At 44.8% G+C, this 71,749-nt stretch overlaps 1 protein-coding gene across 2 annotated transcripts; it reads left to right on the forward strand.

Annotated features, from left to right (window-relative positions):
• The first annotated feature begins 3,353 nt into the window (after nucleotides 1-3,353).
• ROGDI (rogdi atypical leucine zipper) lies at nucleotides 3,354-60,417 on the forward strand. Of its 2 annotated transcripts, none has more exons than XM_030213596.1 (11): nucleotides 3,354-3,463; nucleotides 27,939-28,010; nucleotides 31,732-31,814; nucleotides 34,103-34,157; nucleotides 34,843-34,923; nucleotides 42,482-42,577; nucleotides 43,301-43,399; nucleotides 44,518-44,631; nucleotides 50,042-50,091; nucleotides 50,239-50,365; nucleotides 58,696-60,417. In XM_030213596.1, exons 1-11 carry the CDS (start codon nucleotides 3,425-3,427, stop codon nucleotides 58,735-58,737), a joined length of 858 nt encoding a protein of 285 aa, XP_030069456.1. In that variant the 5' UTR covers nucleotides 3,354-3,424; the 3' UTR covers nucleotides 58,738-60,417. The 2 variants fall into 2 exon arrangements, with proteins under 2 accessions (XP_030069456.1, XP_030069457.1); XM_030213597.1 differs by lacking the exon at nucleotides 3,354-3,463 and adding an exon at nucleotides 10,154-10,203.
• The last annotated feature ends 11,332 nt before the right edge of the window (nucleotides 60,418-71,749 follow it).

Raw genomic sequence — 71,749 nt, forward strand, 5'->3', positions numbered from 1 at the left:
TGGCAACGAGACTTCATGTATATCACCCAAATCAGTCATTGGAATATCAAGTAATTCTGTGATGCTGACATCATCTCATCATGTGTTCTGAGGCATACAAAAGTAAGATTTTTTATGTTGCTGGTCCAGCTTACTGGAACAAGTTGCCTCTTCCAATTAAAAATATTACGGACTTTAAAGAGTTTAAAAGAGAGCTCGCAAGCTCTTTCACTTGGTGCTACATGGCTATGCCCAGGAGCTGCATCTGAATTCCTGTGCTCAGAGCACGTGCACACACACACACACACACACACACATGCATGCTGAATAAATGGTTCCAAGACCCATTATTGTTTTTCCAAGGGAGGGCCTTCTTGGACCTCTCCTTCCCTTGTGGCACCTTCCCTGGCTTTCTCCCTTCTTTTTTCGGCTCCCTTCTGCCCCGATCTCTTGTCCGTAGAAGAGCGCAGGTTGCAGCCTTCCCAATCACTTTTGTGCATGAGAGGTTTTTTTTTTTTTTTTAATTTTTACAGTTTTATTGAAGTCTTGCAAATATACATTCAAAATATTCCAATAAGGCAGCCATCAAACCAACAGAACTTCGACCCTCCCCCCTCTCCTCTAATAGAGCAGTCTGTGCCTATCCATTCCAAAATATATCGTGCTAATCATGTTAATTGCCCATCAGTTGGGTGGGGTATCTGGTCCCAACTTCCACTGTTCATAAACCCTCCAAATGTCATAAAATTTGGCCAGCCGTCCGTGTTGTAGTGCTGTAAGCTTGGAGAGTTGGAAAATTCCATCTAGCTTTTGCAGGATACGAGACGAGAGGCAAAGAGGTCTGCTTCCAGGCCTGTGCTATAACCAATTTACTGGCAGTAAACAACAATATAGCAAATTAATGCTGAGATATATTAATTGAAGTGGGTTTGTGATGTAACAGACAGCATTCTGCCCGTCGCGGTATATCTTGTAGGGTATCAAGACCCACTGATACTGTACAACTGGAACTTGTACATGTGGAAAAAGGTTCCCTGTTCTCCGCAGCCTCTCCAACACCCATCCAGCATTGCTGGAAAAATCTTCAATTTCATTGGCGAGTAATACCAGCGACAAAAAATCTTAAAGCCATTCTCGATCAGGTTACTAGCCACAGATACTTTAAACAAATACTTGAATGAGCTTTCCCATTGTTCCCCTGTGAATGATGTATCCAGCTCTAGTTCCCATTTATTGATAGACCAGTGCAGCGGGGATTTAGCTACTTCCCTAAGCTCCTCCCACCTGAAGGGCTTGTTCTATTAGAGTTTCTTGCAGGCCCAGATCTCCTTTTGCTTTACGATGGATTAGGTCCCTAACCTGCCTGTATTGAAATTCTTCTCTTGTGAGTAGGCTATATTCTTCCCTCAGGTCCCCGAAAGGGACAAATTTCCCCTCAACCCATATCTGGTCCAGGAACCGCAAGCCTCCCTCCGCCTACCTTTTATAAACCCGATCTTGAGGCCCAGGCTCAAAAGAGGGAGCATGTTGTATGGCTGTGGACAAATACTGTCTATCTGAAAAGAACATCTTCCAAACCTTATACCAAGTCTGTAGTGGAAAACCCACTAAAGGGGATGACACCCAGGACACATGAAGCAGATCTCTTCCTGGGAGCCATGGGGCCGCCCAAACTGGAGTAGTACCCAATCCCTTCTGATCCCAGTCTAGCCATTTTTTTTTTGTCATTCCTTCACTTATCCATTCAGCTAGTATATGCAACTGGGCTGCTTTGAAATAAAGCTCATAGTGGGGTACTCCCATGCCTCCCTTGAGCTTAGACTGATATAGCATAGACCTCCGTATCCTGGGTGGGCGCTTTTTCCCGATGTAGGCAAAAACTCTCCTGTTCAGTCGTCTAAAAAAATCCCTGTGGTATGGGAAGAGGAAGTGCCATGAACAAATATAAAAGCTTAGGCAACACCATCATCTTAACTGCCTGAATTCTACCCATCCAGGTGTTAGCCCAGCGGTCCAGCTCAGCCAGGCGTTGATTAAGTTTAGTTGGTAAGTTAGCTTGATATAGTCCCTTTATCTGAGCTGTCACTTGGATACCTAAGTATCTGATAGACTCGTGCCTGCTGCCCCAGCTCTCCAGCACTACGTGTATAAGAACGCACAGCTCCACCAGCCATCCTAATGCCATCCCTCTCTACCTAGACCTACATCATGCACAAATGTATGCACTTCAGGTCTGTAAACCGGCGGAAGAAAGGGAGAGCTGCCTGAGATGGCAAAAAAAAAAAAAAAAAAACCACAACACTTTTTGTGCAGACGATTTTAAGGGTTTGCAGACAGCTGGCCTGGCCATTGTAAAACCAGCCAATTGGCAACCCTCTGTGCATAAACAATTTAACCTAGAAAGTCCTGGGCACTAACACTGCATTAGGTCCAACCAGCAGCCAAGAAAGAGTCGTGCGAGGAGCCATAATGAATTATAAACACTGCTGACCTCAGTAACACTTTCCCCCCCTAGGATTAGGAACCCCCCAGGTTTACCGGACCAGTCGAAACTGCACAGCTTTGCACCTCTACCACCTGCTGGGAGACTTAGAAATACTGAGGCTGCGGCCACGTGCAGTCCATTAGGCCTCCTGAGGTGGGGGTCTCAGGCAGCACTCTTCTGGGAGCAGTATCTCCTCCCTTCCTTTCTCCATCACGTTCCCCGATTTACCTTCTTTTTATGTTTTTTTTTTAAAGTCGGAGGCAGCAGCGCTTCACATACGGTGGTCTGACCACGCCACCCGCATCTTCCCTTTACTACGGCTGCCTCTCTGATGTATCTTCCTATTTCCTCAGAGGCCCAGTGGCCAGCAGGGCAGCGTATGGGAATTGCTGCCAACACCGGCTTTTAAAAAAATGTAAAAGGAAAGTAAAATCAGGGGGTACAGGGTGAAGGAAGTAAAAGGGGGGGGGGGTGATCTCTACCCTGCCTCTGGATCTCTGGCATTCTCTAGGCTGGTCTGGAAGCAAAGTAAATTAGCAGGTAAGGTCTAATTTTTCCATAGGCTCTTCTAAATTAACTCATTAGCCAAACCAATGCTGCAGCAGAGGAAGAGCCTATCGATAAAAGCACAACTATATATCACCCGATCAATGTCTTTTGCCGTTGTGTGCAATCGATTTAAGGGCTGGGGGGAATAATTCCCTGCAGATGCTGCTGACCTAATACGAGTCGAGATTCTAAGTATGATCACGTGGTCCAGTAAGCGCATGCTCACTTTACTACGTCCATGGAGGAGTGTCGATATTGAGAGGGCGACGTAGACCAATTAGGGGGCTGCGTGGGGGTTGGGAATGGTTGAGCCAATGGGCGCTGACTACCGGCTGGGGTAGGTTAGTAATGTACCGTGGTTGAGGAGGTAGGAGACGGTTATCGACTTGTTATCGGTAGCTACGCGGGGTGATGGCGGCAACAGCGAGCGGTGCTGAGAGGAAAGTGCTGGTGAGTGGTCTGCACGCGGGGTGGGTCAGAAGGTCTCTGCTGCCTAGGACGGCTCGTGGCGCCCCGACGTTCCGGGGGATAGTAAATACAATGAAAACCGCATAGGACCCCTTCTTCACCAGCCAGAAATGTATCTGGCTTTGAATTCAGAGTGATACTGATGTGTCTGGTGGAAGGACTCCCACGAATTAGGAAAAAAAAATAAAATATTGCATCCCTTTACATGTAAATGTTTGCTGCTTCATTATCTACGACCTATCGTGTGGCTGATGACACTTATATGTAAAAGCTTGAAGATGACCATCGTGGTCGCTTTATTTAAACTGCTCATGTTTGTTGTAGTCTTGCCAGCGCACTGTACCCGGGGACTGCTTCGATCATTCTGTTCTTTCTTGACTTTTTTTTTTTGGGCTAAGGACAAGGTCACACACAGTGTTTGAGTCATGAGCCGAGAACGGTGTCTTCTTTTTGGCCTTTTTGCTTGAAACTAAGAAATGCTCCCGTGGGGACATAAGACACGAATTATATAAGGGGTAAAATGGTTTCAAGTGGTCCTCATCCTCCTGACTACATCATCTTCCTCCTTAGAAGCATATGGCATTCTCATTTTAAATTTCAGAAAATCACAAAGTGGGGCTGAAATGTTTGCCTTGTTGATCAAGCTTACCACAGCATGAGTTGCTATCATATTACCCAATTAACTATATGATTATGAACCACACTTCCTGTAAAGCAAATGGGTTCTGTCTTTAACTGCAGCTCTTAAGATGAGCTGCACAGATATTTCAAAACAACAAATCTACCATCCTGCTTCACTGCTTTTTATATGGGAATTAGTTCAATGTAATGTTGTTTTCAGGGAGGACAGAGCATCTGGGTGGGTGGATGGGAGCAGCATTGGCACAAACAAACCAATCATCTTTCTTTCTGTCCTTCCCCCCCCCCCCCCCCTAGTGCTGATGGAAGTGTGGGCCAAAATGTTGTTGTGACCCTAATAGTGGCCTGCAGTTACGCTGCCAATGGGTCGGTCTCCAGGCATGATCATAGGATCTCCAGTAGTTTAGCTTCAGACCTTGAGCATAGGATAGGGAGAAGCACAAGGCAAGGATTATAAGTAAATGGGAATTGTCTACAGTTTGTCATCCAGGGCCACACGAGCATTCCATCTGTGCCAAGGTTTGTTATCACAAGATTGTGAAGTGATATGTTTTCATTGTAAATATGGGCCTGGGTCATGCATTTGATATACTACCTTTCTGTGGTACAATCAAAACAGTTTACGTATTATATACGGGTACATAGTAGAGTGGATTGAGCCCATCACATCCCTGGGGGACAGGTACATCATTGTCAACACTGTTGTCTCTCATGTATGCATAGAACAGGTGCAGGATGGGCAAGAACAAGCATTTCCCCCCTGTATTATCCTACCAGAGGAAGCGACAAGCATTTTCGTACCGCTACACCTTTGTTGGACGATCTTGGAAGTCTTTGATTAGACTATCCAGCGTTGGATACATTATTTCTTTTTGTAACATCCAAGACGAGATCTAGGCTACATTTATTTAATATACAGCACCATTTATCTAAAAAAGGCTGATCATCTAAAAACATAGTGGGTGCTTTAGTGATTCTAAGTCCCCTTGGAATCCTTTTTGCCTTACAATAACTTAACATAGTCTGGAAATGCATGTCGTTCCTGATAACATTCTTTCTTAACTGAATAATATCTAACCATAGATCCATTACTGTTGAGGTTGACTGTGTAGGCTCTTCTTCTTCTTGGTATTGTAGCAAATTATTGACATATTCCTCACTGTAGCATAATACACGTTCCCAACCCTGGGAAGTCATGGTCCGATCCAAAATACAGGATAGAGAGGAAGGCAATTCACCAAGGTGGGAAATGGACCAATGACTCCACTGCCTATTTGATTGACTAGCTAGAATATCACAGTTTCTGAGCAACAATCAAAGCGCTTGCTTTCTGGTTTTGTGCAGCACAATTGATGTTATTTTTACCAATGAAGGCCTTCATGGTTCTGTGGCATAAAGTATAACAAGAGAAAGCATGGCCTATTCAAATCTGAAACATTATATATTTTAGAGAACATGAGCTGTATAAGTATAGCTTACTAGTGCAGTGGAAATAATTTTCTAACGTAGCTGTGACAGAAAACATTTTGCGGATAAGTTCCTAACTTGTTTAAAATCACAGGTGCTATAGCCTGGGACTAGTTAGTTTCCCTCACCACCATGTGATATTAAATTGAACAGTGGAAAGGTACTCATTTAGTCATGCGGTGAATGATCAGGCACAAAGTGTGTATTCACTAAACTTTAGCAAGTCACAAACAGCAAGCAATGCACAAAGGGGATCACATGCAAATGAGATGCACGGATGTCCCTTTGTGCGTTGCTCACTGTTTGCAAGCCTGAGCTGTCATATGCATTTGACAATTCCAATGCACCGGACCTTAACCCTCCTCCCCCCAGCAAATGACCCTGGACGGTCTAGTGACCCCCTCCCTCCTCCCCTGCCCTCCCTGTACCTTAAAAATAAAGTTGGGCAGACAAATCTTTATGTTGGGGAACAAAAACTGCACCCCTGCATTGTTGAAAACTTGCCCCAGCTTCCATGCATTACTCTCCTCATGTCCATTGCTCAGGTAGGCCCCAAAATGTGGTTTGCACCATGGAACTTAGTATGTGTATGGTTAATAGTTCTACCTAGATAAGAGCTGTCTGAAACGCTTGTTCATGCAAAATTATTCAGCAGCCATCTGCAACAAAGTCTTAGGGTCTTTTCACATTGGTATAGCTTGATGACTGGACAAGGGTCATGTTGCTTTCCTGCACTGTACTTATTCAGTGGTGCAGTAAAGCATTTTACTGGTGAGCTAAACCTTATGCCTTAGGGTTGAACAGTCACACAGCTTAATTGTTAGTGTGTCACAAGGTGTACATTTGGGTGCTCATTTTCAAAGCACATAAACTTACAAAGTTACATGGGGACTCATTTTCAAAGGTTACCAGCCAGCTTATTTTCGAAAGAGATCGCCGGACATCTTCCAACACAAATCGGGAGATGGCTGGCGATCTCCTGATCCGGGCCAAATTGTTATAATCGAAAGCCGATTTTAGCCAACCCAACTGCTTTTCGTCGCGGAGCCGGCCAACCTTAAAGGGAGGGTACAGAAGGCGGGGTGGGGGTGGGATGGGGTATGGTTACGAGATAGCCGGCTTCACCCCATAATGGGAAAAACATGGCCGGCTCAAACGAGCATTTCGCCGACCGCACTTGGTCCATTTCTTTTTAGGTCCAAGTCACAAAAAAGTGCCCCAATTGACCAGATGACCACCGGAGGGAAACGGGGATGACCTCCCCTTACTCCCCCAGTGGTCACCAACCCCCTCCCACCCAAAAAAAAAAAGTTTTTTGCCAGCCTGAAATGTCATACCCAGCTCCCTGACAGCAGTATGCAGGTCCCGGGAGCAGGTGAACCCAGGCCCATCCCCCCCCCCACCTGTTCCACCTGTGGTTAATGTTGAGCCCTCCAAAACCCACTGTACCCACATGTAGGTGCCCCCTTCACCCGTTAAGGCTATGGTAGTGGTGTAGAGTTGTGGAGAGTGGTTTTGGGGAAGGATTTGGGGGGCTCAGCACCCAAGGTAAGGGAGATATGCACCTGGGAGCTATTAATTTTTTTTTTTTTTTTTTAATTTTTAGAAGTGCCCCCTAGGGTGCCTGGTTGGTGTCCTGGAATGTGAGGGGGGCCAATGCACTACAAATGCTGGCTCCACCCACGACCAAATGCCTTGCATTTAGTCGGGTTTGTGATGGCCGGGCCCGGTTTCCATTATGGCTAAAAAACGAAGCCGGCCATCTCCTCTGCACCCAGCAATCGATTTAGCCGGCCTGAACCGTATTTTGAAAATACGGTTGGCTCCACCCCCTTGCGGAGCCAGCCAGCTATTTGGCCGGCGCTGTTTGATTATGCCCCTCTATGTAACTTTGCAAGTCTAAGTTCTTTGAAAATACACCTCATGGTAACCTATGTAACTTTGCAAGTCTGTTTGCTTTGAAAATGAGCCTCTTGGTGTCAGGTGGCCTTGCTACACCGCTGGATCAAGGGTCCGTCAAGCCCAGTATCTTGGTTCCAGTAGTGTCCAGTCCAGATCACAAGTACCTGGCAGAATCCCAAAAAGTAGCAAGATTCAATTCCACTTACGCTCAGGGATATGCAGTGGTTTTTCCTTAGGTGTATTTTAACAGCTTGTGGACCTTTCTTCCCTGAAATTTGTCCAAACTTTTTAAAATCCAGCTATGCTAATTGTTTTAACCACATCCTCTGGCAATGAGTTCAAAGCTTAACTATATGTGGAGTGATTTTTCAGCTCATCAACAACTTTTGCATAATTTTTGCAAATGGCTTTGCAAACAATTTTGCATGGAAAATCAGCAAATAATGTCTGTGAAAACTTTGCAAGCATAATTTTGCACTGTCTGCTACTCAGGACTGGCTCTAGATTTTTTGTGCCTTAAGAAAAACCATTTTTTGGCTGAAGCCCCCCCCCCCCCCCCCCCAATACACACACCGAACCCAACCCATGAATTTATTGTGAATAACCCATGATTAAATTAGTTTAACATCTACCGGACTTGGCGATCGCCTTTACGATATTGCTAATGGGTGGGAAAATGTGGGATATAAATGTTACAAATAAATAAATAAATTGTGGTTCTCCCCCCCCCCCCCCCCCCCCATGCCTGCTTTTTGCAATTCTTTTTAACACACATTAAAACTTTCTAATATGTGCAAATGGATGGTATGTGCTTTATGGGTCCTTTTACAAAAGGCACACTAGCGTTTTTAGCATGTGCTAAAAATAAGCACATACTAAACATTAGAGATTCCCATAGATTTCAGTGGACGTCTCTAGCGTTTAGCATGCACTAAAACCATTAGTGCGTCTTTGTAAAAGACCCCCTTAATTTGTAGGTTAACCTGTGTTCAATAGATTTTGTGTGCACTAAAAATTTTAAGACATTAAAAAAAAATGAATACACGCTGATGAATGCACGTCCCTAGTCTTTTCAAAATGATGTCAAAAATGCTGCATCGAGTACAAGCTTGCTTTGCAGGTGCCTAGAACCAATCCTGGTGCCATTTATCTGTATGGAATTGCACTGAGCAAAGCTATTTGCACCTTAATGCATTACTTTTTAACATTTGTGACTAGTGAATGGATATTACTCTGATGGTGCCGTGTTGTACAACACTTCTGACTACGTTCTGTTCTTATTATTAAGAGCCAAGTCAAAATATCAGCTTTGCAGCAGGTGAGAAATGCTGCTGCTTTAATTATTTCCTAGGTTGTAGGACTTGAGGTTTTCATCATGGTATACAGCAATTTTCATGACTGCTTTTTTTTTTTAAGTCGGTACCAACAATATAAACACAACAGAAATGAATAACATATTAATGGACTGGCCTGATGGTTATGCCGGGAAACCTGGTTCAGTTGCTGGGGTCAGCTGGTTCTAGAGTCATAGCCCTTGTGCAGTAGACTTTATGGAAACTTGCCTCAGACCTTTCTGTCCTTAGTAGTAATGGGCAGGGTCTGGATGGGCTTGAAGCTTAAGGAGTAAAGGAGAGGCTGTTAGCAAAAAAATCATGTAAACTATATAATACCTGTCTTTTTTTTTTTTGTCACCATTTCTTTTCTTGATCCATTGACCTCTTGGCTACCCTTAGTGATAGAAAAGGCTAAGTTAAGTATACTAAATATTTGTGTGTAAATTCCTTCTTTGTGCAAATAAGAATACATTTTAGAAAATGATTAACCACCATGCTCTTGTGGATATCACAGATTGTTTCAGTAAAGTTTAAATAACCTTGGAATGTTTTTAGCTAGGTAATTTTCCACAAATTCAGAGGCGTTGCATGTTTTCAATAGTTATAATGAATAGGGGACTGTCTTCGCAGTGTCTGTAAAGCACTGTGTACCAAGTCTTATAAACTCTATGTACGCTTACATGTTAACAAGTGGAAAAGCATGTGGAGCTGTGCCCAAACATTCGGTTAATTTGGAAGAATAATAAAAATGAAATAAAGAATGATAATATATATAACTATTAGATGCCACAGTCAATCAATTTAAAAGGAAGCATTTTACATTTAAAACAGTGGCAGTAGAGCAAGTAAATGAGTATTGTCATGCTTCTTGCCTACTAGGAGGCTGTACACACTGCAACCAGTAGCAAACACAGTTTAATCACTCACTGTATATAACATATATGAGAAAACTGTATGGTTCAATCACTAGGTTTCACAGTAGAGTTCGACTTACAACTAAGAAAATGAAATACACATCTGAATCACTGAGTTGCAGTGTAAAGTGGCGTTAGCTCACCCTTATGTGGGTTTTTCCTGTGCTGTAAGGCCTTTTTACCGTAGTAGTAAAATGGCCAATTTGCCATTTTATTTGCATTAATGACTATACAACTTGTTTCTATAAATGGCCGCAACCCTTATTAATGAATTACTTTCAAAACTATGAAGACTAAGTTGCGTTCTTATGGTTTTATGTATGTAGATTTTTTATTCTTAGTTTTAGGAGGAAAAGGCTTCAGATGCTCGGCTGGCTATTTATTTATGCATATTGCATTTTTTTCAGATATGCTGGGCGGGCTTCCTCATCAGCCTTGAAAACCTCCAGAATGAACTCCTTTACAGGTTGTTTTTTTTTTTCTTTCCTTTTTTTTTTTTATACAATCAACTTTACAAATCTTAGCAATAATTCTCTTAAAAGCATCACAGAAACTTAGCTTCTCATGTCTGCTGCTGGCAGAGGTTTTCAAGGCTGGTGAGGAAGCCTGCCTGGCATATTTGACCCCCCCCCCCCCCCCCCCCAATATGCATAAGTAAATAATCAGCCGAGCATCTGAAGCCTTTTCCTCCAAAAACTAAGAATTAATGACTATTCACAAATGTTTCCGTTAGTGTGTGGCCATTAAAAAAAAAAATTACTGTTAAGAGCTCACGTGATAATCCTTTGGTAATCAGTTAGTGTGTGGTAATGTAGCTGCACTAACTGATTAGCACAGAAACACTTATCTCTGCCCCCAGATATTCTCCATCCACACCAAAATTTTAAAAAATATTTTATAGTGCGTGATAGTTTGGCATTTATCAGAGGATGCCCGAGCATGTCCTGCAGTACACCCTTTTAAGCTGCAGTAAACGTGTGCAAGTGTTTAAAACAGCTTAGTCAAAGGACCCCCTAAGACAGCCCAGTAGAAAGAGGATGTGGTAGGGAATGGGGGAGGGGGGTAGTTTGTGATACAGAAAGCATCCAGTGCATACCTCATGGAATAATTCCCAACCCTTCTGTGTGTTTGAGAGAGAAATGCCAGGGGAGGTGCAGTTTGAAAAGAGCAATTCTCTAACCATTGTAACATAATATAATAGTAATATGTTTTAATGTATCACTGTTCTGCAGCTGCTGGAACTCTTCTCCCATAGAAATGCATTGGGATAGTTTTTTTTTTTTTTTTAATGACTTAATTTCTCTGGAATATCTGTTGTGATTTGACCCATTTTTGAACTCTTGTGACTTTTTACTGGTTCTTCCATGGCAAATTTGGTCCCATTCTGTTAAGTGTCTAGAGTTATTCCCCCCCCTCCCCCCCAACACAGATGGACAAACATATATATAAGTCCTTAAATTATTTACAACATTCTGTTGAGTTGGAAAAAGAGACTTAATGACTCTTTGGCAATCCTGCCTAGCAGTGTGTGTGCTGTGGAAGACAGGTCAGAAACCTCCTGCAGCCGGATGGCTCAGCTACTCTATGTTGTGGTTTTGCTCTGATGTCCAGAGGAGAAGTTTAAACCACCTGGAATTGGCTGCATTATGAGGGAAGGAGACAGTTTAGCTGTTGTCTGTTCTGATCCAGACTAGTTTGCTTCTGAATCGGGCAGAAACAGGAGCCTTAGCTGGAATGGTTCAGTTTTGCCTTAATTCACTCGGTCGATGTTTGTACTGCCTGGCATTTGGCGGGGAGTCAGTCTGCTCCTACTGTTTATGTCATACTAGTAAAAAAGGCCCATTTCTCAAAGAAATGAAATGGGCGCTAGCAAGGTTTTCCTCGGAGTGTGTGTGAGAGTGACTGTGTGAGAGAGAGGGAGTGAATGTGCGTGTGTGACAGAGAGAGAGTGAGACTGGGTGTGAGTGTGTCTGTGAGTGAGAGTGTGTGTGTGTGAGATTGAGAGTGTGTGCCAGGGGCCCTCCCTCCCTCCCTGTTCCAGTGTCCCCTCTCCCTCCGTGTTTCACGGTCGTTGTCCTCCCTCCCTCCCTCCGAGTTCCAGGGTCATCCCCCCTCCTTCCCTCCCTCCGAGTTCCAGGGTTGTTCCCTCCCTCCGAGTTCCAGGGTCGTTGTCCCCCTCCCTCCCTCCGAGTTTCAGGGTCCCCCCTCCCTCCGAGTTTCAGGGTCCCCTCCTCCCTTCGAGTTTCAGGGGTCCTCCCTCCCAGTTCTAGGGTCCCCCCTCCTCCCTCCCTCCCAGTTCTAGGGGCCCCCTCTCTCCCAGTTCCAGGGTCGTCATCCCTCCCTCCCTCCCTTCCAGTTCCAGGCCCCCTCCCTCCGATTTTTAAAAGTCTTCACTTACCAAGTCAGGGTTACAGCAGTCGGCAGCAGCGGTAAAACCCGTGCAGGCTCGGCCCTTCTCTCTCTTTCTCAGCTGTGGTCCCGCCCTCATTTCCTGTTTCCGCAAGGGCTGCTGCCGTAACCCTGACTTGGTAAGTGAAGATGACTTTTAAAAATCGGAGGGAGGGGGCCTGGAACAGGAAGGGAGGGACGACGATCCTGGAACTGAGAGGGAGGGAGGAGGGACCCTGGAACTGGGAGGGAGGAAGGGAGGGATGACGACACCCTCATGCTTGTGACGTCGCGTTCCTTTGCTTTGCAACTCTGCAGCGTGCCCTTCCCTCTCACTGTTCCGCTCTCGGCATCATCATGTTTTGACGCGAGGGCAGGACAGAGAGGGATGGTGACAGAGTTACGAACCTTATGAACGCTTCACTTCAAGTGTGCCACGGTCAGCTTCAGAACATTGGAGGTGCAAATTATTATAGTAAATAATAGAATTTGTTACCTACATTTGCTAACCAGAATTTTGCAATCTTGATCTGATATATTGCAGGCAATAAAAACGAGGTTCAGTAAGACTAAACGTGGAGGTGGTAGGGACAAAAATAGTGCAAGAATTTAAAAAAATGCATGGGATATCCACAGAGGACCCTTATATAGAAAGAGGATAGAATCAAAGGAAAACTTAAATGACCTTCACACTTTAAACAGGACATAGAGGGGTGGAACCTGCATGGAGCAGCTGTTTCAACACTGACCGCCTTGCTGGGGAGACTGGATGGACAATAAAAGTCGTCTTCTGCATCATTTTACTATGTTACTATGTTTTTGCTTTTTACAGTGACAATAAAATACCTGCTAGGTGTAGAGAAATTAACCAGCACCAGGAATATTCCAACCCTACAGCACTGCTGCCTTAAAAAGTATCTTTACCCAACTGTACTGTGCCTAGAGAGAGGGAGTGCAAATCTCGGATAAAGCCTGCTTTATTTTCAAAAGGGTCTGTTTGAAAATTACTCCTCCTCCCTCTCTTTGGGTAAAAATATGCAACTTATAGCCTTAAAAAAATAAACAAACCAACCAACCATGCAAACTTCACAACCATGTTAGCTGTGTGAAAATTGGCCTTTAAACTAGCACTGATAGGCTGGTGACAGTCTCTTAGCTTTACTGTCTGAATACTCCGCGGCACCAGAATCATTTTATGTTTTTTTAGTAACATACATAGTAACATAGTAGATGACGGCAGAAAAAGACCTGCACGGTCCATCCAGTCTGCCCAACAAGACAACTCATGTGTGCTACTTTTTGTGTATACCCTACTTTGATTTGTACCTATGCTCTTCAGGGCACAGACCGTATAAGTCTGCCCAGCACTAGCCCCGTCTCCCAACCACCAGCCCCACCTCCCAACCACTGGCTCTGGCACAGACCGTATAAGTCTGCCCAGCACTATCCCCGCCTCCCACCACCGCTCTGTATTTAATATACTGCCTTTCCATTCCTACTGTAGCTCCTGGTACAGACTGAGCCTGCTAGGACCAGAGAAAATACCTGTATATGATATGGAAACTGCTTTGGTTGTACCACAAAAAGGTGTTTGTCGCAGTTGTTGGGGTCTTGGTGCACCTGAGTAAGTGGAAATGACGTTTCAGCCATCATGCTGTGGTTTTCTTCAGGATATGAACCTAAGAATATAAGACTGGCCATACTGGGTCAGACAAATGGTCCATCTAGCCCAGTATCCTGTTTTCCGAACAGTGGCCAAGCCAGGTCACAAGGACCTGGCAGAAACCCAAATCGTGCCAACACTCTGTACTACAAATCCCAGGGCAAGCAGTTCCTTCCCGTGTCTGCCTCAATAGCAGGCTATGGACTTTTCCTCCTGGAAATTGTCCAAACCTTTTTTTAAATCCAGATATGCCAACCGCTGTGAGGTCTGCAGTTTGTCTTTATATATAGTGGGTTCTCAAACCTGACTGACTAGGATTTGAGGTGATTTTGGTGGGAAAGTCTATTGGTCACAAAAAGGTGACAGAAAGGTAGTGTATCAAATGCATTACTCAAGGAATATGAAGATGTTGGTCATTCAGTGATTAAAGTGATTGACAGAACATTTTGCTGGAAACTTGTAGTTATTATCTTAGCAATCAGCCTGTGAAGGGAGATTGTTTTTCTAGGATGAGATCCATTAGGCCATCAACATAGTAGATGATGGGCTGGGAAAGGTGCACTCCTGTAGTGAGCGAGATCATGTATAGGGCTCATTTTCAAAGCACATAGACTTGCAAAGTTACATCTGTTACTATGTGACTTTGTAAGTCTATGTGCTTTGAAGATAAGCACCAAAGTGTCTTAATATTGGGTTACAATAATGCATTACTTGCATTTCACCACTGTTTAAAAGGAACACAACAAAGTGTTGTTGCCAACTTTTACATAATGTCAAAAGGTCATACTGCAAATTTATTTATTTATTATTACATTTGTACCCCACGCTTTCCCACTCAAAGCAGGTTCAATGCGGCTTACATAATAATATGGATTACAGAGTATAGATATTGATAGAGAAAATGAAAGAGATAGGTAGGTAGAGATGGGCAAGGGTGAAGGGAGTAGGAGAGGTATGAGCAAGGGGTAGGTGATCATTGGAGGGGGGTAGGGAGGGGGGAGGGGACACAGGATAAGCCTTGGGAAATTTGATGGGAGATGTAGTCTGGGTCATTGTTGTTGTCTCCTGGATATGTGTTGGGTAGATGGGTTCATAGGATTAGTTTGGGTCATTTGGGTAGGCCTGCTTGAACAGATGGGTTTTTAGCGATTTTCGGAAGGGTAGATGGTCGCTGATAGATCTGATGGGTCTGGGGAGGGCTGCCTAAGAAGGAGAAGTTGGATCCATAGTAGGTACGTGGTTCCTTTGCAATTGGGGTAATGCAGGTTAAGGTAAGTTTGCGAAGTTTCAGACATGTTTCTGGTGGGAAGGTCAATCAGATTGAGCATATAGCCCAGAGGATTCACAGTGGATAATCCTGTGGATTAATGTGTAGACCTTGAAGTTGATTCGTTTTCTGATAGGGAGCCAGTGAAGTTTTTCAAGAAGAGGTGTTGCGCATTCAAATCGTGATTCAATATCTAGGCTGTGTCAATTCAGACAGACTTCATTGATAAGACAGGTTCTGAACAGTGTGGCAAACATGAATAAATATCATTCATTTTCATTAGATGTTCTTAAAACCAGACCGGTTTTCAGCCAGTGAGGACCAGAATGTGACTTCCTGTCTGATTTTTGGGGTGTGCATCCGATATGGTTCTGAACACTGCTGTACAGGGGGCTTAGGAGAGCTGCTCGAGTTTATTTCTTATATAGCAAGATGATAAAAAATGGTCTGTTCAGGGGATCCAAGATAACCCCCAAGAATAGGTTGCACTCACACTGACTTCATGGCTTTAACATGTGTCAGAGTTGGGGGGGGACGGGGGACGCAGCAGAGGGAGGCTTCCAGGTCAGCCAGCAGCAGCAGGTGATTCTTATATGCTGCCTTTGACCCTTTAAACAGGCGCCGAGGGACATTTAAAAAACAGTGGCAGGAGCATAACTTGCTCCCTAATGCTGGCAATGGCAAGGGTGCACACTAAAAGGTGTTTGTCGCAGTTGTTTGGGTCTTGGCGCGCCTGAGTAAGTGGAAATGACGTTTCAGCCATCATGCTGTGGCTTTCTTCAGTATGTACCCATGGGTGGACCTGGGTCCTCACTTAAAATCCCTATCAGATTGTCCTGCTTTCACAGCTGCACTTTTTGTGTAGACTGTTTTAGCCTGATTTGCACTTTAGATGTTCATTGTTAAATAACAGCAATGGAATCATATGTTGTTTTTATTTATTTAGATTTTGCTCACACCTTTTTCAGTAGTAGCTCAAGATGAGTTACATTCAGGTACACTAGGTAGTTTTCTGTCCCAGGAAGGCAATGGAGGGTTAAGCGTCTTGCCCAAGATCACATGGAGCAGCAGTAGGATTTGAACCGACCACCTCTGGATGTCAAAGCCAGTGCTCTGACCACTAGGCCATTCCACATTGGTAGCCTTCTAATAGGATGAGTGGAAATACCAGTTCTTCGCCTATGCTGTGTAAGCCCTTCAGATACAAAAACACATCTACAGCCCTGCGCAGCCCCCTCTTTCCTTCCAAGTCTGAGGCACAAGTTGGGAAAGGAGGAAGGCAAGTGGACCTCCAGGGAAATCCCACAGGCAGTTGTGAAAGATCCCAACCTTGGTTTTGACTGAGCCTAAGGAAAACTGCTGAGTCAAAAGCGGTCTCCTGAGGGAGGAAATATCTCCAGATCTTTGCTAGTGAAGTGTTTGTTTCAGGAAGAGCTCTCAAGAGAACTCAGCTGGCTTTTAGCTGAGCAAATTTCTCTCCTAGAGTTCCTCTGGGGGTAAGGAAGATTCTTTTGTTTATTGTAAATTCATTGCCCCAGCAGCCAGAGAACAAACATGTTTGTATAGAATACATAGCCATCAGTATGCCAACAAAGAGTACTGCCTTTTAATCAGGTGCTTCTGCTGTCTTTCTAAAGAATTGTGTAAGTCAGGGGTGGGCAACCAGTGGCCCACCATTGAATTTTATGCAGCCCACCAGACCATGGGAAGTATACAAAGAAAATGTCATTAACCGGATTTTGGTGATTTTAAATACTGTATTTGCCGCTATTCGGAAAATATTTGCAAGATAAGTTTAATGACAACACCACGCCCCCCCCAGGTTGCTGCCACTGCTGCTCACCCCTCCACCACCCCTGAGGTTGCCACCGCTCCCCCCTCCACCCCCCCCCCCCCGAGGTGATCCAGCAGCCCCCCCCCCCACAAACTGCCTCGTCCATATTTCACACACCTTCCTAGTATCTCCCTCCCTCACTCCAAGTGTCAGGGTCTCCCTCCCAGATCCCCGAGTTTCAGGGTCTCCCTCCCACTTCCAGGATCCTCCCTCTATCCCTCCCTGCCTCCCAGTTCCAGGATACCCCCTCGCTCACAGTTTCAGGATCGTCGTGCCTCCCTTCCTCCCTCCCTCCCACTGCCAGCCCCCCCTCCTTACGAATTTTTGAAGTTTCACCCAGTCGGGGTTACGGCAGACGGTGGCAGCAGCAGCGGCAAATGGCGTACAGGCTCGGGCCATCTCTGTCTCTCAGCTCTGGTCCCGCCCTTGCGGAAACAGGAAATGAGGGCGGGACCAGAGCTGAGAGACAGAGACGGCCTGAGCCTGTACACCGTTAACGATGCTGCTGCTGCCGCCACCATATGCCGTAACTCCGACTGGGTAAGTGAGAATTAAAACATTCGTAAGGGGGGGCTGGCAGTGGACGGGAGGGAGGAAGGGAGGCACGACGACCCTGGATCTGTGAGGGAGGGAGGGGGGATCCTGGAACTGTGAGGGAGGGAGGAGGGATCCTGGAAGTGGGAAACTCAGGGATCTGGGAGGTAGGGAGGGGGACCCTGACACTCGGAGGGAAGGAGATACTGGGAAGGTGTGTGAAATATGCATGAGGCAGTTTGGTGGGGGCTGTTGGATCACCTCAGGAGGGGTGAAGCGGTGACGACCTCGGGGAGGGGGGGAGTGAGTGGTGGAGGGGGGAGCAGCGGCGACCTGGGGGAAAATCTTGCTAGCGCCCATTTCATTGTGTTCAGAAACGGGCCTTTTTTACTAGTAAATAATTAAATTTTTTGAGTCATTCAGAGTGTGCTGTAGTAATTCAATTCAACTTATCAAGCGCATTTGACCTTGTGGATCATGAGGTATTATTGTTTCTGTTATATAGTTTTGACATAAGAGGGGTAGTGCTAGATTGGTTTAGGGGGTTCCTGGAGAAAAGATGTTATAGAGTTAGGAAATAGGGAGACTTTTATCAGAAATCTGGACACCTGTTTGTGGAGTCCCCCAGGGCTCCCCCCTCTTGCCCACTCTGTTCAACTTTCTATTGCAGCCTTTGGGAAAAACACTTGACAGTCTGCAGCTACCCTCTTTTATAGAAGCTGATGATATCGCTATATTAATGCTGGTCCCTTGAGAGTATTCTAAAATGATGTACCGAATTCAGTTGTGTATTGAGACTATTGAACATTGGGCTTTGAGTTTTCGTTTGAAGCTTAATCAGGAGAAAAACAAATTTTATGGTTAGGTCCTGTTAAGGATAATATGGGAAAAGAATGATTCACTTTTAGAAACACTGAATTTAAATTCAAATTTTCCACTCATATCCTGGGAGTTGAGGTAGATAGTCAACTCACTATGCTTAATCGGGTAAAGAAGATAGTTAAGAGTTCCTTTTTTCTATTAAGGAAATTACGAATTGTTCAGAAATACTTTGAATTGCTATCTTTTAAGCTTCTAGTTCAATCGTTATTACTCTCAAAAGTTTGATTACTGCAATGTAGTCTATGTAGGCTGTACCAATTCTATTTTGAAAACAGTTCAAAATATGGCAATAAGGATAATTCATTCATTGAAGGCTGTTGATTCAGTTAAGCCATATTTTTACAAACTCCATTGTCTACTGATCATGACAAGGGTTAATTTTAAGCTACGTATCTTAGTTTTTTTGTTTTTTTTAAATTATTTATTTATTTATTTTACAAAATATATCAAGATATATAACCTTGAGCAGGAAAGTAAATATTTCAGGATATCTATACATACGAAAACATAAAAGAAAAAATAATATGAAATATATTAAGTCCACCAAAGAGAGAATCCAAGATACAATATATGGAGGTAACTAGAAGAAAATTGTTTAAAACAACATCAAGTAATACCTAGAACTAACAGAAAAAACTTCTTATTTCACTCCTATTGTATTCTTAGAGGCTAAGAAGGATGTTAATTGTGAGGGTTCTGTGAATACATACTTCATCAAATTATATCGAATCACACATTTACATGGGAACCGCAAATAAAATACGGCTCCCAATTGAAGAACTGCTGATTTTAACAAAAGAAATTGTTTTCTTCTCTTTTGAGTTTCCTTTGAAACGTCTGGGAACAAATTTACTTTAAGTCCAAGAAATAATTTATCTTTATTTCTAAAGAACATTCTAAATAGCCAAGCTTTATCTGATGATAATGCTAAGGTAGCAATCAAGGTCGCTGGCCTGGCTTGTTCAGTTTCAGAAGTCTCTAATAGTGTGGAAACATCTAATGAGACATATTGTTCTTGCTGAAGATCTTTTTGTGGCACATAATATGCTTGGTTGAAAGGTGGTAAAGTTTCTTGAGGAATTTGTAACACTTCCAATAGGTATCTTTTAAGCATGTCTACAGGTTTCACCATTTTGACCATGGGGAAATTTATAAATCTGATATTATTATACCTCATAAAATTGTCATAAAGTTCCATCTTCCTTCTCAGATTTACAACATCTTTCACCATAGTTTGTTGTACTTTCTCAGCCTCTAGAAACTTTTTATCCATCTTTTCTTCATTGTCTTTTAAACCTTTAATATCAGATTCATTTTTAACTATCTTCTGTTCTATAGAAACCAATTTCTCAGATAAAACTTTAGATTGACCAGTAAAGGTCTTAACGGCCTGTGCCATTAAGTCCCATAAGGCATCCAACGTTACCTCAGAAGGTTTCTCCGGAATTTTAAGGGAAAAAGACAAAAGTAGATCCTGAGAACCCACTAATTCTTCTCCTCCTCGTCCCGCAGCCTGGGTCCCTGCAATGGTCATCTCGGGAGTTGTAAACTGACCCTCTGGCTCTTCCTCGCGCTGTTCAAGAGCTTCCTTCACTGGAATTACCCTTCCGCTCAAAGGCGGAGGCCCCGTTGATCCTCCTGCGGGAGAGCTGGTAAACCGCGGTTGCGGGGGCGGAGTCCTCTGATCGGGGCTCAACGAAACACTTGGCCCGGAGTTCGCCGATTCCTCCAAGACGCCGGCACTACTCTCGGGATCGCTCCCGATCCGAATATTCTGTCCCGAGGGTCTGACATATTGGTCCATCGGGCCAAGAGGTAAAGGGGGAAGCGGCAGCGAAGCTCGAGCTGCTGTTTTCCCCCGTCTTTTCGGCATTATTTTCTTAACTAAGAAAGCAGCTCATAGGTACAGCAGCCATCTTGGAATCTTTCCTGTTCCATATCTTAGTTTTTTAATATTTTTATAGTACTGCTTCCTCATATCTGTCCAATTTATTTTTTCACTTTTAGACAAACAACTTTTACCGGGCCAATTAATGTTACGTTTTCTGTCTGTAAACTCAAGATTTTTAGACAGTTTTTCAGTCCGCCTCTGTTTGGAATTCTCTACCTTCTGTTGTGTGCTTCCAAAAGGAATATCATAGCTTTTGTAAGCAACTTAAAACTTTTTTATTTAAGAAATATGTGGGTTGACTTTGTTATATTCTGTGATCAGTTTTGTTTATCCTAGATACATTTTTAAGTGTTATCCGCATTGAACTGTAAAGGCTACTGCGGAATAAAAGACCGCCTGTAATGTAATTTGTTATTCAATAGCGTCCCACAGATCAATCCAGAGACTTGTGGGTTGTGTCCCTCTACCAGCAGGTGGAGATAGAGAGAACCTCCGAGATTTGCTGTATGTGGACCTGTGCAGCCAAGTAAACCTCAGTATTCTCTCTAGCAGGTGGAGGGACATCTCTGTGCAGCTCTGGTTTGATCTGGCTACTGGTGTCCTTTGGGCCCAGTTTAGAACAGTCAGGGGTTGAGTGGCTGTTTGTTGCTTCTGGTATACACCTTGTGGTGCCAGGTCCCTCCTGGTCTCCCCCTACCTTTCCTCCGTCACCCGAGGCTATGGGCCTGATCGGGTGTTGTCTTTCTCTCCTGAGTGGAAAAAAAAAAGATAAGTGTCTGTTTAAGAGACTTTGTTTTTGTTTAATCATACGGAGGAGCTAGACGGGCTGACGATTCTGTTTGAGGGGCAGGCGTTTTTGGAGCATGTCAGTGCCTTCTGAGGCGCCTAAGCGCTGCTCCCGGTGTGGAGGCCGGAGAGCAGTATCGGGGGAGTGTGAGTCGTGCCACCATCAGCCCACAGGGGGTGTTCAGCGCAACGGGGGTTCCCCTCAGGCGTCCGTTGAGTCAGAAGCGCAGGGGATAGTTTTGGCGGTTTCCTTGGGGCAGTTAGTGCAGCGCGCGTCGGTGGGCGCCATTTTTTCCTCTCAGGCATGACTAGGTCCGCGCGTGGTGGTTGACAGACAGGAGGCACAGCGTGCTTCTGTGACACAGGCTCCGATGGAGGAAAGCAATTTAGAGGGAGCAGGAGAGTTCCTTTCGGTTCCTTTTTCCACGGATTTTGTTTTATTGATGCACAATGCCTTTCTTCTGAAGAAGTCAGAAGCTTCTCTTCAGGCAGCCCCGTCTCTTCCTCAGCAAACTTCGATTGCTGCAGCCTCTCAGTCTTTCGTGCCAAAACGTCCCCGGGTGGAGATTTTGGATCCCGAGGAGCTATCTGACACAGATTTCCTGGTTTTGTCTGCGGGTTCTCCCTCAAAATCATTGGATTTGGCAGATGAGGTCACCCTGCCTTCTGAGGAGGGGGATGACCTGACAGCTGCCCGCCTTTTTACGCAGGGAAGAGCTTCCCTCCCTGATTATTAGGGCTTTTGAGGTTTTGGCCATTTCACCCCCTAAATCTTCAGGGGGAACAGGTCCGGTGCCCTCTATTATGTCTGGCACCAAATGGCCACCTCATTCCTTTCATGTGCATGAGGCCATGAAAATCCTTATTTTGGCACAGTGGGATATGCCGGACAGTGGGCTTAAGGTTGCTAGAGCTATGTCACGTCTTTACGCGCTGCCTGCTGCTGACTTAGACTTGCTGAAGGTTCCTACGGTGGATTCATTAATCACAGCGGACACTAAGAAAACCACTCTCCCTGTGGAGGGTGGCACGGTGCTCAAGGACCCTCAGGATCGTAAGTTGGAGACTTGCTTGAAGCTGTCCTTTGAAGTAGTGGCCCTTTCCCTGCAAGCTTCAGTTTATGACTCCTATGCGGTGCGGGCATGCTTATCGTGGGTACAGAAAGCCTCCTCTCCGGAGGACCTCGTGGCTGTTTTGCCAGCCTTAGAGTCTGGTTTAGCCTTCCTTGTGGATCTTCTTTATGATCTTTTGAAGGCTTCAGTGAAGGAGGTTTCCCTAGTGGTCACTGTGCGTCGCTGGCTGTGGTTGCGACATTGGGCTGCAGACGTGGCCTCTAAGTCACGGCTGGCAACGCTTCCTTTTAGGGGAAAGCTTTTGTTTGGGACAGACCTAGAGCAGATTTTGAAGGACCTCGGTGACTCTAAGGGCCAGTGCCTCCCGGAGGACAGGTCCAAATTTGTGCGACCAGTGGGACCTAGACCTAAGTTTAGGGATACACGTCGTTATCGTCCAGGTTGCGGGGCCTCTTTTCAGAGAGCAAGGTCTTCTCAGAGACGTCAGCCCTTTCGAGATGACAGGCAGGTCTTCCTTTCCGGTAACAGTAACCAGCCCGCAGCCAGGTCCGCCCAATGATGGGCCCCTGGTCCATCTCCACCCGGTTATTGGGGGAAGTCTGTCCCTATTCCTAGTGGAGTTGACCAGGGTAACATCCGACGGATGGGTCTTGGAGGTTATCAGAGACGGCTACAAGTTGGAATTGGCTCGTCCAATAGTAGACTCATTTCTGGAATCTCCTTGCAAATCTCCCGCCAAGGTGCGGGCAGTTTGTCACACCCTCCTTAACTTACAACGACTGGGAGCCATCTAGCCTGTACCCCCAGCAGAAAGCGGGCACGGTTGATACTCCGTTTATTTTGTGGTGCCAAAAAAGGGCGGTTCTTTGCGACCTGTCCTAGATCTCAAGTGCGTCAACAGGTCCTTACGGGTTTGGCATTTCCACATGGAAGCCCTCCGCTTGGTGATCGCAGCGGTATAGCCAGGGGAGTTTTTGACGTGTTTCGATCTCAAAGAGGCCTATTTGGCCTCCCCACAGGCGTTTTCTTCGCTTTGCAGTGCTCGGTCGTCATTTTCAATTCAAAGCGATGCCCTTTGGCCTTTTTCCAAGGTCCTTGTCGTAGTGGCGGCCTATCTCAGAAAGGAAGGGATTCAAGTCCATCCTTAATGGCTGGCTTGTGCGGGCGTCTTCTTTCGAGGAGAGTCGACGGGCAACCGACAGAGTGGTCGGGTTGCTTCAATCGCTTGGTTGGGTGATCAACTTCGCAAAGTGCAGCCTTACGCCCTCCCAGACGCTGGAATACTTGGGAGTGTGCTTCGATACCCGAACAGGGATAGTTTCTCTTCTTTCAGCTCGAGCACAGCGATTGCAGGGTCGGTTGCAATCTCTGTTCCAAACTCTGAACCTGCAGGCTTGGGACTATGTACAAGTTCTGGGTTCCATGGCCTCCACCTTGGATGTCGTAAAGTGGGCCAGAGCTCACATGCGCCTCCTGCAGTGGCACCTTCTGAGCCGTTGGTCTCCTCTTTCAGAGGATTACGAGGTTCGGGTGCCATGTTTGACCCGTCTGCACACAATCATGCACTGGGGGTTCATTCAAAAGAATCTGGTGTCGGGCATTCCTCTGCAAACCCCGGAATGGAAGATTGTGACCATCGATGTGTCGCTGTCTGGTTGGGGGGGCTCATTGCCTCCAACAGATGGCCCAGGGCATTTGGACCTTGACGGAGGTGTCTTGGTCCATCAACTGCTTGGAGTTGCGGGCGATTCGTCTGGCCCTTTGGGAGTTTCTGTCTCTTCTCTGTGGTTGCCCAGTTCGAGTTCTCTCGGACAATGCGACAGCGGTTGCCTATGTGAACTGTCAGGGGGGCACCAGGAGTGCACCACTAGCGCGCGAGGTGCCCTGATCTGCAGTTGGGCAGAGACATCTCTCTGTCATGACGGCGGCTCATATAGCGGGGTCACAGAATGTGCAAGCGGACTTTCTCAGTCGCCACCAGTTGGAGCCGGGGGAATGGACACTCTCCCCTCTGGCCTTTGATCTGATTGCTGTCTGTTGGGGGATGCCGGTGATGGACAATGGCCACCGCATTCAATGTGAAGGTTCCCGTTTCTTCAGCAGGGGAAGAGAACTGGGCTCGGAAGGCATCGATGCTCTTCTACAACCTTGGCCAGGGGCCTGCTCTATGCCTTTCCCCTGTGGCCTATGGTGGGCAGGTTACTGACACGCATTGCCAGTCATCCCGGTCAAGTGATCCTGGTGGCCCCGGATTGGCCCAGACGTTCCTGGTATGCGACTATGGTCAGCTCCTGTTTGATCGTCCTCTCCAGCTCCAGGTGCAGGACGGTCTCTTGCTGCAGGGACCAGTCATGATGGAGGATCCCTCCCTCTTTGGTCTTACAGCCTGGCTCTTGAAAGGACAAAGTTGAGAAAGAAAGGGTATCCGGACGTGGTTATCGCTATGATGCTTCAGGCTCGGAAAAGATCCACCTCAATAGCTTATGCTAGGGTGTGGCGTACCTTCAATTTGTGGTGTGCGAGTTCGGGATTGTCAGCAGTTTCGGTATCGGTTATCCTCGTGTTTCTTCAGGAGAGTGTACAGAAATCACTCTCACTGAATTCTCCTAAGGTGCAGGTGGCAGCTCTGGCATGCTTTAGAGGCCGGCTTCAGGGGGTGTAAATTGATTGCATCCTCCGCATGTGCCAGTTCTGCCATCCTGGAACCTTAATCTAGTTCTCAAAGCACTTCACCATCCTCCTTTTGAACCCTTATCGGGAATTACGGTTAAGGATCTTACCTTGAAGGCGATTTTCCTAGTAACCATTACTTCGGCTCAGAGAATTTCAGAGTTGCAAGCTCATTCTTGCAGAGACCCCTTCCTGCGTTTTACGGAGGCGGGGGTATTGATTAGGACAGTTCCTTCATTTTTGCCCAGGGTAGTTTCTCGTTTCCATTTGGGGCAGTCTCTGCATTTGCCGACTTTTTGCCAGAAAGATTACCCCGAGCAATTCCGGGCTTTTCGCTGCCTCGACGTGAGATGGGCTCTTCTCAGGTATTTGGAGGTGACAGATGAATTTCGTCTTTTTGACCGTCTCTTCGTCCTTTTTGGAGGCAGTAAGAAGGGTCATATGGCTTCCAAGGCCACCATAGCCCGTTGGGTGCGGGAGGCCATCACTTCAGCCTACGTGGCATTGGGCAAGCAAGCTCCTGCGCAAATTCGTGCTCATTCTACGCGACCTCAGGCATCCTCCTATGCAGAGTCCCGTTTGGTTTCTCTGGAAGATATCTGCAGAGCCGCTACATGGGCTTCGGTCCATACATTCACTCGTCATTATCGGGTGGATGTGGTAGCTTGGCAGGATGCAGTGTTTGGCTCATCTGTGATTTCTGCCAGGTTGGGGGTGTCCCACCCTACTTGAGGACTGCTTGGGTACATCCCACAAGTCTTTGGATTGATCTGTGGGACGCTATGGAAGGAAAAATTAATTCTTACCTAATAATTTTCTTTCCATTAGTCCCAACAGATCAATCCAGAGCCCACCCCCCTGGATTTACTGTTTGCGATTTTGTTTCGGTTCGTTAGTTTTTTGGGTTTCATTGTTCTGAATGTTCCTTCGTTTGATTAAATAATAAAAACAAATAAATTTGGAAGTGGTGGAAGTATGTTGGGCATTTGGTCTGTCAAAGTCAGGAGAGTTTTCTATTGTTTCCAGTCCACTGCTTTGGTATCGTTCATACTGAGGTTTACTTGGCTGCACAGGCCCACATGTAGCAAACCTCGGAGGTTCTCTTTATCTCTACCTGCTGGTAGAGGGGCACAACCCACAAGTCTCTGGATTGATCTGTTGGGACTAATGGAAAGAAAATTATCAGGTAAGAATTAATTTTTCCTTATTTAATTTGTGGTGTTTTGTTTTTCCCCTCCCCATATAACATTTTTTGCTTTGTAAACCGCTTAGATTTCTTTAAAAAATTTTTTTTTACAGTATATCAAATAAACTGAAGCTGATCATGAACTAGAAGGACTTACAGATTTAAATGGAGGTTTGCTGTTCACGATGGAAGGGCCCTGGATCCCTTTTTCATTCTCACACAAAAACTGCTTGAATACCTTATACATTTCTGAGTCAGATTTGAAAAACTCCATTAGGTTTCCCTTCTACTTATAGGTGATAGGCTACACCGTAGAACAATTGGCGCCTCTCTCTGTATAGCCTTTAGTTGTTTTGATTCATGAGGTGTTGCTTTTATTGAAGCCGCCCTTCCATCATGTCATGGGGCTTTAACCTGGTATTAACTCATCTGATAGAAGCTCTTTGCACCATTCAGTACCTGTGAGCTAAGTACCTGACCTGGAAGGTCCTGCTTTTGGTGATGGTGATTTCAGCACACAAAGTGAGTGAGCTCCAGTCTCTAATAACTGATCCACCTTACACTAAATTTGTTAACAAGGTGGTCCTGCACATTTATCTCGAGTTTGTTTCTAAAGTGGTGTCAGAATGCCATTTTAACCAGTGTGTTGTCTTGCCAATAATGTTATTATTTTTTGTTTTTACCATGCTTTGTGTGTGTAAAAGGTGAAAGCTCACTGAACACATTGGACTGCAAAAGAGCCCTCACTTTCTTTTCGGAGTGGACTAAAGCCCTTAAAGTTCACCAAATTTTGTTTTTTTGTTTTGACCCAAATAGACTAGGGGTTGCTATCAACATATGCACACTAATGTCCAAATTCTATGAAAAGCGCTAAAAATTGCATGTGCAATTTAATTGAATAAAGAGCTGATTAACGCTGATAATTGGCTTTTTACCAAGCAATTATTGGTACTAAGAATAAATTAAAATGTGTGCATGTAAATTTAGGTGGGAATCAAAAAAAGGGGAGTGGAAATGGGAGGGTAATGGGCGGATTGAGGGCATTCCTTTCAGTTACACGTGTAATTATAGAATAAGGCCCGTGCCATATTTAGGAGCGAGTACTTGCACCACATTTCTATTGGTGTAAGTGGCTGCTCCTAAATGTAGTTGTGGTTTCCAGGTGTAAACGCTAATCTATAAATCACGCCTAACTGTAAGCGTGGTTTATAGAATAGTGCTGAGTGGATTTTTTTTTTAGACGCCATATATAGAATTTAGTCCTAATTGGCACGCAGACTGCATTTTATTCACTTATACCAGACAGGTTTGACTCTTGAAGGTCATATAACAAGTTATAGTGTCAAGAGCAATGGCAGTGTCGGTTTTCCGCTTCAGATCAGCCTCCATGGAGGAAATTGGCAGAGCTGCCACATGGACTTCTGTTCAGACGTTCACAGCCTACTATTGTTCGGACAAGGACCCTCGATGCAATAGTAGGTTTAGCCAGTCAGTCCTCCAGAATCTCTAGGGATTAGTATCTGTCTCTCTCTTCCCTCCTCGCCCATTTCATTTCTAATAAAATATACATACACAAGGGTAGTTGCCACCAGAAACATGTTTCAGTGCCTTGTTTGTTTTTTCCTTTTTTTTGCTGTTGAAGGCAGCATATAGCTGGGAAGTACCATGCTGGGAATCCATGGAGAAAAAGTACTTACCTGAAGCAGGTTTTCTCCACCAATAACAGGATACAAGTCCTCAAATACCTGCCCGCTCCTCAAGGAATTGAATTCTACTCAAGAATGTAGATTGAGATGGTCCTGCTTGACAGGGCAGATGAGAAGTTACATACATGCACAGGGGAGCGATTCAAAAGCTTCCAGTGTATTCTGAGCTAGAGAAGCTTCCCAAGTGGGTTCTGTGAGTGACCTCAGCCATACTGTGTCCTGCTGTCTAAGGAGAATACCTGCTACAGGTAAGTAACTTGGTTTGCTTGAGCCCAGATTGTCTGCATTCTGGTGACATTGTTCTTCTTGGGTTTTCTGTAGGAGGAGGAATTTAAATGGCTTTTACGAGAAGAGGTCCATGTGGTACTGAGACAGCTGCAAGACATTCTGAAGGTAATGGCAAACGTCACTTTGCTCTGTCATTCGTTTTTCTTGTTTCTAACTCTATCTTGGGCCAAGGGATTCTAGTACGAATTGTTATCTTGCCACCAGTGATTCTGGCTAGATGTGTCATAGATTGTTGGAGCTGCTGCCATAATGATGCTTCTCTTAATAGACATTCCTGTTTGATCATTAACTTTCCATTGCTCTTGTTGGCACATGAGCTTTTAATTTGTAACATTTGTAATTAATGCAAAAACCTAGGAATATCTCAGGAGTGGACAGTTTCAAAGAAGCGAGCAAGCAATGCTGGAGTTTAAATGAAGTTGGCATATTCTCTGGAAATGAGTAACTAACCTCTTCTGAGAGATGAGCCAGGTAAAGTAAATGACTTTAGGAATGCAGATAAAATAAGCCCGTAACCTCCGTTCACAGGATAAATCCCTCCTCTCAGTACCCTTCTCCACCACTGCCAACTCCAGGCTCCGCTCATTCTGCCTCGCCTCACCCTATGCTTGGAACAACCTTCCTGAACCCTTACGCCAAGCCCCCTCCCTGCCCGTCTTCAAGTCTTTGCTTAAAGCCCACTTCTTCAATGCTGCGTTCGGCACCTAACCCTTACAGTTCAGGGAATCCAGACTGCCCCAATTTGACTGCCCCTATCGGACCGACCGTTCACTTGTCTATTAGATTGTAAGCTCTTTGAGCAGGGACTGTCTCTCTTTGTTAAATTGTACAGCGCTGCGTAACCCTAGTAGCGCTCTAGAAATGTTAAGTAGTAGTAGTAGTAGTAGACTGACACTAGCAGGTTGTTGGACTATTGCAGGATTTCTGTAAGTCCTACCAGGAGGGCCAGGATTTTATTTAAATTAAAATGAGATTTTGCCCTTAAAATTTGTAGACCTGTTTTCGTCTGGTGAGAGGCCTTGTCAGCATGGTTTGGCACTCAGACGTGGGGCATTGAAGCACTTCTTCAGACTCGCTGTTTTACTGTAGCTGTACAGTAAGAATATTCAGGCCGAAATGTGCCTAACCGCATCCATTACACTGAGTTTCAGGCTATAAATTCTTGTAACTCTAAAAGGCCTTTATTTATTTGTTACATTTGTACCCTGCGCTTTCCCACTCAAGGCAGGTTCAGTGCGGCTTACATAGTAATAGGGGTTACAAGGTATTGCAGAGAGAGTACAAGCTGTGGTATAACAGATTAAGGATGGAGATATGCAGATAGATAGGATGGGCAAGTAAGAAGGGGGAAGGTTGAAATGAGCAAGGGATAAGGGGGCGGGAGTGGCCGGAGGAGGGAATAGTTTGAGGGATAGCGTAGGGGGAGTTGATGGAAGATGTGGTCTAAGTCATAGTCGTTGTCGAGTGATTAGGTGTTGGGTAAAGGGTTCATAAGATTAGGTTAGACCATTTGGTTATGCTTGCTTGAATAGATGGGTTTTCAGTGATTTCCGGAAGGGTAGATACAATTACAATTTATTTACAATTAACAATAACAACAAAACCCCACCAAACTTGCTTATTGGTTTGTAATGCGCACCAGATAACGATGCACATTAAGATGTATCTTGAGATTTTGTGCCCTTGTAAAATCTCCTGCCAAATTATGAATCATTACATGATTCCTAGACATGGTGGACCCTGGCTATTTGTGTTTACGTTTGTTTTATGTATTGCATTATGTGTTTTAATCTGTACATTGCTGTCACTAGAAAGAAGTGAGGCAGTTCTTAAACAGATGAAATCCTCCGCAGCTGAGCACATTCATAGTTGTTACCGCTAGAGCCGTTCGGTGCTCTGTGACTGGGATTGGTGGCCCAGAAGGCACCACCGCAAGTTACAGAAAAATCTCAGGCCCCATTTTAATCTGTAAAATCTTGTAAACTTTGTTTTGATTGGTGTCCACAGTGAAAAGTTTAAAACTGCGCACAGTATGCAAACTGCAGACTTTGGCATAGGGGTAAGATGTATTCTTATCATGGTATGTGCAATGAATTAATATATATGGAGTTGCAAACTTCCTATATACCACTAATATTAATGTAGTAAAGTTTGCTGGGTAAAAGAATTGACACAGAGGCTTAAGTGTATTAACATTTTAAATAAACGGAACCTCTGTGCTCCGAGCAGCTTGCACAAATCTTTATCCTTGCTGTCACATCTGGAGTCCAGTTTCTATCGTTGGTTCCCCTAACTGAAAAGGTTGAGAAAAAGAACAGTGTGAAAAACTCATATAGAGAAAAAACACTATTCCCAAAAAACCCAACCTTAACTAAATTATAAACGCTCAATAGCCCCTAAGAAAAATCTTTGACCCAAAATTTCAAGGGTATTGTTCCAAATAATCCATTTCAAAAATTACAATAAACTTATCTTGCAACTTATCATGCTATTGAGCATTTATATTTTGTTAAGGTTGTTTTTTTGGGGGAATAGTGTTTTTTCTATATATAAGGTGTTTTTTTTTTTTGCATTGTTCTTTTTCTCATCCTTTTCAGTTAGGGGAACCAACGATAGATAGAAACAGGACTCCAGATGTGACAGCAAGGCTAAACATTTGTGCAAGCTGGTCAGAGCACTGAGGTTCCCTTTAATTAAAAATTTAATTTTAATACACTTACCCCCCCCCTCTCCCCCCCCCCCCCCCCCCCCCCCGATTACTAACTGATTACTAAAGCTTAGCGCGAGTTATCTGCATAAGGTCCCATTTTATTCCTATGGGCTCTGCTGCAGATAACTCGAGCTAAGCTTTAGTAAAAAAAAAAACAACAACCCTTAAGCCTCTAAGTCAATTCTTTTACCTAGCAAACTTTACTTTATGTGCAGAATGGAGATGCAGTAATGGACTTTGAGTTACAGAGATAACAGTTTGCAAACCATTAGCTTGTAGCCTGCAGTTTGAGTAATAGATGCTGCTAAGCACATTCCAAGATGAATGTTCTTACTGCACAGCTGAACAGCAGCAAGTCTGATGTCCCAAATCTGTCTGACAAGCTAGATAGAAACAAAACACATAAAGTCCACACTTACTGTTCACTAATGCATCGTACATTCACCTCGGAACTCCAATCCCCGTATTATCACATCACTCACACCTTTTCTCACAGAAAGTTATATACCATATGACTTCATGCCTTTTTGTCGCCTCTAAGCTCCCATTGTTTCCTTCCAAAGTTGCAATGCCTATGTTCCAGTATTACATCCCTTAACGACACCCCAATTGTTTCGCATAACCCTGCATAATATTATCCACAACTATCTGTAACAATTGTATTTCCAATATTCAACTCATATTGTAAGCCACACTGAACCCGCAAAAAGGTGGGAAAATGTGGGATACAAATGCAATAAATAAATAAAAAAAATAAAAAAAACCTAATAGAATCTCTGATCAGCCTTTAAATTCATATGGACAATATCTTTTGTGTTGTTCTTTCTTCTGTGCACCCACTGTTTTTTCAAAAGGCAAATGTCCCAAGAACTTTAACTGCATTCTGAAGACCTCAAGAAATTATTGCAATCCGATACTTTCTTATAAGACATGATGCAACTTTCCAAACTGCCAGAAAGAATTGCTGCCATGGCAGTTGCTTCTAGTGATTGTTTTGGGGACTTTGGGTACTGTTTTGCTGTTCAAGTTTCTAATTTCATATACAGTAATAAACTCTTATCCATTCGGTTAAGAGCTCCTGCATAAGAGTGTGATAAGCTCTAGTTTATCTTACAGGAGGCTTCCAAGCGATTTACATTACCAATAGGGGCAATAGACGGTCAGATGAAACAGGAAAATTTTATACTGGGCAGCTCAACGTAAGTATGTGGGGAAAGCATGGGATCTGTGACTACTGTGGAAGAACTTGATACATACAGCAAAGGCCTTTTAATAAACTCCCATGAAACATTTTATCAGCAGGAAAGAGCCACTTCCCCTTAATCCAAAGAAAAGTTACACATCAGCTTTTCTAATACTTCAGAATACACAAAATTATGTGGTTAAAGACCGGTTGGGCAGAGCAATGGGCCTGTTGTGTGTGTGTGTGTGTATGTGTGTCGCTGACATTTCTATCATTTTAGATATGCATAGTCATTCCCATTCTTAAACCATCCCACTTTCTTCCCCCGTTTTGTTTACCTAACTCTTAGCCTTGTTCCTACTTCTGCCCTTGGCATCTGTCCATTACATGTTAAATTCTGTTAATGGTAACTTCCATTGTTAGGCTGTTCCATGCCCTATTCTTAATCCAATCTCCTAGTCCCATCACCAAATTTGGTCATAATCCAGATAGTTACCAAAACTAACGAGGCTCCTGTACCAGTATCCCGCCACTCTTTGCTTGATATTAAGGTTATAACCTTAGCCACTCTATACTGATTACACCAGCCTTCTTGTAAGCTCAGTCAAGCTGTATTGCTCCTTTTTCTGCATTGGTTTATATCACCATTGGCCCTCCAAAATTTTATATGATTGAACAAACACTTGGGTTCCCTTCCTCATTTCTTTTACCCATTAGTCCCTGCCTGCCCTTACTGATGCATTCTGTTTAAATTTTATGAGTTTTAGGTGCTACTGCCTCTGGTGGCTGTTCTAGGTATTTCTCACCCTCATAGGATTGTGCTTTCTCATGTTCTGAACCTTACTCCCTCCAATTCAGTGGCGTATCCGTTAAAGGTACGTGTGTTGTGTACACACCCTCTGTCAGTCCCTCCCTTCTGCTACATCTCTCCCTTCCCAGCCCCACAAAGTTCTCACAATTCCCCCCCCCCCCCCCCCCCCCCCCCCCCCCCGGTGCCTTAAAATCACCTCCAATCTTTGCCTGGGCAGTGGCACTCAGTCTGCCTGTGGCCTGCACTGGGTCTTTCTCGCTAAACTGTCCTACCCCTTCTGGCGCAACTTCCTGTTTTCTGAAGGGCAGAATGGTTCAGAGAGGGAGCCCTGGTGCAGGCCTCAGGCAGCCAATAAGTGCCACTGGCACTGCCTGGGCAAAGACTGAAGGTGATTTTAAGGTCTGGGGGGGGGGGGGGGGGGAGGGAGATGCAGCATGAGACGAATCCTCCATTCAAAATTCTTGGCTATCCCACTGCTCCAATTTCATATCCCAATCCCTAATCCTTCAATTTTCTTATTTGTGGAAAATCTCACCTTCCTTACTTTGAGGCTTGTGAAATATTGAATGTTATATCATTTGAATCATGTTCCCCTTCTTCCTTTCCCTTCTTTTCTAAATTGAGGACATACTGAGCAACAAAAGCTATTCTCCCATAGTGATTTATAGTTCATTTGAAAGAAGACATTTTTGTAATTCATCAGCTTTTTTTTAAACTATTTTTATTTTTCTAAATTTTGCAAAAAATATCACGTCAGACATCTTGTTATAGCAATAAAGGATCAAATAAGGAAATCAATAAAGAAAAAAATAAAACAAAGATAAAGGAGCAAAAACTATAAAATCCTTTAGTAGCCCACAAGTAGGAGGATCCTTAAACAATTAAAAAAAATCTTCTAGTAAAACAGTGTTGGGCATGACCCCTATTTTGTTACTGGTGTATTAGCTCCCGTCATAGGGGTTTCTGCAAGAGCTGATGCGTGACGTTCAGCTAACTTAGCATTCAGAAAGGTTGACAGTTGTTGAGGCTCAAAGAATATATATCTTGACCCCATTATTTTTAAGCATTTACACAGAAAGTCTTAGAAAAAAAGCAACCCTCCTAATTGCAAACCTTTGGTTTTGACCTCAGCTTCACTTTTGTGTACTTTTGGCTACATCAGGATAAACAATGCTATGTCCCATAAATTGGGTGTCCTTTTACAGTGAAAATGTATTCTTAGCAACCAGTACAAAGTGCAACCAACCAATAAAGTAGCTGAGGGGTCCTGAGTAGAATCAGAAGCTTCCAAGAAATTGGCGAGTTCCAAACTATAATAGTCTTCAAAAGCCGAACTATATCGTAACTTCTGGGCAGCTCATACAGACTGCTGGTTCCTGAAACTACATAATGAAACAGGGTATTTTCCTACTGTTATTTTTTTTTTTTTTTGCTTCATCTGCTATTAACTGTTATCTAAAGTAATACTGCCTAATGCCAGCCATTTATTTCAGCATGGACCAAGTGAAGGGAGTGCTGACTCTTCAGGGAGATGCCCTGTGCCAGGCTGTGAGTATTTAAAAGTGATTGTACTTACCCCTCTGCAAGTGGGAAAGAGAGCTGGGGAGGATGATGAGTGGGTACCCTTTTAATCGTAAGGCCTTTCACAATAGGGAATTTTGGCATCTTTCCTGTGTCTGTGCACTTCTGTCTTGCAGAACAATAAGACCACACAGATGCTTGCTGAAAAATTCCTCAGAATGTTATGCAGGGTGTAGATGTGTATTGAATCTATATGGAGAAAATTATGACAGAATGCAGGGCAAGGATTTTGGACCAGAAAAAAAGACAGGATTGGCAGAAAAAGAAATTGGAGTGTCCACGTGAATTTGTAGAAATAAATTATGCTGTAATCTAATGCACATTCCAATGTCAGCACTGGAAAACCTACTTGCAGTTTCCCGCTTCATCGACTGACGTGAGTGACAGTATATTTATTATAGATCAAAGATTTCTTGGACTCTTTGAGAGGAGAACAGGAACAGTGTTATGTTCATCCAGTAAGGAATGAGTAAACTGGGACGGGAGTAATGGTCACCTCCCCTACAACCTTGCAGAAAGTCAGTGGCTGTCTAACATTACAGCTCACATCCAGGAGTTTTCCTTCTCTGTAACATTGTACTCCATTGTTGATTTCTTTGATTTCTTAGCTTCCATTTTCTTCTGTTTTCACTATGTTTTTTTTTTTTTCTAGGATGTTAACTTAAAAATGCCTCGGACTAACCAGCTCCTGCACTTTGCATTCCGCGAGGACAAGCAGTGGAAAATGCAACAGGTATAGGGTGATGCTCTCTAGGGTGGGTCCATACAATCAGATGAGGCATTGGATAATGCACAGTGTATATATTCCATTTTCCAAAAGCTGCTCTTTCCAACGTACTTCTCAAGCAATTACAAAAGGGGTATACAGAGATGAGATGGGGGATAGCTTACAGGGCTACAAAGTCATCAGCTTATAATTATTGAGAAGTTGTGAATCTGATTGCTTTTTCTTTTCCATACAGTTGTTTTTATTTGATGGGTAGGGGAGAGTAGCAGATCATTTTAATACACAAATTGGGGAGTCTGCAGAAACAAAAGAAAACGCTAAGTAAGACTGAGCTTGTAAGTTATAGGTGCCATTCCAGGCATTAAAAGGCACCAAGTAATGCTTTCGAAATCAGATGTGATAGAGCAGAGAGCACAGCACATTTTTGCTTTACAACCCTTACTCAGCTGTGATGTGGTAACAGACGTGATTGCTGTAGAAGTTAAAATATTAATTGTCCAAGATGGCTTAATATGGCATTAGTGATGTAATGTGCTATATGTTCTGTCCAATGTGTATGATTTCAGCACCAGTTTCATTGTGGGGTTTTTTTTTCCCATTTTTTATTTGGATGTTTAATTTTAAATCAAAAATCCAAAGAAACAACTTTGAATAAAACAGAAATAAGACAAAGCTTACAGGAAATATCTTCAATGAACTTTCACTCACCATATTCTAGGAACTAAGGAAGAAAATATAACCTAAGGAAATAAAAATAAAAAAGCTGCAGAGTTTTGATGACAGCTGGTTAAGGATGCTCAGCTGATAATTCTGTCACTAACAAAGATTCTACTAGCTCTAAAGGATCACAGATAGTTAATTCTACTATAGGTTACAAAGCATCTGTATGAAATACAGTTTAACAAAGATATTACCCCCAGCATAACCCCAGCATAACCCATGGTTTAAAAGACCAAGAAATCCCTAGCTGGGGATCAGTTTAAACATATTAGGAAAGAACGCTAATATGTGATCCCCAAAACTGCTCAACCATCTGTCTGAAATTACTATCTTGAAGCTGCATTATGGATCAGTCCAAGTGCAAAAGTGGTGAGAAGAGGAGTTTTTTTTCCTGTAATAGACTTCAAAAATTCATTCAAACTCAAGGAGTCTCCCATATTCCTTGGAATCCCACTTTCTTCAAAATCCCAGCTGAAGACGCAGTAAAATTTTACAGTTCACACAACTGTATCTCCAAGCATTCAGTTCCTGCAGCTTGTTGACTCTGTGCCTGAATGTGACCAAACACAGCACAAAAATATTGTGTACCTTAAATGAAATGTGTGCACATACCTGGAGTGAACTATCCAAAATGAATGGCGCTTCCAACAAGAAGTCTAAAATAACTGCTGCTGGTTTCTTTAAATGCCACAGCTCTCCGGAAAGCAACGATGAACTCAGAAAAAGGGAAGGGGAGACACTCTTTCCCCCCCCCCCACCCGTAACTTCTTCCACCAATAATAGGGGAAGATTCAGCTTGCAGCATCCCCTCCACAGCCGAGCCAGTACTTTGCCCTACTGGGGTCAGGTACTCAGTAACAGTAGCCAGATTTAGCAATACCCCATCCAAACTTTATCTCGTGGAGCCATCAGGACTATCCAGAAATGCTGAAACTTCTGCTTGCAGCTTCATACCACAAGATTCCAGGTTTGGTTGAACCATTCAGGGAGGCTCAATGGGTCTGGGAAGGTGTGGCCACAACTTTCTTTCACCAGAACCACAGTAGAGCTCTGCAGCAACAACTCCTTCCTTGTCATCATCAGCAGACGAATCCAGAGAGTTGTGGGTTATGACCATCTACCAGCAGGTGGAGATAGAGAGAGCACCAAACTGAACTCTGCCACATAAGACAGTATTCTTCTTGGTCAGTCAGTATTCTCTGTCTCCAGCAGGCGCTGGACAGTCTCACAAGCTCCTGGTTTCTCCTGCTTCTATGGCTCCTGTTCCAGGTTCCCTGGTTCAGTTGAGCTTGGGGGTGTCTAGGCCAGTAGAGGTGCCTGACTTGGGATATACCTGGTTGTGCCAGGTCTGTCCCCTTCACTTCCCCTTTCTCCTACCACTTCTTTCCTCTTCATCCTCCCTCACAGAACTTTAAGAAAAAAATAATGCTGGAAGAGGACAGGTTTCTTCTTATGTGGCATTCTGGAGGAGAGGGGATGTCTCTGCACTCCTTCAGCTGTCTGGATTCAACCACCTGATCGGAGTCAGAAGGCCAGAAAAATTGTGAGTATGAACTTTCATTCTTCTCCTCTGTTGGGTTTGTTCTGTTTGGGTTGGTGCATCTGTGGCGGTACACTGTTTCTTTTTGAGCCTGTTGGGGGAAAGGGGTTGCTGTGTTTTCAGGACAGTACCGTTGGGCTAGCATGGGATCAATTTTGGTGTGCTTTTTTTACAGTACCTCTCTTAGTCGACAGCAGCCATTTTGGTCACAGGCTGTAATAATGGATTGCTCCCTTATTCCCGTACAGAAGAAGCCTGGACTTTGCTGCTCCCAGGTCACTCTCTGCTTCTCGACTACCCTTGCAGCCTTCTCATTGGCAGCCTTCTCCAGGATACTCATCCCGGCTGCGTTTTCTGTCTGCAGTTCATTTCTGTTTCTGAAGCCTGGGCTATGCTGGCGTGGGCTGTCCTTTTCCTGAGGGGAGTATATTTCCTTCATCCCTCAAGCTACAGGGCAATGTCTTCTCATGGTTGCCTGGCCTACTCTTTCCTGGCTGCATAGGTAACCTTTGGCTTGTTCCCGCACTTGCAGGATGTTTGCTGCGGTGTTTCTTGTTTAGGTAGCTGCGGCTCTATTCTGCTTGGACTGTTTTTTCTCTTTCCTGAGGCATAGCCATTTTTCTCCTTTCTGATGCAGGGGCAGCAGACGACCCATGTTTGCATGAGCATCTAGTGGTGTGCTGCTGCAGCGGCCATCTTTGGGGCACATTGGTCAACCTGGCATGGCCTCCCTAAGGCGGTAATCCCATGCAGCATTGGGAGCCTTAGACTCCCTGTTTTCTGGCCCCTTGTGGCATTGTCAGCCTTCAGATTGCAACTGCATTCGCGGAGTTCGACTTCATTATATGGCAGCATTTCCACTTCGCAGCTCTCTGCACCTTTAGCCACCTTCGGGTCGTTCCGGTACGGGCAATTGCCCTTCAGATTATTTAGTGGTTTATTATTTGCTTTCTGGCCGCTGTAGCCTTGCAGCTTGGAGTAGATGCCGGGTTGGATGCCCCCTGGGCACCCAGCAGGTTGCAGCCTTCTGTTTTTTTGCTGCTGATCGAAGGAAAAGAGTTTGTGGTGCTATCACCGGCCTCTTCAGGCCGCTGTTCTGGGACCCTTCTGTTGGGAACTACGCAGGCTGCCTGGTCTCGCTGCCCACTGCATACTGTCGGGTTCTCGCTGTCTCGAGTGCTGGCCAGGTAGTTTGGTTGTCTCTTTTTGCTTCTACAGGCACTCCTTCGCTGTTAGCAGCTCCAGCTTTGTCAGCTTCTGACAGTTTTGTTGGCCGTTGTTGGCCTTTGCCTCACAGTGACAGCTTCAGCTTAGCACACGGCTACAGCTGCTTGGCTAGCTCATGGCTCTGTGGTATCAGCAGAATTTGGCTCTTCCATGGTTGTTGAACTTCTTTGATACATAATAACATAGTAAGTGACGGCAGATAAAGACCTGTACGGTCCATCCATTTTACATGGTATGTGATACTTTATACCTGAGTTTGATTTGTCCTTGCCATTCTCAGGGCACAGACCGTATAAGTCTACCCAGCATTCTTCTTGTACTAAAAGTTCTGAAGCTAATGTCGAAACCCCTTAAAATTTACACTTGAGCCCATCCCTATCAATTCAGTCATGTTCATGGTGTAGACCATAGAAGTCTGCCCAGCACCGGTTTTGCTTCCCAATTACAAGCATCGCCACCCAATCTCCGCTAAGATTCCGTGGATCCATTCCTTCTAAACAGGATTCCTTTATGTTTATCCCACACGTTTGAATTTCATTACTGTTTTCATGTTCACCTCTCACGGGAGGGCATTCCACGTATCCACCACCCCCTCTGTGAAAAAATACTTCCTGACATTACTCCTGAGTCTGCCCCCCTTCAGCCTCAATTCATGTCCTCTAGTTCTACCACCTTCCCGTCTCCAGAAAAGGTTTGTTGCAGGATTCGCTTGTGAGCCCTTACCGTCTACAAAATAAGTGTCGATAAGTTCTTTCGCAATAATTTTTTTTTGTAATGGCTGCCCACTAATGGCAACATTAGCATATGGCCACTAATTGAAAAATGGAAAATCAGCCATTTTACTGCTGCAGTAAAAATGGCCTTAGCGCATGGAGAAAAACTGCATAAGGGTGCGCTAAGGCCACTTTATACCATAGCTTAGTTAAAGATCTCCTTTGCCATTTAAGATTTAGGGCCCTGCTTACAAAGGCATGCTAGCGTTTTTAGCACACGTCAAAAATTAGCACGCGCTAACTGTGTAAACGCCCATAGGAATATTATGGGGGTATCTACATGGTTTAGAATGTGCTAAAAACGTTAGCACATCTTTGTAAACAGGGCCCTAACTATGGCTGTTTGTGCAGTCTTCCTAAACAGTTATTCTTACTGTCAGTTGAACCTGCACCCCCACAGCACCAACATTTGCCCTTGCAAGTCCATTGGAGGTGCTAATTCATCACAATGTTAATAGTGCTGCATCTCCTACATCAGGGTTTGTCCAGTTGACACCCAAAATTAGCCAAAATAGCTGACTTATTTAGGGGAGTATTTATTAGATGCAGTGAAAGTTGGACTTCTACTGCACCTTACTTTCCCATGGAAGTGACCAAGGTAGGGGTTGCCAGTGCTATTTTGAACTTGACACTGGCAAGGGGTAGGAACGACTCAGGATCACTCCTGCCCCAACCCCATTAGACACCATGGATTATTTAAGGTAGGCCCTGGGGGATATCTAGGGGGGTTGGGAGGTGCTTTGGGATTCAGGAAGGTTGGGGTAGCATTGGAAGGGGGAATATTGAAAGGGGTCTTTAAAAAAGTTGTTAAAAATTTGATTCAGAAACAGGAAAAAAGATTCAAAACATACAAAACAGAAATCAACAAGTCCATCACTGAGATCCAAAAAAAGAAAAGTTTCCATAATGCAATCAGCTTACCTCTAACAAAAACACTAACAAGCATTCATTCAAATGATACAATCAATTGTTCTTCAAGTTTAGATTGTAGAACAATTTTCAATTGGTTGAGTTAAAAGAAAACATATGAAGTACAAAATACCACATTTTATATTTACATGGATAATTATAAAAATATAGCTCCCAATGCCTGAACTTGAGATCTTAATGCCAAAAAAGAAACATCTGGAAACATTCTAATAACACACCCCCAAAACTATCTTGAAATCCAATCACGAACTGCAACAAAAAAATCCATAGAAGAATTTTGATTGGACTTAGAAGATCTGAATGTATATACCTCCCCCACTAAATTATATTTAAACTTATCAGGAGTAGCAGTATGAACACATGGAAGAGATACCTCTGGAACCTCTAAGACGTCTCAAAAGTAACTTTTGAACATATTTACAGGAGAAATATCTTCACGCATAGGAAAATAAGAATTCCTCTTTAATGAATTATCTAATTTCTCAATTTTCTGAGTTAGAAAAGAGAAGAAGATTTTATAAAGTTCCTCTGTCACAGTTTTAATGTTTAACTTTTGCTTCTAAGGTTATCCAATGCTACGCAGAAGTCGCAATTTGGCAGCCTTTTAAAAAAAAATCTGCTGCTTTATATCACAGTCGCTGTGGGCCTTTCTGGTATCTTCAGGCCACCAGTGGATGTATGGGTGTGGTCTCCCTTCCTGCTCCTGGTGGGTCCCAGTCGGGGCAATGCAGCCACATACGCAGCCATAGCTCACTGGAGTCAGGTGCCTATTGCTTGGGTATATGTCCTTCAAGTGCATCTACTCTTCATTCTCTTCTATGAAGGTCCCCTACGTGGTCCTTTTGACACACATTTTCTAGACCTTGTCCGGTTGATGGCTTTGGCTAGGTTTAAGGCATCCTTTGGGGCGTTGGTTCTTTCCATGACTCTTGTCTGGTTTCCACCCTGTTTATGGACTGCTTTGCATTATCCCATAAGTCTCTGGATTCATCTGCTGCAGATGACAAGGAAAGAAAAATTATGACTAACCTGATTAGTTTTCTTTCCTCTAATCACAGCAGACGAATCCAGAGTCCCAGCCTTTCACAAGGGTTTATAGGGTACTCCCTTCTTGCCTCTAAAAGAAAGCTGAACAGAAGAGACTAGAAAAAAGCAAGCCCTTCTGGCAAAGGAAAAACACTTTAGAGTTCAGTTTTTTCTCTTTTATAATAATGCTAAATTTATTTGAGTAAATAAATGGTTACAATAAAAAGTCTTTTATCCCAGTATTACAGAAAATTGAATTACTATTTATATCAGTCCAAATTTCAGTATAAGGAAAATAAGATCTCTCTCTCTCTCTCTCTCTCTCTCTCTCTCTCTCTCTCTCTCTCTCCCCTTCCCTTCCCTTCGGAAGCTGTCAGATTCTGAAATGTACCCAGGCAGAATACTGAACGTTAATTTTGTCCAATTCTTACTTATCTGGTATTCTTTAGCTCTGACCTCTAAGGTCACCTTCACATAATTCTCTTTCTTTGGTTTTTTTTTTTTTTTTCAAATATTCATCATTTGCTCTTTGTAACCTCTGTCCCTTGAATATGTATCACTCATTGTGGTCCTTCACTGAAAATATCCCTGTGTTATGTTCAGAACCTGTTTGAAACAAACAAACAAACAGACACTTGTTAAAGTTTATAGCAGATTACTAGGCAAGCCTGTCTATGGTCTGTGAGAAAACCCTACTAGATCAGAAAAAGGAATGTTATACAAAGCTGACTGATCTGAAAAACCAAACAGCTCTATACACAAGGTTATCAGTTCAGTCTGTTTCTCGTTGTGGTTGCCTGTGCATGGTTCTGCTAGTTGACGGGTTTATGCCTCATTTCTGTGAGGAGGGAGAAATGTTTGCCTTATTATTCCTTCTGCTTTGTTACAAGAAATACTGACTGACTAAGGAGCATTCCATCCAATGTGGCAGTTCAGTTTGGTACTCTCTGTTTCCACCTGCTGGTAGGTGGTCATAACCCACAAGTCTCTGGATATAAGCACTGTGACTAAAGGAAAGAAAATTATTAGGTAAGACATAATTTTTCCTTCCAAATGCCATCTTGGTTCCTATATTAAGAATGTTTTGAGTGTTTTGTTTTCTATGTGAAATCTTTTGTTAGTTTAATTTGCTATCATAATTCATCTTATACAGAGTAAGATGCCCTATGGATTGAGCATTTACTTTCACTTAACTTCCTGTCCAGCTTAGAGGACCTCATAGTCATCTCCTGCTTTAATCCCTTTAGAGTAAATGCCTTTCCCCTAGGTGGATGACTTATAGCTGTGCTCTCCTAGGAGGTTTCGCTGCCACCTTCTGATGCTGTCATGTGGCATTTTGTGTTTATAGATCCAAGATGCCAGGAACCATGTAAACCAAGCAATTTACCTGCTCACCAACCGAGATGAAAAGTATCAGTTCCAGACAGGGTCAGAAGTCTTGAAAGTGAGCACTGGGAAGAGAGGGCATGATGGGGAGGATACACAGTGGAATATCCCCAGAGAGATCATTTTTATGTGCCTGTAATTTGAAAAGGAAATGGTGATGTCAAACAGCTGTTTTCATATCAGTATCCAAGACCAAATCATCATAATTGATCACTTTAGCTCTTTGCTCAGAATACACAACTCTATTGTTGGGGCTGATTTCAAAGTAACCAAGATACAATATAGTGAAATATTCCAAACTCCATCTGTTGTGGGTACCCCGAAAACCAGACATGTTTACAGTCCACAAGAGATGTGCAGCCCTTTTCCACAGGCCAATTTAACCTACTTCCTGAAGCTTTCTCTTTTTGGGTTTCTAGCTCTTACTTTGATTATGGTGCCTGGGATGTTCATTCACAGCTACCCAGAACATTTTTTTAAACATCTCACATCTCTTCTAAGAAAGTAGCCCTCAGCCTTGGGTCAAAAGCCCCCATTCCTCTCTAGAATGGGTACATCTTCAGCCTAACAATTGGGTTTCATTGCTATATGGTGGCTTCACTTCCTCCTGGAACCTTCTCACTGCCACTCCTAGTGGCTCAGAGAGCAGAAGTCAAACCTGGTAACACAAAGCTCTCGGACTGACCCCTCTCATGTACTTGTGCATTTGATATGCTGACCATTGCTGTTGTATCTTTTGGTCAGTGTTACTCTAATATATGTTTGTGGAACTTTTTCCTAGCTGATGGATGCTGTGATGCTACAGCTGACCAGAGCCCGGAATCGCCTCACCACGCCAGCCAGCCTAACTCTCCCAGAGATTGCCTCCAGTAGTCTGACGGTAACCATCCTGTTGCTCTTAGAGCACTCATCTTTCCCATCTTGGGGGCAGATGCAAGAATTTTGTTCTCTGACTGGGATTTATTGAGATGCAGAGGAAGAATTTTTGCTGCTATCACATTTTGATAGATATTTAAATAACTAGACATCTCTGATCCCTCCTCCCTTGAGAAGCTAGAAGGAGCGATCTCTTATGCTTGAATCATCTATCACTGCGGTGGGGATGACTGAATGGAAAATAGGTTTGGCTCAGTAAAATATTGTTCTGTAATTGACACATCATTGTAATTCCCATTCAGGGGCGTAGCCATGGGCGGGTCTGGACGGACCCAGGCCCAGCCACTTTCCCTCCAGGCCCGCTCATCCAACATTGTGCTGCTGTTGCTGCCTTTTCTCCTGCGGCTCCGCCGAGTCCGGGAAGCAGCGTTCAGCAGCGTTGCCTGCCTGCCTTTTAAAATAATTCGTCTCCCTAGGCTCCGCTGCATTTACTTTTTCGCCCGTCGCAAAGCGCTGCCGTTCGCACAGGCAACTCCGCTCCCCTTTGCCGCGTCCATCTGGCCCTACATATCCACTACAGGAAGTGGATCATAGAGGGCCGGATGGACGCGGCAAAGGGGAGCGGAGCTGCCTGTGCGAACAGCAGCGCTTTGCGACGGGCAAAGAAGTAAATGCAGCGGCGCCTGGGGAGACGAATTATTTTAAAAGGCAGGCACGCAGGCAACGCTGCTGAACGCTGCTTCCTGCCACGCTGGTGACTGGCGCAGGGATGAGACTTCTCAAGCCTTGGGGGCCTCCAGAAGATTCTTCAGCTGGCAGGGCCCTGGAGATCCCCGCCAGCCCAGGTATTTATCTTTACGGGAGGGGGATGGACAGAGAGGAAATATGTGGGTCATGCCCACCCAGCCACCCCCAGGCCCACCCAAAAAATGAGGTCTGGCTACGCTACTGTTCCCATTGCAAAGGAGAACCGTGAATAGACAGGCTTCTAGTATCTGATATTAAAATACACCTTGCATTCTTACTGGAGCACAGATTGAAATCTAGTTTCATATGTATTTATTGTCATCAGTGCTGTCTTAGGTAATGGTTGTATAGCCCGTCTTTGTAATTCTTTTTCAGAAAATGTTTACTCCAGCACTGCCTGGAGACATCCTGGTGAACTTCTACATCAATCTAAATAAATTATGCTTACTGGTGTATCAGCTGCATGCCCTGCAACCTAACTCAACTAAGGTAAAGAAATCACTCAGTTAACTCTTTTCTTTATTTCCTAAATATTAGGACTGCGTTTTGATTAAAATATTTAATCCTGATTAATCGTGTGATTAAAAAAAAAAAGGAAGTACACAGTCTGGGGAGTGGGGGGTGGGCAGGAGGGAAAAGAGATGCAGTCACACAGGCTGGTTCACAGATCAGGCATGCAGCACACAGTGTAGGGAGGGTGAGGGCTGGGGGGAGGGAGACAGATGCAGTCACTCATGCTGTGAGTGACTTCATCTCTCTTCGCCCCCCCCCCCCCCCCTTCCCCAGACTGTGTGCTGCATGCCTGATCTGTAAGCCAGATCAGTCAGGATGGCAGTCTAGGGAGAGGGGGGGAACAGATGCAGTCACCAGGAGGGGGGGGGGGGGGACCTGTGAAAGAAGACTGACCTTGCAGAGTGGGGGAAACAGGAACTTACTGGAAGTGTTCAGGCAGGCAGGATCATATGTCCAGGCCAGGCAGCAGGAGCAGTGGCGTCCAGCAGTAATCAGGATGCCTATGGGGTGCACAGGCTGATACTCAGCACCCCAGTAAGCTTCTCATTGGCACCCAGTGCAAAGATCTAATCAGGAGTGCCAGAACTGCAATGCTGACACGCTGAGTGGTGAGGAAGGGAAGGAAAACATAATGGCAGCCACTGGGAAGGTAAGGCACTGGGTAGATAAATTTTATTAAATGTGATTACTTTTTAAAATTGTGATTTCGGGTTCATTGTGATTAACATGCAGCCTTACTAAATATGCTTTGCTTTTTGGTGTATTGGCTAACTTCACTGTAGCTCAATTCAGCCAAGGTAAAATGTTGTTTCCCAGTACATTCATGGGCCTACCTCTTGCCCTCTGTCCCAGTGCATACAGGACTCATTTCTGAAATACAAACATGAGGGAAAAACTTGAGATGTATAATCTAGGTTGTATGATCTTTTAATGTCATTTTCTTCGTTTCTATCTAATCTAACCATTTGCACTAACTTTCTTGAATTCAAATATTGTCCTCACCACTACCACATCCATTATCCATAGAGAAATATTCCTTAGATTGCTTATGAGTCTATCCCTTTTCATCCTCATCCTATGCCCCCTTGTTCCAGAGCTTTCTTTGAATAGGAAGAGGCCTGCCTCTTGTGCATTTATGCACATATATTTTAAAGTCTGTACCATATCTTCCCTATCTTGCCTTTCTTCCAGAGTACTAGATGGCCAGTTTCAATGTGCTTTGACAAAGACCAATGACTATTCCTAGCATCCCTTGAAACCAGCATAGGCTGCTGGATTATGCACTCCCAACAGCAGCTGGAGACTGAGGAATACTGATTTCTAAGTTAGACTAAGTGAGCTGTGCAGTCCCTTGAGAGTCGGTCTTCTTCAGTCTCCAGCAGATGGAGGACGTAGTAAGCCTGTGCAGTCCAGGTCTGGTAGTTAGGCCTTGGGGATTTTGTTCTCCAAGAGTGGATTTTTAGAGAAAAAAAAAACCGAGAAGAACCGTTTTAGAACCATTTCTTTCCTCTCGGGGCTGCCTTTTGGTTCTTACTTCTTGCTGCTGCACTGGAGCGGAGGCCTGAAGGTGTTTGTTTCCTTTGCCCTGGGGATGTCACTGCTGGGTGGCTGGGTCCCTCCTCCTTCTCACCCCACTGTCTCTAGTTAAGGGCCTATTTTTGTGCCTTGGCTGACCTTCTCTGAATGACGGCAGACAGGCAGCCTTGAGTACCCCTGGGGATTGCCTTCGTTAAAAAAAATAAAAAAAAATAGGCAAATGGCAAACTAGTAAGCCTCTTATGCCGGTCCCCCCTTGCTTTCTTTAGGCCATTTATAGAGGTTAGTGTGTTCCTGCGGGGGGGGGGGGGGGGGAATCCCTTAATTGCTAGCGCGAGTCTTGCTTCTCTGCAATGAGCATGGACAAATGTAAAAAATGCCTGGTTTGCCTCAGGTGCAGTTTGGACCTGTCAGCTGGGGCACTAAAAGATCTAGAGATCTGCAGGAATTCGGCAGGCGCAAGTAATTCTGGAGTTCCTGTGAATGTGGCGGCCTAATTTTTGGTGGACGCCACCACCATTTTGCCTGCAGCATTGTGTGTGTATCAGCCCCTGCGTTTGAAACCGGTGGCTGGCTCTTCAGTTCAGCTGAGTTCTAGTGGTCTGCAGACCTCTTCTTAGGTGGACTTCTTTCTAGTTTTTATCCTGGCTACATACAGAGCCTTTTGCCTCCAGGGGGTCAGGCTGTCCAGGAGCACAGGCCGCTTTGGGGGTATATATTTTCCTGAGGAGTAGTTTGGTTTATGCTGGGTTCTCTCCCCTATTCTCACCCTCCACCCAAAAGACAACATTTGGACTGGGAGTAGGAGGAGGAGGAGGAGACCCTTTAGGCCGGTTCTCCTTTGTTGGAGGTGGAGCAGTCATGGTCTGAGGAATGAACCTTTGGGACAGGAGGAATAGTTGCTGCACAGCAAAGATCCCTCAGTGGACCGGGTCTTTCGTAGGTGCTGACTGTATTAAGGTTTGATGAAGACTCGAAGGAGGCCCCCTGTTGAAGAGTATTTGGAAGTCCCTCAGGTCCTTTCTGGTGCATCAGAACATGAGATGTGATCCAAACTCAGTGGAACTCTCCAGATACCCCCTTTAGGATTGCTAGATTTATGGTGAGTTTGTACCCAGTTCTAAAACAGGACATGGAGTCCTTATATCCTATCCCAATTGCTCTGAACCGATTGTATCTAGATGTAACTAGAAAGGGGATCTTTTCAGTTGCTGGACCAAATGAATGGAACAAGTTTGTCTTATGGACTGAAAAATGACTCATCTACTATTTTTTAAACGTAGCTTGAAAGCTCGTTTAATGTGTTTGACATTTTACCTCTCTTGTGCACACATGATTTACTCATTGGGACACATTGCTCCCTCTTTAAGGAACAAGAAACTTTGGTAAGATATGAGTGTATAGATTGTTCTCTTTGAATTGTCATATGAGTATGTTGTGGCTATGTATGTTATTTTGTGGTTCTTACTGTATATTTTTATATATATAAATATATATATATATTTTTTTGTTCCCTGCCCTGGATTAAGGGCGACATTCATCCTATGGTGGATGCCACGGTTTCCACGGTCCCCAAGGCCCCCAAGAAGAATACTGAGCCAGTTGATGGGGGGATGGCCTTGATGGATCCTCGGGATTGCTGCATGTAGTCTGTCTTGAAGCAAAGTTTTGACGTGGTGGTCCAGTTGGCAATTTGTGGGAGGGTCTAGTGGCTGCAGCCTATTTTCACTGATCTGAGAGGGTCTTGAAAAGATTGGATGATTGAATCCAAGTGGACCAGGAGGTGGCTAAGATAGAAATGGGGTCTTGTGTGATGCCCTCTAAGACCTTCTTAGAAGTTCGGCCAAGTCCATGGTACTCAGTGTGGCAGCTAGGAGGTCCCTCTGGCCCCACGGTTGGTTGGCTGATGTGACATTCAAATTGAAGTTTAGTAAATTCCCCTTTTGGGGTTCTCTATTGTTTGGAGAGGACCTGGGTAAGTTGGACAAGAGTCTGGGAGAGACGAAGAGTTCCCCAAGGACAAACCGAGGTCTGGAGGTAGAAGCTTCTCTTTCAGAGGTCAGTTTCTGGAGGATTAGTGCTACAGGCCCGGTCAAGTGAGTGCAGGCCAGTGCTCAGGGGTTTTTTTCCCCAGAGAATACAGCCTGTTCATGGAGGCTGACGAGGTGGTCGGGACTCTGGTCTTGCTTCCTTGCTGGTGGACCGAGGCTCCCAATGATGGTGTCGGGGTCCATCCTCCGGTCCCATAGGGGCAAGGTTGCAAGACGTCTTTCAAAGGTGGACCCATATTAACTTGGACCAGTGAGTTCTCAAGGTCATGAAAGAGGGGTATGCCTTAGTTTGCTTGCCCCTTTATAGACGTCTTTGTAGAGTTTCCCTGTCAGGCCCAGCCAAAACAGAGCCATCAGGGAGACTCTACAAAGATTGATCAGACTAAAAGCAGTACAGCTCACTTTGTGAGAGGAAAGGGGCACTGGACAATATTTGACTATTTTGTGGTGCCAAAAAAGGAGGGTTCCTTCTGGTCTATTTTAGATCTCAAAGGAGTAAATTGGGCCCTGCTGTCAGTTATCGTAGTTCCTTACGTCGTTGGATCTGACAGAAGCCTACCTTCATATTCTGATCTGTCAGGCTCATCAGCGGTATCGGTGCTTTGCAGTTATGGGGTGGCATTATCAGTTCTGTTTGTTCTGCCTTTTGGGCTAGCAGCGGCTCCCCGTATGTTTTCCGAGGTTATGATGGTAGTAACAGCTTCAGAAGGAGGATATATTGGTTCACTCTTTTCTGGATGATTGACTTATTCAGGCAAAATCTTTTCAAGACAGCACCAGAGCTACTTCTGGAATAGTTCAGCTGTTGCAGTCGTTGGGCTGGATGGTCAATCTGGTGTTCTTGCAATGCCTGGAATATCTGGGAGTGCACTTGGACATCCAGCTCAGCAGTATTTTTCTTCCTTTGGCTCGGATTCAGAAGCTCCAAGCACAGGGACTCCCAAACCCCCCCCCCCCCTCACCCACGGCTGACCTCTGGAAACAGCATGAAGAAAGAAAGTAAGAGGGGAGCAGCGCTGAAGAGGGCTGGAAGAGGCTTACTGGTCTGCCGTTTGCCTTGGTTTTTGTTTTATGTTTTGTTGAAAGCTATCCCCAGGGGCACTCAAGGCTGCCTATCTGCCGCCAGACAAAGGTTAGCTGAGACACAAAAGTAGACCCCTAACTAGGGACAGTAGAGTGAAGGGGGGAGAGACCCAACCACCTGAGTGTGACACCTCTGAGGCAAAGGAGACACCACCCATCCCCACCATGGGTCTCCGCCCCAGTGCAGCATTCAGAGTCCGCAGGCCAAGGATTATCTACAAGTCCTGGGCGTGATGGTGGCTTCTCTGGAGGTGGTGCATTGAGCCTCGATCGGGGAGAATGGAGTCTGACTACTAAAAGAGAAATTAGGTGTTATTTGCTAATTTTCTTTCCTTTTAGTCCCGCCACACAATCTGCTGTGTTATGCAGTCTCACCAGCAAATGGAGGCTGAGGAGTACTGATTTCTAAGTTGGACTATAAGTGAGCTATGCAGTCCCCTGAGAGTGTCACTGAATAGTCAAGCAGAACTCTCAAAATGGGAAAGAACAATTCGCCATTCCCCCTCAGTGCACAAAGCCTGTATCCCATTGCATACTTGAGCACACACCCAAACTCCACCCTCACCCCAGTTCCCATAAATCATATATGTGAATACCATTCCCTTTACACAAACAGTCTCTGCCATTTTTATATCAGATTGATAGTTAATTTCTACAAACTGGACTTTTGTGTCCAATTGGAGCAGATTTATGCTGTTCTGAATCTTTTTCTGCAGAATTTCCGACCTGCTGGCAGTTCTGTCATGCACAATCCTGGATCTATGCTGTGAGTACACTACTATCTGTATTACATCTCAGCCTTTACTCGTGTCTCAAATTAATCAAACTGCAGTGAGCATCTCAAACACTGCTGAGTCCTTGCAGAGCTGCTGTTTTGCTCGGTCTCTCAGAATTTATCTGTTTGGTTTTGTAGTGAGTATAACAACCAGAGGTTTGAAGTCAGCCATGTGCAGAAGGTGGAGTGTGTGGTGCCCTGGTTGAACGATGCCCTGCTTTTCTTCACTGTTGCTCTCCAGCTCTGCCAGCAGCTGAAGGATAAGGTATGGCCCGTTATGTATGTATCTGTCCAGGTAGATTTATTTATAGATCCATATGTGTGTGGGTGCTCATCCAGAGTATGAATATTCTTGGTTTACTGATAAGGCTTTAATTTTCATAGGAAAAATGTAGTAACATCAGTATTGGAGTGGAGGAGTGGCCCAGTGGTTAGGGTGGTGGACTTTGGTCCTGGGGAACTGAGGAACTGAGTTCGATTCCTGGCACAGGCAGCTCCTTGTGACTCTGGGCAAGTCACTTAACCCTCCATCGCCTGCCGCATTGAGCCTGCCATGAGTGGGAAAGCGCGGGGTACAAATGTAACAAAAAAAAAAAAAATTAATAGGCAACACATTTTATATAGCAACTTGCCTGTTTCTTGACTTGTTTTATTTTTTATCTTATTTTAATTACTTTTTCTGTCTAAAGTATGTTTGATTGCTTATAAGAATAATAAGAGCTTTGAAAAATGTTAAGACAGCAGTATTTTTGCTGTGAAATGGAATAAGATCACCCTTTCTCACTCTGAATTCAAATTCATTTGGCAGTTCAATTTTTAATCAAGACATATCTTTTGCCAGAGTTTTTTAGGGGGAGAGGAAAGTCAGCATGTGCACTTTGTTGATCTAGCAACAAACTGTCCTGGTGACCCCACAGCCAGTTGGGTTTTAGTATACTTAGAATGAACATGCATGAGATTAAAACTTATACATACATACTGGATGTCCAGTGTATGCAATTTATCAGGCATATTCACTGTTTAGTTTATTAATGCTTGCTATACTGCCTCTCTTCAGAAAATCAAAGCAGCTTATGCTGTAATTATAATGTCAAAACACATTCAAATGTAAAACAATAATATAACAAATACAAAACCGAGTAAAGAGGTCAGCATAATGTTCTCTGCACTGCACTCCAAAACAATAATACAACAAATGAGTAAAATACAATATAAAAACAATAACATATATAAATAAAACATCCTAAAATACAAGTAAGATACAAAGCCAAGTAAAAAGGTCAACATAATGCTCTCTGCACAGCACCGCAAATTCTGTATGCCATCATTTTATCCATTATCCATAGGCATTTTTGGATAGATGTCTTCAATCCTACCTCAAAGCAAGACAGGGACAGTTTTTTCTCTAGGATAAATTGGCAGTGAGTTCTGTAATGTTGGTGCTGTTCTGTGAATTACTTCATACTGAAAAAATAAGGAAGAGGGAACAGTAACTAGAGGGGCACCCTGAGATCTAAGTCTGTGGGTCAGAACATAAGATATCAAAAGTCTAGGTAAATAATCCGGAATTCCTGTGCTCAGTGTCTTAAAGGCAATCCTAAGAAGTTTAAATGTCATGTGATAGGATAAGGGGAGCCAGTGTCATTAACTCGCGACAGGATTGTGAAAAATTACAAGAGGACCTTACGAGACTGGGAGACTGGGCGGCTAAATGGCAGATGACGTTTAATGTGAGCAAGTGCAAGGTGATGCATGTGGGAAAAAAGAACCCGAATTATAGCTACGTCATGCAAGGTTCCACATTAGGAGTTACGGACCAAGAAAGGGATCTGGGTGTCGTCGTCAATAACACACTGAAACCTTCTGCTCAGTGTGCTGCTGTGGCTAGGAAAGCGAATAGAATGTTGGGTATTATTAGGAAAGGTATGGAAAACAGGTGTGAGGATGTTATAATACCGTTGTATCGCTCCATGGTGCGACCGCACCTTGAGTATTGTGTTCAATTCTGGTCGCCGCATCTCAAGAAAGATATAGTAGAATTGGAAAAGGTGCAGCGAAGGGCGACTAAAATGATAGCGGGGATGGGACGACTTCCCTATGAAGAAAGACTAAGGAGGCTAGGGCTATTCAGCTTGGAGAAGAGACGGCTGAGGGGAGACATGATAGAGGTATATAAAATAATGAGTGGAGTGGAACAGGTGGATGTGAAGCGTCTGTTCACGCTTTCCAAAAATACTAGGACTAGGGGGCATGCGATTAAACTACAGTGTAGTAAATTTAAAACAAATCGGAGAAAATTTTTCTTCACCCAACGTGTAATTAAACTCTGGAATTCATTGCCGGAAAATGTGGTGAAGGCGGTTAGCTTAGCAGAGTTTAAAAAGGGGTTGGACGGTTTCCTAAAGGACAAGTCCATAAACCGCTACTAAACGGACTTGGAAAAATCCAAAATCCCAGGAATAACAAATGTTTGTACATTTGGGAAGCTTGCCAGGTGCCCTTGGCCTGGATTGGCCGCTGTCGTGGACAAGATGCTGGGCTCGATGGACCCTTGGTCTTTTCCCAGTATGGCATTACTTATGTACTTATAAACTTCCTAAGATTATGTAATACCCTATTCCATATCATCAAGCTGATCAATCCATAGACTGGTGGGTTGTGTCCATCTACCAGCAGGTGGAGATAGAGAGCAAACTTTTGCCTCCCTATATGTGGTCATGTGCTGCCGGAAACTCCTCAGTATGTTCTCTATCTCAGCAGGTGGTGGTCACACACAGCAGCAGCTCTGGCTAGGCCTCCAAGCCTAATTTTTAGGTTTTGTTGAGTGCCTGGGGTTGAGGGCTCTTTTGAGCAAGTGCAAACCTGGTGGCGCCAGGTCCCTCCTTTTCTCCCCCCTCCCGCTGGCTCCGTTAAAAAAAAAAAAAAAAAAAATTTTGAACGTCCTTAAAGGCGTTTATTTCGACGTTTATGTAAACGTTTATTGCAGCTACTCACTGGGACACCAGGTCGTTACAGCTCGGAGCGGAAAGCAGGTAATTTTTACCTTTTTATAGCGGGCAGGGGGTTCCCCGTTTGTTTCTCCACGTGGATTATGGCGTCGGAGGGCGAGGGCGCAAAGAGTCGCTCCCCGGATCGCTTGAGCGCTTCTAGAGGGGATGCGGGGGTCTTAAAGCCTGATTCGCCCTTGTTGGGTGACAGTTTCGTGACCGATGAATGTCCCGGTCCTTCATCCGGCGTGGCGGTTTTTCCCGCCATAAACGCTCATCCCCCGCTCCTCGCCTCCGCCATCTTGGCCGGCCACGCGGCTCGGACGGCTTCTTCTTGGGCCGCCCTTGAGGTTGGAGACATTAATGCCATGAACGCCCTTAATTTGGGCGACGGCACCAAAGCGGCTAAAGTTAAGCGCCGCTCTTCCCGCGCGGCTCCTTCGCGGAGTGTCGCGCCGGACGCCATTTTGGATGCGCAGCATGTCTCTCCCCCGCTCTTGCGAGCGCCGGTTGAGGGTGCGTCTAGGGCTGTTGCCCAGGCTGCGGAAGTGCACAGTCTGGGGGGTTTCTCCCCCGAGTTTGTTTTGCTGCTGCATCAGGCCTTCCTTATGCAAAACGCTGCCCCTGCTCCCTCGTCTGGTAAAGAGGTTGAGGTTCCCAGAGGTAAACGCCCTCGGGTTGATTCCCAGGCCTTGGAGGACTTTGTCTCCTCCGATGTAGATGAGGGCAGCGTATCTGAGTTCTCCCAACGGTCCTTTGCGGATTCCTTGGAGGAGACGGATCCCCGCTCGGATGGAGCGGATGACCCCTCTGCAGCGCGGCTCTTTAGCTCAGAGGATTTGCCCAACCTGTTAGTGCAGGCCATGGGCATTTTGAAGATTTCCTCTCCGGAGGACGTCTCTCCCTCAGCCCCTGTTGGCTCTGCCATTATGCTGGGGACGAAACGCCCGCCTAGAACCTTCCACGTGCATAATGCCATGCACACCTTAATTTCGGCTCAATGGGATGTCCCGGAAGCGAGCCTTAAAGTGGCTAGGGCTATGTCCCGCCTCTTTCCTTTGCCTGAAAGTGAACGTGAGGCCTTTCTGTGGCCTACCGTGGATTCTTTAATCACTGCGGTGACTAAGAAAACGGCGTTGCCAGTGGAAGGTGGCACGGCCCTAAAGGACGCCCAAGACAGAAGATTGGAGGCGGCCTTAAGGTCGTCCTTTGAGGCGGCTGCTTTAAGTTTTGCAGGCCTCAGTTTGCGGCTCCTATGTGGCCAGGGCATGCCTGACTATGGTGCAGCGGGCTTCCCCCTCGGATCATTCCTTGAGGGCTGATTGGCCGGCCCTGGAATCGGGCTTAGCCTATTTGGCAGACTTGCTGTATGATGTCTTGAGGGCCTCAGCTAAAGGCATGGCTCAGACAGTCTCTGCGCGGCGGTGGCTTTGGCTGAAGCATTGGTCTGCTGACCACGCCTCTAAATCCCGCCTGGCTAGATTGCCTTTTAAAGGCAAGCTGCTTTTTGGGGTCGAGCTGGACAAAATCGTGACCGATCTCGGCACGTCTAAGGGCAAGAAGTTACCAGAGGTCAGGGCTCGGGCTAGTACTCGCCCTGGTACCTCCAGAGGACGGTTTCAGGAAGCCCGTCGGTACCGCCCGGGCAGGTCGGGCTCCTCTGCCCCCTCTTCCTTCAAGAGGAACTTCTCCCCCAAGCAGCATTCCTTTCGCAGAGACCGCCGTCCCGGAGGTGCTCCCTCCAGTCCTCCCCCAGGGTCTCGTACCCAATGACGGGGCCTTGGTCCACGCCCCAGTGCAGATTGGAGGACGGCTGTCCTCGTTTATGGGCGAGTGGACCACAATAACTTCAGACGCTTGGGTGCTGGAAGTTATCAGAGACGGCTACAAGCTAGAGTTCTGCCGACCCTTAAAGACGGGTTTGTACTCTCTCCCTGCAAGTCTCCGGTCAAAGCTGTGGCAGTGCAGCAGACCTTGGACAATCTGATCCGCCTGGGGGCGGTCGTTCCGGTGCCAGAAAATCAGCTTGGCAAGGGACGTTACTCCATTTTCTTTGTGATTCCAAAGAAAGGAGGTTCTGTACGGCCTATCCTCGACCTCAAGGGGTCCATTGGGCCTTGAAAGTTCGGCACTTTCACATGGAGACCCTCCACTCTGTTATAGCGGCAGTGAAGGCAGGAGAGTTCCTGGCATCCTTGGACATCAAGGAAGCGTACTTGCATATTCCCATCTGGCCTCCTCATCAACGCTTTCTGCATTTTGCAGTACTGGGCCGACACTTCCAGTTCAGAGCCCTCCCGTTCGGGTTGGCTACTGCTCCGCGGACCTTCTCCAAAGTATTGGTGGTCATCGCGGCCTTCCTGAGGAAGGAAGGAGTTCAAGTCCAAGGACTGGTTGATCCAAGCCCCCTCTTATGCAGAGTGTGGCAAAGCTGTGAACCGGGTGGTTGCTCTTTTGAGCTCCCTGAGGTGGATCATCAACTGGGAGAAAAGCCAACTGCGCCCGACTCAGTCCCTGGAGTATCTGGGAGTTCGATTCGACACCCAAGTGGGCAGAGTGTTCCTGCCAGACAATCGGATTGTCAAGCTTCAGGCTCAGGTGGACTAGTTCCTAGTAGCCTCTCCTATTCGGGCTTGGGACTATGTGCAGCTGTTGGGCTCTATGACGGCCACGATGGATGTAGTGCCCTGGGCCAGGGCTCATATGAGACCACTACAACAATCTCTGCTGCTGCGCTGGACTCCGATGTCGGAGGATTATGCTGTGCGCCTTCCCTTGGACCCAGCAGTGCGCAAGGCGCTGAGCTGGTGGACGCAGACAGACAGGTTGTCTGCGGGAATGCCTCTGGTGACCCCGGAGTGGATTGTCATCACGACAGATGCCTCTTTGATGGGCTGGGGAGCCCACTGATTGGGAAGGACAGCGCAGGGGCTCTGGTCTCCTGCAGAGGCAAAGTGGTCTATCAACCTCCTGGAACTCAGAGCCATTCGGTTGGTGCTGTTGGAGTTCATCCCGGTACTGGCGTTGAAGCCAGTACGGGTCCTGTCGGACAATGCCACGGCTGTGGCCTATGTCAACCGCCAGGGAGGTACCAAGAGCGCCCCTTTAGCCAAGGAGGCCATGAATCTATGCCAGTGGGCGGAAGTGAACCTGGCACAACTGTCAGCGGCTCTCTTTGCCGGAGTCATGAATGTCAAGGCGGACTTTCTCAGTCGCCATACCTTGGAGCCCGGAGAGTGGTAGCTATTTGCTCAGGCGTTCTTGGGCATCACGAAGCGCTGGGGCCAGCCGAGCCTAGACCTGATGGCGTCATCGGCCAATTGCCAAGTGCCGCGCTTTTTCAGCAGAGGACGGGACCCTCGCTCCCTGGAAGTAGATGCTCTTCTCCAACAGTGGCCGGCACAAGAGCTTCTCTATGTGTTCCCGCCCTGGCCCATGTTGGGCAGGGTGCTAGACCAGGTGGCAAAGCATCCAGGCCGGATAATCCTGGTGGGTCCAGTCTGGCCCAGACGTCCCTGGTATGCGGACTTGATCAGGCTCTCAGTGGACCATCCTCTGCGGCTGCCAGTGGAGCAGGGCCTGTTGCATAAGGGTCCCGTGGTGATGGAGGATCCCTCCCCCTTTGGTCTTACGGCCTGGCTATTGAGCGGCAGCGTCTGAGGAAGAAGGACTTCTCAGACAAGGTCATCGCCACTATGCTAGGAGCGAGGAAGCGCTCTACTTTTACTGCTTACGCCAGGGTTTGGCGTACTTTTGCAGCGTGGTGAAGCAGGCTCATTTTCTCCATTCACTGCTCCAATTTCTTCAGTGTTGGCATTCCTGCAAGAAGGTCTGGAGAAAGGCCTGTTGCTCAGTTCCCTTAAAGTCCAGGTAGCGGCCCTGGCTTGCTTCAGGGGCCGCCTGAAGGGTGCTTCCCTGGCTTCGCAGCCAGATGTGGTGCGTTTTCTCAAGGGAGTTAATCACCTGCGCCCTCCTCTGCACTCAGTGGTGCCTGCGTGGAATTTCAACCTGGTGCTAAGAGCATTACAGAAGCCGCCTTTTGAACCCTTGTTGAGGGCATCTCTGAAAGACCTGACGTTGAAAGCAGTCTTTTTGGTGGCTATCACTTCAGCCAGAAGAGTTTCCGAGCTCCAGGCACTCTCATGTCGAGAGCCCTTTCTGCAGTTCACTGAGGCAGGAGTGTCTATTCGCACAGTGCCTTCCTTCCTGCCCAAGATTGTTTCTCGCTTCCATGTGAATCAGCAGCTCTGTCTCCCTTCCTTTCGTAGGGAGGTCTACCCAGAGGAGTACTCTGCTCTTAAGTATCTGGATGTGAGACTAGTCATCATCAGATACTTGGAAGTGACCAATGATTTCCGGAAATCGGATCATCTGTTTGTCCTGTTTGCAGGTCCTCGTAAGGGTCTGCAGGCTGCTAAGCCTACAGTGGCAAGATGGGTCAAGGAAGCCATTGCAGCGGCTTATGTGGCCGCGGGGAAGGTGCCGCCTATACAGCTGAAGGCTCACTCCACTAGAGCTCAGGCGGCCTCGATGGCAGAGGCCGGGTCCGTCTCCTTGGAAGAGATATGCAAGGCGGCAACTTGGGCATCGGCCCATACATTCTCCAAGCATTACCGCTTGACTGTGGCGGCACGGGCGGAGGCCCGGTTTGGAGATTCAGTGTTGAGTTCAGGGATTTCAATGTCCCGCCCTGGGTGAGTACTGCTTCGGTACATCCCACCAGTCTATGGATTGATCAGCTTGATGATATGGAAGGTAAAATTATGTATCATACCTGATAATTTTCTTTCCATTAATCATAGCTGATCAATCCATAGCCCCTCCCAGATATCTGTACTGTTTTTATTCTGGTTGCATTTCAGGTTCAAGTTTAGTCTTCAGTTACTTCAGAAAGACTTCGTGTTCAAGTTTTTTCACTTGGATTCTTCAAGAGTTGAGACGAGTTTGTGTTACAGTGAGCTGCTGCATTCCTCTCCCCTCCGTTTTACGGGGCTGGATTGAGACTTAAAATTCTGCCGGCACTCCCTCCCACTTCGTGCGGTTGTAGGGCAGCTTTGTACCCCTCCCGCTTCGGCGGTGTTAGGGTCAGTCAGCTCCTCCCGTGGTTGCGGTTGCAGGATAAGCCAGATCCCCCCGCATCGGCGGGTGTGGTGTCCCTCCCCCGCTCCGCGGGGATGAGCTGGACGGATTCCCCTCCCCCACTTGTGTGGGGATGAGCTGGGTTAATTCCCCTCCCCCGTTTCGGCGGTGGTGAGCTGGGCAGAGTGTCCCTTCATGGGTGTAATTCTCTAAGTGCTGAGTCCTGCGGATGGAGCTTTGATGTCGACATACTGAGGAGTTTCCGGCAGCACATGACCACATATAGGGAGGCAAAAGTTTGCTCTCTATCTCCACCTGCTGGTAGATGGACACAACCCACCAGTCTATGGATTGATCAGCTATGATTAATGGAAAGAAAATTATCAGGTATGATACATAATTTTACCATAGCCACACTTTGGGTTATGTGAAGTTTTAGAAACCCAGCTGGCTGTGGGGTCACCAGGACAGTTTTTGGGTAGCCTTCTTCTGGACCAGGGATTTAACTACCATGTCCATTCCTTTGCAGATCTCCGTATTTTCCAGTTACTGGAACTTCAGTCCTTACTGAAAGAAACTGTTGCTATGAAAATACTCAAGAGTTGAAAAAGAAAGTGGTGATAGGCAAGTGGACTGGGTAAACTTTGCAGGTACATCTTTGGAGGAGTGCTTCGAGAGAGGTTTCTGAGGTATTGTATTCTCTCGTTGCACCTCAAGGTTACAGTAATTTTCCATGCCTTCCATAGGGTCGAGCAACAGCACGGAATCAGTAGGAAGTTTCAAGTATGACAACTCTGATACGCTGTCCCCCATATGGAAAGGTCATGTGTATTGCAAACATTGCACACTTTAATTTTTTCAATGATCATTTGAACTTGATCTAGCTGTCTGTTACGGTGGGCCACTGATAGGGAATCCTTCTGTAAAAGCTAGCAGCATTTGCACATTACTTCACGGTCTTATTTATAGTTTTTGATATATGAATGGAGAATGGGTCTGTCTGTTTTGTTAGTACTATTGTTTTTTTGTTTTTTTACTACAATATCTCTCATTCCATTTCAGCAAGCTCCCCAATTCCACTTCTATAGCCAGTCCCAGGGCTTTTGATGGGTAACCCAAGTTTGGTGACTGCCAGATTAGAGTACTTGAAAACAGGTTTGGCTTCGGAATGATGTAGATGATTCTGAAAACAAGGCTTGTAATTTCCTCTCATCGATCATTATTGTCTCAGGGGAGGAGTAGAGTCTCTTGGGCCCTTTGGAAGGGAAATTAGGGGTTGGGGGGGTGGAATAACTTTCTGACCTACTAATATATTGTATGTACAAGGAAATGGGTATAGTTCAAGTTAACCAAAATACATTTTGTAATGGGGCCATGTGTATGCAGATGCCTCTGATGGAGGTTACAGATTCATGAAAGCTACTTTGAAGGAGGGAGGGGGAATTGCCTGACCCATCAACAGTTTTTGAAGTCAGGCAGAGACAGATCCAAATCAGGTGCATGTGGAGTTTTCATTTGAAATATAGTCATAGGCATAGTGTGGGGTAGACATGGGGGACAGCACTCCCTTCCTCCCCTCCCTCAAATGTTGTGGATGGTAATATTGAATTGGTCCCCTCTCCCACTATGACATCTTTACCCTCCCCCCCAAAAAAGTAAGTGGGTAAACTACACATATAAATGTAGGCTATAGCTAATCCAGCACATCAGTGCTTACAGTGAATTGACCATTGCTTTGAGTCTTCGATTAACGAGAGGGGATAAAAAGTTGTACTTACCTAATCTGTAGCACTTCAGATTCATATTGATGAAAAATGACATCGCAGTGACATATTTTAAGCTGCTTTCCTTTCAGTATGAGCTCTAGTGATTAGCCGTGGCCCAGAAGCATTATATTACCTTTTCAGTCCTTTGTAAACACTCTCGCGTGGAACAGAATCTGATTGGTTCCTGCGGTTAATCATATTATCTGTGACCAGTCAGATGAGAACCAGATATAATCTCAGGTGAAGTGTTTTTTTTTTTTTTTTGGCTAATACATCATGTGGTTATTTTCTCTGTACTTAATAGGTGAGAAACCTATGTGTTTTCCATTCTGTTTCAGTGACACTAAAGTCTTTCTGAAAGAAGATCAAATCACTAACATGAGCTGTGTGTGTGGTGCATAACTCTCTGCAGTATGTATCTTGTAATTAAGTATTAAGTAGAATAAAATGAGTCTGTATATTTAATAAAGATGAACTCAAGCTCACAGCTGTCTGTAGCAGAGTTGCTTTTGTTGTTAAATCATAATTTAGCTTCTTGGCTACTATGAGGTAATTCAAGAAAAACAATGGTAAAAGCTTCCTGTCTGGGGTCCCCACCCCCCCCCCCCCACCCCATTGCCAGCTGGCATCCAATGGCAGTGTGCTTTCAACCATAGAGAAATCATTGCTTTAAAAAATGTCTTAGGGAGGCCCTTTGAAGCTTGTAATACTTGAAACATCCAAACTGGAAGCTGTCCCAAGAAATACATTTCCAAATATAGAATATAGTATGTTGTATTGTGGTCATTTTTTGTTTATTTATTTGTTGCATTTGTATCCCACATTTTCCCACCTATTTGCAGGCTCAATGTAGCTTACATAGTACCGTGAAGGCGATCGCCAATTCCGGTATGACAAATACAGAGTGAATTTGTGGCATAGAAAAAGTTCATCGCATTAGGGAATTGAAAGGAAGAAGAGTTAAGTGGAAAAGAGATTAGCAAAGTGCGAAACTTTCTTTATGTAAAGATATGTAAGGCTAAGAGGACCAGCCTGGTGGTTGAGAGACAAGCACTGCAGAAGACCTGATATGATGAATCTTCATTTCCTGGGCTAAGTAGCACCAATGATTACACCTAGTAGCCACTCTTAGCCTTGTTTTGCAAGCAGGCGTTTAATATTTAAAGGCTATAATGTTAAATGCAACAACTGGAGCTCAGTTCTCTCAGGTCATAACCTATGGATAGTTCTCTGTGACCAAAATGATAGGGATGCTGAAAGACTGAAGAAATTAGGGCTGTTCAGCTTGGAGAAAAAAAGGCCGAGGGGAGATATGTTAGAGTTCTTTAAAATCCTGAATGGGGTTGACATGGGTAAACACAGATTGTATTTTTTGAAAAAGGAAACATTCAAAGACTGGGTGACTTACCGTGAAACTACAAATTAGTACATTCAAAACAAATGAGTAAATATTTGCATGCAGAACCTCCATTGTATGCAAATCGCTCTCCTGCATATTTATTATGACTATCCTGAAAACCTGACTGGCTATATGTGTCCCAAGGACTGGATTGAGAATGCCTAAATTCGTGCCAGTCTCTGCACTTTGGTGGGGTACCTGCAGAATTGAATTTGTAACCCTCTGAACTCTGAGTTCCCAGAGAGATCCTATCCAATTTCAGTACATGTGTGATGGAGCAATGGTGCCTTTATATGCTTGTAAAATCTTGTCCAGTTTTCGATGCAAGAGTAATGGAGGAGCAACACCTTTGCATTTTTCTTGGGTAACATCAGCTGCTCCATCACTGGTTTTCTCTCATGTTTTTACCTGATGGAAAGGAGTATTAGCTCCCAAAGGCTAGTCAAGAAACACATTAAGGAAGTCCAATTAAAAAGTGTTTAGAAACCAGATTGAGTCTCTCCAAAGGTCAGCCAATGAAATGGCTGGCTGTCTTCATCATAAAACATAGTGGGACAATGAGGAAAGATGGGCTTCTGCCCAGACATACTTATTTATTATAGTCCCAGGAATCCAGATTGTTCCTGGAAGATAAGCCTAATTATGGAAGTGCACTTGAAGCTCTAGTGGTTCCCTTCACATACAGCCTAGTTTTCAGCATAACTAAAATAAGTGAATTAAACAGGTTTGGGACCAGGTGTAACCGTGCTGCATATTCCTTGAGCGGAGGAGTAGCCTAATGGTTACAGAGTAGGCTGAGAACCTTGGCAGCCACTTCAAATCCCCCTGCTGCTCCTTATGATCTTTACCCTCCATTGCCTCAGGTACAAACAAAGGGCCCTTGTACTAACGGGCGTTGAGCCTTTAACGCAGGATTAATACGCAGAAACAGGCTACTGTGCAACCGTGTTAAGGGGCTTTGCAGTAGTTTGCCAATTTCTGCCTGTTAAACTGCACATTACTGAATTTTTATAATTTTTCAGTCAGGGGTTGTGGCATGAGTGGAGAGTGGGTGTGGGAGTGGAAGCGTTAGCCAGTCAGCGCGTTATACTTGCTGTGCACTAACTGGCTCACGCATTGTTAACGTGGGAGCACTTAGCACTTCCTAAATAGTGTTCCTGCGTTAACTCAAGAGCACATAGCAGGCATTAATCCAAATGTTAACGCAAGACCTGCAATTAAAAAAAATTTGTGGAAGTATTCCTTCTTGATGTGGATTTAGTTTTGGGCTTGCTGCATGTTAACCTTCAGCGTTATAGCGCAATAAGCTCAAAACACATTTTATAAAGACCTCCATAGATTGTAAGGCCTCCAGGAACAGAAAAAGACCTACTGCACCTGAATATAACTCACCTCGGGCTAATCCTGGGAATAAAAAGGTGTGAACTAAATCCAAAATCCCTGTCCTTCTTTTCTTTATGGGAAGCCTAAAAATGAGACATCTGTGTGACCCTCCAGGACCAGAATGAAGAATTGCACTGTCATCATTTTGTGTGTATGGCGTTCCAGGCCTCCGGGGAATATCTTGTCTGATCGTTAGCTTTTGTGCTAGGTTGTACATAGAAAAAAAAACCCACAGAAAATGTTGAGGTTGGTTTTAAATTTGGATCCCATTTCATTATTTGTTTTATAAGTAGCTTTGCTGTACCTTGCTTGGTGCCTACTAAAATCTACGTACAAGTTAAAACACTAATAACTAGCACTAGTAATAAGACAAAATACAAGGACAGTAGTAAACTACACAATCCATATTCATCATGGGCTAAAACCTGGCTTTTGTCATATCCTGATCTTAGAACCTTTGGTAAGTTGTTCATATATATATTTGGAGCTTTTTCAGTAGCTGCTTCTGGTGTGTCACTGTTATTTATCCTGGGGCTGTTGTTGGAACTAACACTCCTCTTGTGACAGTCTAAGCGATTGTGAAAGAATATATGTTTATAACCTATCCTGTAAACAGGTGGAGCTCAAATCCTTTCCTTGCTTTGAACATCAGAAATAGTTTATATTGAGGCATATTTTCAAAGCACTTTGGGAGGCTAAGTTCCATAGGTTTCTATGGAACTTTGGGAGGCTAAGTGCTTTGAAAATGAGCTTGATTGGCAGTAGTATTTAACTGGAAACTAACTTTGGCCATAAAGAGCTGGTTTTTTCACAAGAATATTCTAAATGTTTTTGGTCAAATATAAATATCCCTTGGTGACGTGTTTTAGAAAGAGACAAATTTGCATTAGATGCAACGTCTTTTGCAGCTTCCCCAGAGCCATTGTTCATTGGATCAAGACAGCATTTTTGTTTGTTTTGTACTATAGAGGACCCCTGAAGAAGGCCTAACTGCCGAAATACAGCCTGCTTCTGCTGAGCACCGTTTTGAATAAAGGTTCTGGTTTACATCCTGGTATGCCTTTTTGTGGTCATTCCTGCCCTTTGTGTTTTCGTTGATTTTCTTGTTGGAATGGACTGGTTTTTTTCCTCTTGGTCCTAATATCAATGTCTCCCATGTTAGGCTGGACTTATCAGACTAACCTTCTTTGCAGTGCTAGTTTGTTACATCTGTATTGGAAGATCTGCATGCAAGCTCCTTCTCTTTCTTTGCTATCCATCAAACTGTGGCGCGAGAAGGTTACTTTGACCTGAACAAACCTGTTCCCTTGTAGTTCTGATTTATAGCTGATCCTCCTCCTGTACTTCAACCCATTTTTAGATTTGTGACAATAGCCATGAATCTCTGTCAATTCATTGTTTATGTAAAGTTACATTTTTACCTTTCAGCCCAATGAAAGGACAGAATAGTCTATCAGCCAGCCTAGTGCTTCTGTACACTACCATGCGCAGGACCCTGGGTAAGATTCCTGGCTCAGGTCTTCCATTCTCCACATTGGGTGCAGATGGGGAATTCTAGGTACTGTACAGTGGCAACATTGAATACCTGTACTTAGGGCCTGCAGCTTCAGCATTGTGGAAGGAGACCTGCTGAATGAGCCCAGGCTGAGTATTCTTGAACAGACTGAATCGAGTGGGACTTTTACAAAGGGGCGGTAATGTTTTTAGCACGCACTAAAAATAAGCATGTGCTAAATTCTAGAGATGCCTATATATTCCTATGGGCGTCTCTAGCTTTTAGCGTGCTCTAAAAACGCTACCACGCCTTTGTAAAAGACTCCCTGAGTGAGCTGGGAAGGGATACAAAATAAGGTAAATGGTTCCAGCTTTCAGCCCTCAGTCTTAGTTTCGATTGAGCTGAAAGCCTTAAGGAAGAGATCACTGCCAAGCCAAAAAATCAACCATAATCCATGGAGTTTTTCACCCAGTTCCGTATGTTATTTGGATTTAGATTCTTACCTTTGCAACCTATTCTTAAGGTGTGTTATAATTCAGGTAGGTATTTCCCTGCCCTAGAGGGCTTGCCTTTCAGTAAATCTAGCCCTTAAAATTGTGTCACCACATTATCTTGTATTATAGACTAACACACATTAAAATAGTACATAACCCTCGGCGTGTTACTTACTCTGGTTCCCAGTTTATGCAGTGAGACCTATTTACTAATAATGTACATTAATTAAATTAGCACATACTGACAGTAGTAAATTTAACCCTAAGGTTGTATCTGAGCCAGTGGAGGGCAAAGTGATGACTTGCCTAAGATTATAAGGAGCATCAGTAGAAGAAACAGGGTTTAAATTCTGACCTATCTGTTTGTCAACCCACTATTCTAACTTATTAGAACATTCCTCCAGTTTGCCTGCTAGTTATGAGGCCCTCTTTTCCTTACTCAGCTTTCATAACTTGTGTTGCATGACTTTTCACTCCTAATCAAACATATTTGCAATAGTGTAAATTTAGGAGCCAGGTTTTGAAATTTTGCAACCTGTTTCTCTCCTGTGACTGAGGTAATACTGCTGGCTCAGGATCAGGAATTAGCAAAGAAGACCCCAGCCTGAACAATGGATAAGATTCTTGGATAACCCAGGCGTTGCATTCTTCACTTAATTAGAGCCATCTGATCCTGAACAGCTGGGCTATTTATAATAAATTTCACATAGTAAGGAACACTCTATTCATGGAACAGTTATTTTCTTATTCATGTTCTCATTTTCTGAGAACGATCTGTGACTATTTGTCTTTTTCTTTCATGTTTTGACTGTACTTAAAATAGAGCCTGCTTTGTTAAGGCTTCTGTCCTTTTCTCTGGCTGTGGAAAACGAACTTAGTAAATGAGGTCCATAGTTATAAGACCAGGGGCGTAGCTACGTGGGGCCACGGGGCATTGGCCCCCACAGATTACGCCCTGGCCTCCTCTACACTTGACCCGCCACCACATCAGGTACCTTGTTTGCTGGCGGGGGTCCCTAAACCCCGCCAGCTTGAAGAGTCTTGGAGGCCGTTCCATGAATTCACCACTCTTTCTATGAAGAAGTATTTCCTCAGGCTACTTCTGAGTCTGTCCCCTTTTACCTTCAGCCCATGCCTCCTCGTTCCAGAGCTTCCTTTCATTTGGAAGAGACTCCCTTCCTGTGCATTTATGCTACGCAAGTATTTAAGTGTCCGTAATATCTCTGGCCATTTTTCCAAAGTATACATATTGAGATTTTTAAGTCTGTCCCCATATGCTTTGACAAAGACCACTAACCATTTTAGTATCCGCCCTCTGGACTGACCTCATCCTGTTTATATTTTTTCGAAGGTACAGTCTCCAGAATTGTACACAATATTCTTAATGAGGTCTCACCAGAGTCTTATACACAGGCATCATCACCTCCTTTTTTCTACTGGCCATTGTTGTCCCGATGCAGCCAAGCATAATTCTCGCTTTTGCTGTCACCTTTTCTACCTGTTTGGCCACCTTAAGATCATCACTTATGATCAAAACCAAGTCCTGCTCCTCTTTCATGCTCAGAACTTCTTCACCTCCTAAACTATACCATTCCCTCAGGTTTTTGCAGCCCAAATGCATGACCCTGCATTTTTTAGCATTAAATCTAAGCTGCCAAATTCCAGGCCATTCCTCTAGATTCACTAAGTCCTTCCTCATGTTATCCACACCATCAGGGGTGTCTACCCTATTGCAGATTTTGGTATCATCCGCAAAGAGGCAAACCTTACCAGACAGCCCTTCAGCAATATCTCTTACAAAAATGTTAAAAAGAACTGGCCCAAGAACCGAACCTTATGGCACACCACTGGTAAAAATCCTTTTTCTCAGAATGAGCTCTATTTACCACTACCCTCTGTCGCCTTACACTCAACCAGTTCCTAATCCAGTCCGTCACTTAGGGCCTGTACCAAAAGCACTCAGTTTATTTATTAGTTGTCTATGTAGAACCGTGTCAAAGGCTTTGCTAAAAACTAAATACACCACGTCTAGCACTCTCCCTCGATCCAACTCTCTGGTCACCCAGTCTAAGAAATTAATCAGATTGTCTGAAAAAAACCTGCCTCTAGTGAAACCTTGTTGCCTCGGGACCTGTAATCCATTGGATTCCAAAAATTGTACTATTCTCAGTTTTAAGTGTTTCCATTAATTTACTTACCACAGAAGTCAGAATTACCCATGTGTAGTTGTCAAACTCTTCTTTACTTCTGTTTTTGTGGAGAGGGTCCACGCCAAACTGCTCTTCTCCGATCTTCTGGGATCATGTCTGACTAGAAAAACATTGAAAAGGTCAGCCAGTGGAGCTGCTAGAACTTCCATAAGCTCCTTCAGAACCTTCGGATGTATGCCATCCAGCCCCATCTTTTGTTCATGTTTAGTTTAGCCAGTTTCTTATAAACACAAGCTTCTGAAAATTATCCATTCCTATTTGTGTTTTGTCTTCTGTGATCCTGCTCCCAGCCCTTCAGCTGTGAACACAGAACAGAAATATATGTTAAGCAATTCTGCCTTAGCTTTATCAGCTTCTACATATTCTTCCCCTTCACTTTTGAGTCTCACAATGTCACTTTTGCATTTGCTCCTATCACTAACATTTCTAAAATAAAAAAATGTCTTGTCCCTCCAATTTACCATATTGGCTAATTTTCCTTGTATTTGCATCTTTGCTTTCCTGACTACCAGCCTCTCTTAGCTTTTCCAGACATTGTCACCTGTCTTCCTCTTTCTGCAGTCCTTATAGTTTGTAAAGGCTAACCTCTTTTTCCTTACCTTTTCAGCTACTACTTTTGAGAACCAAAGAGGCCTCCTTTTCCTCTTACTTCTATATACTTTTCTTACAAAAACGTTTGTTGCCCTTTCAATAACTTCTTTCAGTTTTTGCCACTGCTTTCCAACTTCTTCCAGATATTACCATCCAGACAACAGTTCCTTGAGATAATTCCCCATCTGAGCAAAGTTGTTTTTTTTTTTTTTTTAAAGTCTAGAACCTTGGGAGTCACGTGATGCTGTAGAGAGAGTAGGACGTGCCTGCTCTGCTCTCCGAGGCCCCGCAGCCACCCGGCATCTGAAAACTTAAAATTTATACTCAAACGGGATTCTAGCATACAGACCCAGGGATTCGAAACACAAATGGACAAATTTGTAGAAACCCCTGCGAAAAAGATGGCGGGGAAAACCGCCAAAAAAGAAAAAGAAAAACCGAAGAGCGCCGAACAAGCCATAGAGCAGCGCCCAGAACCGTTGGAACAGAAATTCTCGCCAGAACAGTTAATACAACTCACAGAGGTTATGGAGAAAACGTTAGAGAAAAAATTGGCAACGCTTACCACGCAATTTGCTAGCTTTGAATCCTTACTAACCGAAACTACGCAGCGCACCGGTGAACTGGAACACAGGGTATCGGAGCTAGAGGACTCTGTTTTGCCGATACCGCAGCAACTGAAAAAACACACAGAAAAGTTGCAAGAGGTCGCTGCCAAATTAGACGACCTCGAAAACAGATCGAGACGGGCAAACCTGAGGTTAGTTGGGTTCCCGGAGTCGGTGGGGGACTCGGTGCTCGAAACGGTGGTGGCACGATGGTTGAAAGAGGAATTCGCAACTTCGGACCATGCAGGGCCCTTGTGCATAGAGAGAATACACCGCGTGGGCAGGAAACAAGATGGCCGCTCATCTCCCCGAGTAGTGATTTTGAAACTGCATAATTATATTCATAAAACGGAGATACTACGGGGATATCGCCTGAAAAGAAACGACACCAAATTTGAGGGGCATTTGATCCGTATTTTTCAGGATTATTCCGCATCGCTGCAAGAGAGAAGGAAACAATTCACCCCAATTTGTCGTCGCCTGCATGAGGCAAAAGAAAACTTTATGCTAATATACCCTGCTATTTTGAAAATTAAGCACGAAGGAAGGTGGCAAGCTTTTGAAACGGCGGCCGCCGCGATGGAAATGGTGAAAACCCTGGAAACAAATAATGGACAGATATCTGCAAGCCCTGATAGAAGTGGAGACTGAAGTTACACTGAGGAAGAGATTGGATTTCAAATGGTGAATGTTATGACTATAAAACTGGGGAACTCTAAGAGGTTTATAAGATGTTGGGGTGTATGTTGTGTGGACTGTATAGTACTGTAAGTGGGGGCTGGGGGGCCTCGTGCATCAATAGTGATTCTGTCCCAATATGGGGAATAATAAACTAGGAGGGGATAACAGGGGAGATTTAGGCAGGGCCATTAAGGGAGGAAGGGGGGGAGGGGGGAGGGGGTTAGTTAGGAGATGGTCACGAGGGAAGGGGGGTCAAGGGATACATATCATTAATAGACGGGAACAAAAGGGAAACAAGAACAAAAGAAGCCACAGGGAGGGGCTGGGCTCCCGGGTGGTACACCACAGAGTACCGACGCTAGATATCAGAGAGACCTTACATGATGAGTAGTATCACAAAACGTATAATCTCATGGAATGTCTCAGGTATCTCGTCTCCGGTAAAGCGTACGAAAATATTAACACAACTAAAAAGACATAAAGTAGACATAGCGTGTCTGCAGGAAACCAAATTATCAGACGCAGAACATGAGAAACTAACCAGACAATGGGTTGGGGAATGTTATTATTCCTCAGCTGGAAATGGTCGTAGAGGCGTAGCAATCCTAATTAGAAAGGGTCTCCATTGTAAGACTAAGTTGATCCATAAAGATAAAGAGGGACGGATACTACTGTTGCATGTTGTTTTGTATGGACTCCCTTTTTATATATGCTCAGTATATGGCCCAAATGACTCAAACACAAGGTTTTTCCAAGACTTGATCGCATTAGGATACCGTTATGCAGATGCCCCCTGGGTGTGGGGTGGGGATTTTAATGAGGTGATGGACCCAGGGAAAGACAGGTCAAATATCAGGAATAGCGAAATAGGGGCTGCGGGAACAGGGGTCTTGTCACAAATGAGCAGGGCTCTTAACCTCATAGATGTCTGGAGGACCCTGAACCCTACAGTTAGAGATTTTACCCACCTATCTAAAGCACATAAAACCTGGTCTAGAATTGACTACATATTGATAACCCAATCTTGGTTCTTTAGGGTTAGAGGTGCAGATATTGGACCCTTAGTAGTATCGGACCATTGTATGGTTTGGGTCGACTTGGAGTTCACTGTGACGGGAACCATAGGAGTTAGATGGAGATTCCCTGTGCACCTATATGGTGACGCCCAATTTAGGACTCATTTGATAAATCTATGGGAGCAATACCTGAGTGACAATGAAAGTTCATGTACTTCACCCATTTTGCTGTGGGAGGCCTCTAAGGCGGTCCTCAGAGGGGGTGTCATAGCGTATGTGTGCATGCAGGCGAAAAAGAAAGCGGGAACAATATTAAGGCTAGAAACAGAATATAAAAAATTGAAACAAATTAGTATCCAGCAGCCAAATCTGCAAAATCAAAGTAACCTAGCGGCCACATTAGCGGCCTTGAATACGGCAATACATGAACAAACAAAAAAACAGTTAATGTATGGGAAACTAAACTTCCAGAGATATGGAAATAAAGCTGGCCGGCTCTTAGCAAATATTGTGAGACACAGAGGGACCAGACCATTAATCACAGAAGTGCTAGATAACAGAGGAGACAAGATATCATCACAAGAGGGAATGTCTAAAATATTTTACGACTACTTTACTAAAACTTTTTCAAACGAACCACAGGGGAAAGGCCCAGAATTGTTAGATTATCTGGAGGACTCGGGTATACCGAAGTTACCTCAAATAGCTAGGGCCCGGCTGGGGAAATCAATTACAGCACAAGAGATACAGCAGGTAATAAAATCACTCCCCTTGGGGTCCACTCCGGGCCCTGATGGCCTGCCCAACGAATACTATAAGCTACTGCCGCCACAGGCCGGGGGGTATCTTTCCCAATTTTTTGAGGCGGTGGTTCAGAGAGGTTTTTTCCCACAAGAAGTAAACACAGCTCTCATTACATTGATTTTAAAACCGGGAAAACCCAGCAATCAGGTAACATCTTACAGACCAATCTCGTTGATGAACTCTGATCTAAAAATCCTTACAAGGGCAATGGCTGCACGACTCGCATGTTATATGCCAGAGTTGATTGGTTCGCCCCAAGTGGGTTTTGTAAAAGGCAGACATTCTACCCTAAATGTACGTAAGCTATTACTGGCCATGGCTCACTGTCATACAATAGAAAAGCCTTTGTTAATAGTGGGCCTCGATGCTGAAAAAGCATTTGATAAGGTGCATTGGGATTATATGTTTGAAGTTTTGGAATATGTGGGGGTGGAAGGATGGTTCATGGAAGCACTTCAGGCTCTTTATGAGAGACCTACGGCGAAGCTATTAATTAACTCATTTGTTTCCCCTTCCTTTGAACTCCAAGCAGGGGTCCGACAAGGCTGCCCCCTATCACCATTACTATTCCTGCTATATTTAGAGCCCTTGATACGTACTATTGAGAAAGATCCAGATATAGAGGGCGTAGATTTGCCATTCCAAAATGTCAAGACACTGGCCTATGCAGACGACCTGTTGATAACACTTACTTCCCCCCAGGAATCGCTTTATAAACTGCTCTCTGCTGTGGAGGAGTTCGGTTTCTACTCCGGCTTCAGGTTAAATTTGCAGAAGTCGGAGGCACTACCCCTATTCCCTGAAATAAAAGACCGGTGGGTGGGTTGCTTCCCATTAAAGTGGGCGTCGGGTTATATTACCTACTTGGGAGTGAAGATCCCCACGAACTTGGCGGGGATTTACACTTTAAATATTGAACCTCTGAAGAGGAAGACAGCGGAGACATTGAAAAGTTGGCAGGGTTTACCGCTGTCTCTCTTAGGGAGGGTAGCTTTATATAATATGGTCCTTTTTCCCATGTGGATATACAAGTTTCAAATGCTCCCTATATATCTGTTACGGAGGGATGAACAATGGCTACACAAAAGGATAAATGGGTACTTATGGAACGGGAAGAGGGCTCGACTAAACATAAA

This window comes from Microcaecilia unicolor, chromosome 8 (genome assembly GCF_901765095.1).
Source record: "Microcaecilia unicolor chromosome 8, aMicUni1.1, whole genome shotgun sequence".
NCBI lineage: Eukaryota > Metazoa > Chordata > Amphibia > Gymnophiona > Siphonopidae > Microcaecilia > Microcaecilia unicolor.

Bases quoted from the DNA above. Each gene is read 5' to 3' on its own strand.
- ROGDI (XM_030213596.1), top strand. From the start codon at position 3,425: ATGGCGGCAACAGCGAGCGGTGCTGAGAGGAAAGTGCTG. The intron at 31,815-34,102 runs GTAAGTATGTGG...CATTTATTTCAG, and splicing joins TTTATACTGGGCAGCTCAAC to CATGGACCAAGTGAAGGGAG. The intron at 34,924-42,481 runs GTATAGGGTGAT...TTGTGTTTATAG, and splicing joins AGCAGTGGAAAATGCAACAG to ATCCAAGATGCCAGGAACCA.